The sequence below is a fragment of the Scomber scombrus genome, chromosome 13 (assembly GCF_963691925.1).
Source record: "Scomber scombrus chromosome 13, fScoSco1.1, whole genome shotgun sequence".
NCBI lineage: Eukaryota > Metazoa > Chordata > Actinopteri > Scombriformes > Scombridae > Scomber > Scomber scombrus.
This window is the reverse complement of record NC_084982.1, coordinates 10,774,328-10,846,416: the sequence shown is the minus strand read 5'-3', so window position 1 is coordinate 10,846,416 and position 72,089 is coordinate 10,774,328. Positions and strand designations below refer to the sequence as shown.

General features: G+C 38.4%; 2 protein-coding genes across 3 annotated transcripts in view; one reads left to right on the top strand and one right to left on the bottom strand.

Annotated features, from left to right (window-relative positions):
- Positions 1–14,744: 14,744 nt before the first annotated feature.
- On the bottom strand, positions 14,745–49,314 carry nck2a (NCK adaptor protein 2a). The gene is made up of 4 exons (XM_062431591.1): positions 49,094–49,314; positions 24,491–24,732; positions 16,165–16,943; positions 14,745–15,123 (listed from the first exon to the last, which is right to left on the bottom strand). The coding sequence occupies exons 2-4, from the start codon at positions 24,714–24,716 to the stop codon at positions 14,929–14,931; spliced, it is 1,200 nt and encodes a 399-aa protein (XP_062287575.1). The 5' UTR covers positions 24,717–24,732; positions 49,094–49,314; the 3' UTR covers positions 14,745–14,928.
- A 22,160-nt stretch (positions 49,315–71,474) lies between these two features.
- The window catches only part of fhl2a (four and a half LIM domains 2a), a 2,652-nt gene continuing 2,037 nt past the window's right edge, over positions 71,475–72,089 (top strand). Inside the window, exons 1-2 of one of the 2 annotated variants that reach the window (XM_062431581.1) lie at positions 71,475–71,634; positions 71,763–71,937. In XM_062431581.1, the coding sequence (XP_062287565.1) occupies positions 71,479–71,634; positions 71,763–71,937 (331 nt within the window). In that variant the 5' untranslated portion in view covers positions 71,475–71,478. Of the gene's footprint in view, positions 71,635–71,762; positions 71,939–72,089 lie in introns of both variants that reach the window. The other variant, XM_062431582.1, reaches the window with a different exon arrangement.

The window sequence follows — 72,089 nt, the reverse complement described above, 5'->3', positions numbered from 1 at the left end:
CTGTTTAAGTCCTGGTGCTAAGCTAAGTTGTTATACCACTGATTTGACTTACTGCTTCAAAGGTAACTGTCATGTCATCTGTTTATCAGGTCTCTCATACAAACTGACAATAGATAACTCTGCATCATACATTTGAATCGTTTACTAGCTAACAAAGCCTTGTGTTCCAGTTTCTTTTTTCCCTCATGTCTTGTTTGTAAAAGGTTGTAGTGTTCAGTTATGTCACTAGACAAATAATTGTGGACAATAATAATTCAGAATTCCCCCAATAAAATCACAAAACCTAAGCACACACCAAAATACAAAACACTATATTATTGCTGGCTATGGTAAAATGGTCTTCTTTATCATTAATTGTAGGCAAATTATCTCATGAAGGAAGTTCATTTGGACACCTGGACATTACAGACTGTAAACCTTTATGCACTCACCATGGTTGAGAGTAATCGGAATATGATGTTTTCGATAATGGGAAGGAAGTATTTTGTAACAAGTGATGAGGCAAAGGTAGGAATTGATTAAAATGTTATATTAGGCCAATGTATTGTTGTCCAATTTAGTTGATTCAAAGTTTTGAGCAAGACCTTGTCCACTAATAAAGGGGAATTTCACCACAAAGCAATATTACTCATTTATCAGAGTGAGGCATAACTGACTAATTCTCTTTTTGTGACTAAAACCTAGGTGTTGAAGCCAAAGCAGGCAGAAATATACTTTCTCTGTTCTTTTTATGAAAAAAGATCCAACCCATTCAGACATTCTATGTTGCTGTGTGCAGGTTTTAATTTGACTCAAAGAGATTTAGCAAATTCATTAAAGCATGGGTCCTGTACTGTCATTTCACAGAACGTGGGTCTTGTTCCTGATCTTTGGGTATTTGCAACAATGCAACATGTCAATGCTTTTATTTACCTTCTATTTAGGTCCTGTTCCAGGCCTGTTAATATTAAAGGCCCAATCAGTGATCCAAACATAATACAAAAGGGTAAACCCACCAACAAATTAAGAATATAGAGATATTTTAATTTGCTAATTGATTGGCTAGATTGATCTTGATACAAGGACTAACTCCTGACAGCAGGTAATTTGAGTTTTTAAATTGGATTTGCTGTTGTTTGTGGCTGTAAAAGGTTTGTTTACTGTGGTAATGTTTGTAAACACTTGAGAAAAAATTGATCAAGCCACAGATAAAACACTTCAGAATTGTATTTGGATATACATACAGGGTCCAAAATGCTTGGGGCTTTAAGGTTTACAATGTTTATGTCAGTATAAAATGTCCCTGCATATCCTGTTATAGGAAAATTGATATGAAAATGATGTATTCTGTATCCACAAGTGACTTTATTCACCTCACATCTGATGAAGGCATATATTGAAATGTTGGTGTGAGGTGAATACACTCACCTAATTAGGTGTGCGTCCTTGACTTCTTGTTTCTATGTCACAGGAAAAAAATCAGTGGCAGAATTACTTCTCAAAGGGACCAAATTTCAGTTGACACATTCAGCCTCAGGCAATATCTCCTTTTACTCAGTGAGCCCCTTCTGGGATCCAGCTCTGTCATAATTAAGCAGACATCCTCTTTTCTTACTCCTGGGCAAAACTCTCTACATTTAGAATACAGCCATCTGCATTCATGCAGAGCACAGTTAGTGGTCACAAATAAAACCGACTGTATCCTGCAGATTACCGTACTGCTTTCTTGTGTAGAGTCCTCTTGATCTCAGAATTAGTTTAAATTTACTCTCACTAATCACATACCCATGCCTATTGAGCAGTAGTACTATATCTGCATACTTAATGCCCAGTTCAAAGTAAAATTCAATGAGACAATTCCTACTGGGGCAACGTGCTGGGAGCAGCTGAGTGGAAATAGACATATGACTCAGAAAGGATAGAAGAAGAAAAATATTGAGAGGTAACGCAAAAATATTCCAAGAAATGTTTTATCATTATTCTATAATATACTTCAGTTGCCCGATATTCTTACTTGACCTTGGCCCTGATGTGCTCGCACTTCAGAGATGTGGTTGATACTGATCATTTCAGGAGATGAGCTTTTATGTGGTTCGATATTAAGTGGAAAAAGTCATGATTCTGATTGTGGTACCCCCTTTGGGATATGATGTTTATGTAAATAAGCATAGTGTTCAGTTTTTAATATCACAATTTTTCTATGCATGTGTTCCTACCAGGAGTCATTTCTTAGCAGCCGAGTTCTACACAATGTACACTCCTCACACCTGTTTTCACATCAGAGTTGTCTACAGAAATTGCACACAAGGTATGCATACAGTACAGTACTTGAACACACAAATATATCAGTAGTAACTTGTTCGTAACAAATGTACACAAACAAACACACATACTGCATGTTTTATGCACGAGGCGGAGAAAACTTGTTGCATGTTGAAAAAATACAAATGCTGTATGATAACAAACCCAGAATAATTTAAAAAAATGTCCTACAGGCTACAATGGAGATGGTAGAAAAAGCTGTTAAGATCAACCCTGAGAATATGCACATTGGTTTCTGCACTGAATTCTGCAAATTATGCACCAGACTGAATTGATTAAAAAGGACACAGTAATATATGTGAAGCCATGCAGGTTTTAAATATGTGACCCATTTCAAGAATTCACATATGTTCTTTCTGAGCCTCAGGAGAGTTTAGTCAGTATTTGTCAACAAATACTATTTTCTCCTCCAGTGAGGTCTACATCTGGCATTTCTAGAAGGTCTGAACAAGGATTAACACCTCATTTGGGTGTAAGTGCTCACACATAAAGTCAGCATTAATGAAGGATTAGATAAGTGCACACCAGTTTCTTAGAAGTCCTGGTATTGGCAGCAGGATTCAAATAAGGATGAATACTGTACAATCAGTATACTGTAGTGCCATATAGATTCTTTAATCACTAATGTTTCTACGGTGAACTGTCTTCATCAGAGTATCTTCCATACAAACATATGCATAATTAAAATTATCAATCGAACACATTTGAAACATGACTTTTTCTTCCTGAAAATATCCTGTGTAGTCAGTTGTGTAGCTCACTACTTACAAGCTCACTACTGACTCTTGGAAGTATTGAAGCTACCAGTGAACAGGTGTTTACCTCATGACTGCTATACCTCCTGAACCACTGATGTTGTAATGAATGATGTAAAAATAATAAAAATTATTATTACTATTAATGAACGTTAATAACAACAATGAACATATTCATTCATATGTTGAATTTGTCACTGTTTAATGGGGTACAACTGCTCCATATCCCAAAATGTCACATGGTTATTTTGCAGCTACTAAACTCTGAGCCAAATAATGAGCGCTGAACGTCTAAAAAAAAAAAAGAAATGCTACTATCAGTAGGCATACTAACACCTGACCATGGGCCTGGGGATGAACCATGTTTCAATTGCACAGTAACACTTGAGTTTGTTGGAAGCTACTACAATTAGCAATTACTAAATCAGATATTCCTAAACAGAAACAGGATTGCACAGAATTTATTCACACAGTCAGATATTTTGACGTGGCTTATCTATCCATGTCTATTTACCAGTAACAGTATTAATGAAACGTAGATTAAGCCAAATGTACACACAATAACTGCATCTGTTAATTCAACAGTCAGCAACAAATCTGCTTTTAGTCTCAATATCAGGATACGAACACACTGGTTGGACATTCATGCACACAGGAAAAGGGAAGAAAACATGCCAAACATTAATAAAAGCCGCCTAATCAGTCTCAAACTTTATAATACAAACAATGGTTCTAAAGAGGGCTTTTTGCATTTTTCCCGAGTTTTTCTGCCACCATAGGTTCTCTTACATGCTTGGACAGGGAAGGAGAAGGGGAGAGGTTATCAGTTGGTTGCATCTGCAACCTCACCACTAGGTGCCACTAAATCTTACACACTGCACATTTAAATCAAACAAAAGTGATATAAAATAGGGAGAAATACTTATTTTTCTGAGATTGGGGTTTTATTTTGGATGGTTTCAAGGGATTAAATGCACTTTTTTTGGTGAGTAAAATGTGTGAATAGGTACCAATTAATGTATATGCCTACTGCTAATTGTCTATATAAATAATCCCTTTGTCTTTTGTCTGTTATTCCTGAATATTAGTTACAAAGTACTCCTCTGAACCTAGACTCTAGTCCCAGCTATCTGTAAATACCTATAGTACAACACTTACATATTCAGTCACAACACCCAACATCCACTTAAAGTAATCTCTCAGTGATTTGTGTTTTCTTTTCACTGGAGAGGGTCTCCGGATGACTTCAATGGCTTCTTTGTCATCAGATTATTTTCCTTTGGCAACAGGTATTTTCAGGGCTGATAGAGTCATTCTAGTGCTTGAGGAGCAACATCATTTCTATAGAGTGCAGTTTTTCTATAATGAAGAAAGAAGAAAGAAGCTCTGTGACAGGAAATGAGGGGGAGCAGTCAGTGAGAAAGAAATGAGGGAACTTCAGGAGTGTCAGTAATGTATTTCTGTTGGGGTGACTACTCTGCAGCCTTGACACAGGTTTGTACAAACAAAACAGCAGCAGGGTAGTGTTCGTCCAGCTGTGTATTTTTCTTCTGAATACATTTTACAATCAAAGCTACCACGAGCAGATATTTTGGAAAGGTACTCAATGTCTTTTTAGTGAAGCTTTTACCAGAAGCACAATGTGGTGCACCGCCACCACCCTGGTTCCAGCCTCTGTTCATCTGCTTCTCCCCTAACTATTTGATGACTCCTCATCAGGATCTCAAGGTCCGCAAAACAACCACATACTGTTTGAATGTCTGGTCTGTGATTGCTTTTTGCCATTTCTTCCACTGTGAAACAGCCCCTCAAAGTCTCAAGAGAGCCAAATCAATACTTTTTTAAGCATTATCTCAGCTGCCTTGTTGTCTCTGTTTGACAGCAGAGATGGCATTCTCCCCAGTACGTCTGGTGCACATGCCCTAGCAGCGAATATATCCCATATAGTTCAAATCATGCCAAGCTGTTGACTGCATGTTTCCGAGACATTTTCACAGTCCGATCCTGCTCCATAAGTCAACTCATCTTTCAAAGTCACACTCTTTTGATAATAGGCAACACTATAATTCTCATTCTTATTGTCCCATAACTTTGGGTAACATGTATATTACCGTCAAGCTGGATGCATCTACCCGGTCAAAATGAAGCAATATAGTTTTAAAGGTATGCCATCTTAATGTTCATAGCTTCACTCCTAAACTAGATGAAATAAAAGCACATATACCAGCAATTTCTGAACCGTGATTAAGCTCTACTAACCCAGATAGTTTTCTTTATATTATTATATTATATTATTATATTATATTATTATTATTATATATTAAGAATTATCACCTCTATTGTAAAGATTGCACAGCTATGCCTGGTGGTGAAGTTGGCATCTATGTGTCCCAAAAATACAACTACAGATTTGTGAAACTGAAAAACTGTCTGAGTCTCTCTTAAAATCTGTAAACTTTACACATCAATATGCAATCACAGCTATTTTCAACTAGGAAACCTCCTCATGCAAATTCAGCCCCATATTAGTCCCAGATTAGTGATTAAACTAAGGAATTTATTATACTGGGCAACCTGAATTGTGACGGGAATGATGAGTCCTTCAAACCTTTAAAAGTCTGTGCCACAGAGCTGATATTTACCAATTAATCACAGACCCAACTAGAATGGGAAATACAAGATGCTTAGTTTTGATTCTTATATTCATGAATCAACCTACAAAATATAAATTGTCAGGTGTCATCCATACAGTATTATATAACCATTCTCTTGAATTTGCTCTCTGACAAAAAACAATAAAGCCCCCTTAAAGACACATCTTACAAGTAACTTGTAGAATTCCAAAATCTAAATTGCATTTCATATGCAAATAAAGCAAATTGACTGGAGCTATGAATTATCACTAGATAACCCTGAGCATATATTGGATAATGGCAATCATAAAATTGAGTCAACACCCACAGCTATATCAATTTCCCCAGTCATGCTGCCATGGATTAAAAAATATTAAATTGCTAAAACTGAAAGCATTTTCATTTAAAAGGAGATCCATAGTAAATAGGGAAAACTTTGGTGCATCAAATTGCATCAGAAATAAATGTGTGGCAGCATTGCAAAAATTGCTAAAGATTCATATTATTGTAACCAAATCTGCTAATCTTCAGTTTGTGATGTTATGAATCTAGCTGCCTTGTGAGGTACGTTTTAGCAAGTGAGTCTGAGAAAACAACATTTTAAATGATAGCTTTCTTTAGCTAAGGATTTGGCAAATACCTTTAATACTAGTCCTATTTTCCCTGTTACCATATCTAAATAATCAGTTCTCTTTAACTGAGCTTGTGCAAAACAAGGAAATAACTATTTTAAGATGATTTAATTATTCTCATTCTACAGATATTTATGGACTTAATATGCAGTTTATCAAGACAAATACAGTTAGTCTTTTTCTCCATCTTATCAATCTCTGCATCAGTTTGGAAAACTGCACTTCCAGTTCCAGTTTCAAATCTGATCATCTAACCAAAGTGTCATATTACAGACCAGTGTCCAGTTTGCCAGCAATGTCAAAGATACTTGAAAAAACCCTTCACAAATAAAGTAACGGAATATCTTGAAGAAGGGTAATTTTGGTATGGTTTCTGTTTTAACCCATTAGCTACATCAGCTTTATCATTTTTTACTGGGAAGATCCACACATGCCTTAACCAAGGTGATGTCATTGTAGCAATATCTATTGACCTGTGCAAAGCATTCAACACTGTAAACCATCAAATATTACTCAACTCTTTTCAGTTTTCCCCTGTTTTCAAATTGTTCTCTTCCTATTATCAAACAGAGCTCAGGTAGTTAAAATTGATCAGATATCTTCTTCCCCCTCTACCTGTGATATTAGGGTACCTCAAGGTAGTATTCTTGGTCCATTACATTACATATATTAATGACTTGCCTGTCTTTTATATGCAGATGATACTGTAATTTATTTTCCAACCCAAACACTGATATGATAAACACTAAACTATTTCTCCTTGTATAGCTGGTTCTGGGAACAAATTAATACAAATGAATGAATAGTGATTATTGTTTTGAAGGGAGTTTAATTTGTCCACTATAAGACCCAAAGTGTGTCTACGGGTAAAGAAACGCCTCTAAGACTTTTTCTGTAAGACATCATTCATACATACAGAGCAGCTCGCTATAATCAAATGCTAATGCTGATGAAACCAAATGCTGTGATTTGTTTCCACATTTTGATCTTTGAATGTTTCAAGAACTCAGTCTGAACTTAGTCTATGATTAGCCTGGTTTGTGGATGTTTGAATGTGTGTGTTCTTTGAATAGAAAATGTCAACTGACATTAAAAAACCTCTCCGAATGATATTGACAGCACAGTGGGCAGAATTAAAGTAATTGTGTTGACAATAGTTTTATATGTGTGTGTAACATTTCAATATCAAACCTGACAGAAGGGTTTAAAGTGGTAATCCAATAATTTACTATTAAACTTCCATCAAGTGTCAGATTAAAACAGGAATAGTCAAAATTACTGTCAACTGGACAGGTCTCAAATGGAACAAACTAGTTTTCAGGTTTGAAATCTGGACACTACTACAGTTGAATGTTTTTTAAATGTAGGTACTTAGGACCTACATGTTGCAAAATCCTATCGCCAAAATGGTATTTATTGGTGGAAATGAAAAAGAACTATGTTGTCACTGAGCATTTCACTTGTATGTTCAGTATCAGCGTTTCTGAAATTTGTCAAAAATGTGTGGCGAGAAATCATTCAGCCAGCAAAATGTATTGCTGCTGCAATTTAGTTGTATATGAACATCATTTCTAAGAGACAGGGCTGTATGTTGCCACTGTTCTCCTTGCCCCCTATGAAACTGCTGAGACCTCTTTTCCAAGGTGATAATAGGTAGGGTTAGTGAGTTGTTTTCTTGACCCTGTGACATGTCTCAGAGTCTAAAACTGAAATTAAAAAAGAATAACAGTCTTTTCTCTGAGCGGCATTCAGTATTCTACACTCACTACCCTATAGGCTTTCACATATCCACAGAACAGTTGGTGTGTTTTTCTTTTGTAGGTAGAGTAATTTTCTCGCCATATGTCCCCTTTATGCATTTCATTTTACAGTGTTTGTTTAGCTGCTGGATTTTTCTTCTGTTCAGCCCTGACAGCAGGTACTAATAAAAAGCTTTTGTAGACTGAACTCTAAAATGGCATGGACAGTAGGAGCTATATTAGTTCAGCATCATGTCCATGGCTTACTGGGGGTGACTCCATAGCAGGTGCTTTAGAGACCCCAAATCAATCCACCTGAAAACATTTTTTTTTGTCTCAGATCAATATTGCAACGGACCAGAACCCTTTTTGTTTAAAAGTGATGTGGAGTCATGGAGTTGGCCATGTTCTTGTGCATCGCCTCAGAGACTGTCAGTCTCTCTCTGCAAATTGGTATTCTAAACAAGAGATGTTTTCTGTTTTTATGTCCTGATAGGGGTGTGTTACCTAGAGCAAGGTAAACTCGACAGGGACCAGAGCTGATTGATAGCTTGGCTGTATATATACTACTAGAGCATGTATACTAAGCTAAAGCAGTCAGCCAGTATCCAGATCTCTCCACTTTTGGTTGGGTTACTTTTGGTTTTAAGTTGTGTAACAACCCAAGCATGGTCTCCCCTTCTTGTCCATTCGTAAACCTGGCTGTGACACTGACTGTTCAAAATGAAACATACATTCAACTCTCCAAATTTCTGATTTAAATCAAAACTGTCAGTTTTAAAATCCATAAATGAATGTCCAGTCACTTAATTTAGCTGCTCTTGTTCAGTGGTTGTTTCTACACTGAGCTCATGGGCAAACACACAGATGCACAGTCAGAAAATCATTAAAAGTCTGACAGAAGCACATAATCTCACTATCCTTTTAGTAAATTGAGGTAATTGGCCCGTAACCTTTAATAACAAAATGAGGCTCTGCTTTCTGGTCAATACATCAAATGTAGATATAAAAATATGAACAGCGGTGAGATGCTAAGGCAAGAAACCCAACACTGCCATCCTGTGGAAATTTAAAGACACTGCATCCCAGACTCCAGACAGTTTTGAAAGGTCATACTTTTGTGTCCTCTACTGTTGAATCATTTTTAGATTCACCATTAATAATATTACTGTTTTGTATTTTTGTTACTGTCATTCCTCTGTAGAAGTAAAACACCCCAGTAATTGAACTTCCACATCCAAAAGTTAATGTAATGGGGAAACTAGAACTTACACCACTCTATGAAACCACAGTGCTGTAGAAATCGGTTGTAGTGTTTTAGTAATCCCCCTCATACAGAAAGACAAAGAAAAACATATATAACATCCTTACTGTTGGCAGCTCAGTGCCATTCCAGCTGAGGCAGATGGCAGTTTAATCATGACTGACACAGACTCAAACACTACTGTCAGGGGACATCAAACCCCAGCCAGGCTCTAAATCACACCAGCTGACAGATTCAATATGTACAGGCTAACAAATGCAGGAACTTTTGGTAATTACGGGATTTTGCATGCTGTTGTATAACAAATAGTTCATCATCATCAATTTAATGTAAGTGAAAGCAACAAAACCACAAAGTGAAAAACACACCTGTCTTGCATTGTATTTTCTACTTGATAAAACCATACCCACTAAGACATTAATGTGTAATCAGTATTCTGATTTTGTAGATTGTTCAGGTCATTCTGACAACATTAAACAAGGCTGGTGTGAGTTTGTCAAGTTTCGCAAAAGAACTTCAATCTGGTAAGCCTTTTGATATACCGTAAAAATACAGTACAGTGTGTGATTGCTGAACCTCTAAGAGTACAATATAATCAATCATTAGAAGAATCAATTTTACCTTGTGAATGAAATGAAGTCTAAATCAATGCAATTTTCAAAAAAGGAAACAAATCATTGGCAGGAAACTAAAGGCCAATTAGACTTATTTATCAATTAGTGGTATGGATTTATATCTGGAAGACTGACTACACTTCAGCTTGTCATGTTTCTTGATAAGTGGTCAGCCGCTTTGGATGGAAGAGTCACTTAAATATATATGGGCTTCCAAAAAGCATTTGACAAAGTTCTTCATTAAAGACTACTGTCAAAATTAAGATCCCATTGCATAGACAACAGACTGGATACAGGATTTTTTTCAAATAGGAAACAGTAAATGCCAATTCATGCTGGAAACCAGTGACCTATGGAGTTTCAGGGATCTGTGCTGGGCCCTGTACTTGTTTTTTTATCATCTTTATAAACGATTAGATGATTTACCAAGCGTGATACAATCTACATATCTTTTTGTGGATGACACAATTATATAGACACTGACATAGTCCATTTGCAAAAGGATCTCAATTGCATAAGGTAATTGGTGTGATTGGTGGTTATTCAGATTAAAGCCAGAAAAATGCAAACATTTACACACTGGGAAATCAAATGATAACAGGTAATTATACAGTTGGAGAACTACAATTATCAACTCTGTTAGACATGAGACATAGAGGACATCAGTGAGGTCTGTAAGCTCTTTCACAGAATATATGATTTCTCAGCTGAGCCTCTCATCCACTTTTGGAATAGGGTTAGGGTTAGGGTTAATAATTAGGGAATAGGTGTGATTTAGGAGGAAACTCCTTAAAATACTTCTTTTAAGGAGTCTTTCTCTGAAAAGAGAAAAATCAAGCCTCTAGTGGATGTACTGCAGACTCTTTCAGTTCCCCCCTTTAAAAAATAGATGGATACATTCTGGTCATCAAAGGATATTTTGTATAATTATAAAGCTGCTTTTTGATTATTTGTGAAATTACTTTATTTTAAATGTATATTTTGGTATTGTTTTGTTGTATGGTTTGTTTGTCGTAGTTGTAGAGTCTGGTATGGAAGATCTATATCCTGTGTCAGAAAAGTATCAATAAATTCAATAGATAAATGCAAAACTGTCCAGTACCAGAACAAACTGCTTGCAAATTAGGTCTGCTCATGGTATCAAATAATGTTAAACTTACATTGAACCTGATTTAAACTTGTTATCTACAAGCCTAATGATCATTCCTTGTAGGGGGTTTCCACTGACAACAGGATTTGCATCATGACACAGTACAGCCTCTACACTTGTATTAAAAAGGATACATTCTTTGGACAAGAAAAATGACTATGCTTTTGATACTGTTTGACTACTGCATTTACTAAAGAAATGTCACCATCTTTGTATGGATGATCATGCCCAGAGCTGATTCATGCAAATGTGTCTGATAAAACAGATGATCCGTACTGATGATCCCACATTCAATTATTTTAATAACCAGTGGGTTAAACACAAGGTTCTCTGCTTGGTTCCTTATTATTTACATTCTACATAAAAATATTATTACTCCAGTACTGACTTACTGTATCAAGCAACATCTAGATTACAATCTGCTAATTTTCTTCAGACGTCATTGTAGAACCTCAAACTTGTACTGCATGCTGAAAAGAGGAAATTGTCAGGAACACATATCTAACCTCTTACATATCTTACATCTTCCTTCCATCCATACACACAATGGTACTGAAACTGAAGCAGTTCAATCTTTTAAATTTGGTTACATAGTAGTCTGAATTTTAAAGCTCATGTGGCACATAATCTGATAATAAAAATGGGTTTCTTAATATATAATATAATGCATGTTTCTCTTGAGAACACCACTGTGCCATCGACCATCATGTCTGTGTTTGATTATAGAGATATCATGCTGCTCATTCCACCTTAAAACAACTTGACAGTTTACTTTTGGGACCTTTACTTGGAGATAAATATCATACTCAACACTGTTTTTTATCAGCACAGCTTTATTAAAACCACAGTTCATAACTCTTAACACCCAACAAGTAAAAGAAAATTTAACTTTGAACTTCTTTTGTACTTTGCACTATATACATGGAATGGACTAAGGAGGATATTGAAACCTCTCCCTTTGGATAAATTTTAAACCCTTTTTAAAGATGTTAGTGTTTATTTTGGATACTGCTTGATATGTGCTTTTGTGTGTGACTGGCTGTGTTCTACAGACGACAAAATGAAAGGAAAAACCAATGTAAAGTGTCTTAGTAAGGTTTTGGCCCATCACCTTGATGGCTATATATGTTTTGTTTTTATTTGCAGTGACCCTCTCCCACTAAGGGGACAAGTGGACCCAAACCATGCCAGAAAAATGTCCCCCCACAGCATAACATAGCCAACAGATTCCCTCACTGTAGGGGTCAAGCATTCAGACCTGTAACGGTTTTCCCTTTACTTTGTCACCTGTCTGCATTTCTCTTGCTGTATTCATGTCTCTCTTGCAAAGGATATCTTGATCTCAGTGTGATTGAATAAATAAAAGATGAGAGGTACAAAAAAGATGATCTCATCAATATCATTCAGAGTATTACCCTGTTTTAGTCAAACTTTAATGATGTAAACAACATTAAAATAAAACATTACCTGAGTGATAGCTGGTTCCAGTGCTGTGTTTTTAATTTTTGTACTTGGACAACCATTCGTTTACATTTGGACAACATATTGTGAAGCTGTAGCTCAGGTGGTGGAGCGTGTCAACCATTAAATGTTGGATTGGTCGTTCAATCTCTGGCTCCCTCTGTCCACATATCAAGGTGCTCTTGAATGAAACAGTGATCCACTATATTCATGATTTGCTTGTACATAAGGACAAAACATCTTCCAAATGCCTCATTATCTATTCCTCCCAGGCTGTTTATACCACCTTCAACATGCAATCATTGTGTTTGGGTCTTCTAGCACTATTTGTACTGCGCTGGAGGTGTAAAAGCATTTCTTTTTTTAAAGCAACAACCAGTGGAAGACTAAAAATGACAACCAATCATGCATTCGACTCATGCTGTTTTAATATTCTTCAAAACTTTTTATTGAACAAAAGTATTTCAATTCTCATCACGTTGTCGGCGATACAGTACCATAGTTTGATCTTAACGATTCATTTATGCACCTCATCTTATTCTGAATATATACATACAGTGGAGACAAGAATTAAATAACAATGCTCAATAACATTCAGATATATCATATAAAAGCTGAGGACCCCATGATCAACACTTCCATTGGTAAACGAATGAACATAGAAAAAGAAATAAACGTAAAAGTAAGTGTTTGGTAGGACTAGAATTTTTTTCTATTATAAACCAGATGACAGTATATTTGGTGTCTTGACGGTGACAAGATGAATATCAATAATACCAGCTGTTGCCTCTCAATTGTTGGGCTATTTTTGTTTTTAACATTATTATTATATTTGTTGTTGATATTTTATTCAGGATTTATGAATGTAGAAACATAGAGCTTACGGTTGCCCCTCCTTTGTTGATTTGTTATTGGGGTCTCAGTTGTCATTGAGTTTTTATAGGTTTTCGTGTATGATGAGACTTTTCCTGCAAACTTCTTTGTATTCACAAAATTCACAAAGATATATTTTTCCTTGAAAAATACTCGATCAGAAGAGGTACTGTTTTATAATGGCATTCATTTGCAGGAGCTGGAGGAGATCAAGTGTAGTTACTCAAAAGTGTTACCAAAATGTTTTGTTTCTTTAATTATTCTTCTTCAGTCAGTATCTTCATGTAGCTACAGACACATACTGGAGAACAGACAAGAAACCTGTTCAATGTGACACAATATAAAGCATGAGCATAGAGCTATGAATGAATGCCAAGTTTAGTGAGTGCAGTGCAGACCTGGAGCCAGTAGTATGGGTACAGGGTGGCACATTTGGTTACATTGATAAACATTCAAACTTTACAGGAAATCAGAGGTCTCCCCTATTGCATTAACACTCCCCACTGCCATTCAGAAAACATTACAATTAGTACTGTAACCAGCTTTTTAACAATATCACTAATGATGAATGGGTTTGTGGAGATGAAAACATGGCGGAGTTTAATAAAAGTGAAACACAAAAGTTTAAATGGGGAGAGAAATCAAGTAGAGCAATGGTGAAAATCAGGAGAAAAAAAGGCAAGAGAGTGATTGTGGTCACTTTGTGAAGTCATTGAATGAAAGAGCAATGATTGATACCACCCAAAAGGAATTTAAATTAGTAAAAAAAAAAAAAAAATCAACTCAAGAAAAAAAAATGTAGACATCTTTTAAAAAATAAATGAACAAAACAAAATAAAACAATGGCTAACAATTTGACAGGGCAACACTAGAGTAAGGTCCCTCAAAGGTTCGAGTCTTCTTTGAACTGTTAAACATTTTGTCCTCCTGTGTGGATTAAGAGCAATGGTGTAACCTACAATGTGCATGGTAGTAAATGGACATTATGTATGACATCAGAAGGAGAGCTTAACCCCCAACAAGGCCTCAGGCATTCTGTTAGCGGCAGATGTGGTCACTGCAAATGTTAGCACATCCAAGACAGAGGGGCTTAGTATGCATTGTGCTGTACACGAAGGATGTGGCGCGATATTTGCTGACAGTGCATGCTGTCTCGGGGTTAACTGCTTGGTTGTAGAGCTAGAAAGAATTTCACCTAATCACCACTGGAGGGCGACAGATAAAACTTGACTGTAGTACAGATGCCATAGCGAGAGGGTCCACAGCTAAGGCTTGGATTAAGACAGTTAGGGAGTGGCATTTTTATTATGTGTGTGTATAGTGTGTGTGTATAGTGTGTATGAGAGAGAGAGAGAGAGAGAGAGAGAGAGAGAGAGAGAGAGAGAGAGAGCAAGAGAGAGCGAGAGTGTGTGTGTTAGTGTGTGTGTGTGTGTGTGTGTGTGTGTGTGTGTGTGTGTGTGTGTGCATGTGTGAGAGAGATCCAGTGTAAGTGTGAGGATGTGTGAATCACAGCAGCGCTTTGACCAGGTACAACTTCTCTCCATGTTCGCTGGTGAAAATGGGGGCTTTCTTGTAGTGCTCCAGTAGTTCATCCATGGAGCTAAACCTGCGCTGGCCGATACAGTACACACCCTCTGTCAGCTGCACTTTAAAGTGCTTATTCTTACCCACAGCCTTCAGAGACACCGAGAAATCACTGGGCTGAAAGACAAAGAGGGAGAGAGTTGTTGCAACCGTTAGAAATAGAGAAACATGCAGCAGGTGGCAGTATATTCTCACATATCAAGATCTGGGTTAATTTTTCAAACTGCTACATGTGAAGAAAGAAAAGTAAAAATCTGTTTCACTTCTTCTCTCAAGCTAAGGAATTAAACCAATTTAAAAAATAATGCAGATAGCTCCAGAGGTCTTTCAAGTTGCTTAAGATATTCTAAATGGCTGCAGCAAAGAAACATGCAACATGTTTGACTGTAAATAACATTGGTTATGATAACAAAAATGCTACTTGAAGCAATATAAATAATAAGGCATACGTTGTAAGTTTCTAGTTCAAAATTATGTTGCACTTTTTGGTGGATTTATGTTGTTTGCAGTCATTTTCCATTCAACTTCACTGTCTCCTCTTGTGACTGTAGTTCTAAATGGACTTCTTTATGCATTTTCTCTGATGAAATCCACTTACTAGTAGCAAAATGTCCTTCCTGCTCCAGTTTAGTTTTCTTTTTGTTTCTATTATGGCCAAATTGTGATTATTTCATCATGGTTTATTAATGTACATTATTTATACACATTAATTGGTACTATACTCATGTCTGTACAGTAAATGTGAAATTAATTAGAGAGTGGTCTTATTCAGCAAGAAAGCTAGTAAGTGTATTTCCAAAAATGTCAAACTATTCCTTTAAATATTTCACACAAATAAATGTAACATCACTGTGAAGATTTTGAAGAGTGATTAATCTAACAGATGCAGGTTGCATCCCTGTGTCTGATATTTATTTTCTGAGCATACGTGTGAATTATGATGTGACTTGAGAGCTGCTGCTCATACTAGTATGCAGGATGTTTCTTGATGTTTTTTAAAGCATTCAAATTTACAATATAATTCTTATGTTTTATGAATATGGGTTCAGAACAAGCCATGCCAGAACTCATACACATTTGGACCTCTATTTCCAGACTTTCTCCCAGCCTCTCTCATGCTCTTAATAGTCTGTCATGACTTCCACTGCACAGACTCACCGATGACTCGCTGTCTCGTATGAGGAAGTCACCCTCCTCTCCCCTCTCATTGAGTATGCTTTCGGCCTGGTGCCTGGTGATGTTGCCGTAGTACCAGTCTCTCCCAGCGAACTTCCCTGAGCGTGCCGGTACCACTAAGCGGTTCTGCGGGGAGCTCGACATGGTAGAGTGCAGGCCGGGCCGCTCGTCCAGCACCATCACATAATTTTTAGGTACCAGGCCCACCATGCCAAGCGAGTTCTTACACCTCCACCACTCTGGGTCATTCTCTGGCTTCTCCACCACCTCCATGACCTCTCCCTTCTCAAAGTTCAGCTCCTCCTCGGTCACAGAGCTGAAGGGGTAGAGTGTTTGAACCAGATGGAGCACTTCACCACGGCCACCGGCACGCCCGTTGGCCAACAAAGTCCCTTGAGAGCCTCCTTGGTAACCCAGTGAAGAATCTCCCTCCCCTCTGTCATCTGCTCCTCCCATCTCCTCCTGGACGTAATTGGAGGGAAACCAGCCCACACGGCCTGCCTGGCTGCCCCGCCACCAACCATCGCTGCACTTCTCCATCACGATGACCCTGGAGCCCTTCACCAAGGTGAGCTCGTCTTCCCTCTCTGGTGTGTAGGCAAACTTGACCACAGCAGGGATGTTGAGGTCGTAGATTCTCTCCGCGGCTCCTCCTCCTCCCATCCCTCCGCCCCCGCTGCCATTGGAAGGATATTCTGTGTCTGAGCTCGGAGTTGGGGAAGCATCGCGGGCGCTTGTCTTCCTCTTAGTTTTTCCCAAACCTGCAACAAGAACAGAAACAGAAGAGAATGATGAAGACATGGCAAACCTGTTAGCAGCCACATAACTTTTAACACATCCAGCAGATATGGAGTAACATGAGCATTCATTTGGAATCATATTAGTGTCCATTTGACGAATGCAAGTCTAATATTTACTCTTTTTTAAAAATCTCTGGTCTTTTATTCACCAGCTAGTCACTAACTTTGTCTTTCTGATGTGTGGTGCTGGTCATTTTGTGTACAGCAGGTTTACTGAAGCTGTTTTGCTAACGCCGTGAACACATCGAAGAGCGGTGACCGTTTACCTTTCATTTCTGTGTGTGCCGCAGTAATAAACTACCAATGTGAACCAAAAGCATGGCTGACATATTTGATGTTGTCTAAAGTGAGATATGTTGCCAAAAACTTTTTTCAATGGAAAAGGAATTCTTCTAAATAATATTCTTGATTAGAGCTTTTTTGCACCACTGAGAGACACGTCGCTCTTTCTGTTGCTCTGGTTGAGTTGAGGAGTAAAAGGTGCTGCTCTGCCCGTCTGTGCATCACAGACCCGGGAGTGATCATGATGTCACCTATCTGCCAGCCATAAACAGCCTGTTTCATCACTTGCGTGTCTGAGGTGGGTATTGAATTTGAAGCAGAAAAATTATCCAAATATTGACCCACATGCAACTATAAGATCTCAGTTTAAAACTCACTAGTCACACTGAGCAGACGGGAGATCTCTGTCCATACAGCTTCTGTTTTCTGCATCTCTAAACTGTACAACACGTTGCTGTATAGTAGTCTATGTGATGTGCAGAAACAGTCACAATTGTTAAATGTGTTTCAGGCGGGAATACATTTATCGAAATATACTTCGACACCTCAGACGACTGTGTATTGATTGGCTGCAGGTTTTCTCTCCACTCCACACTTCGCCGAACTATTTTCAACTTTTTCTTTTGCACGCATTTTGCTGAAGAGCAGCGGGAAGCTGAAGAGATGAGTGATAATTCTCTGTAGATTAGGGTTAGCAGGAAACTAATTGAGGCTGCAAGCTCCACTCATAGGCCCTCAGAAGCAAAGGATAGAGGATATCCTATGAGAGAGCTCAGTGGTGAAGGACAGATTGATACTCTTGATAATAGAATTAATACCAAGGTTAAGATTTTCTCATACCCAAAGAAATGAAAGCACTCCTTTCTATTTGGTATTCCGTCGACACGCAAAGATACACATCTATTCTAATGAAAAGGCTGAAAATAGATGATGCAGACAGTGTAGGGAAACTGGAGCAGGCACCGTGGGCTTGATAATGACAGGCACATCCAGGATCAAAGTTAGCTCCTGTCATACCTGTCTCTGACTTTTCCATTCATGTACTTTCAAAGATGCTTCTTTAAACATGCGTTTCCACTCTTCAATGAGACCCTAAGTTTCTAAAGTCTCTCAGTTGAACAGAACCAAGAAGTCCTCCTCTTCAACTTCATGTTCAAATAATAATGACACAGCATATTGTTGACAACGTTTAAACCGCTCACTTGTCAGTTGAAGCTTTTGTCAGTATATACTCATGTGTGCCACTAATAGCTGAAGTGAGTTTCTTGATAGCTAATCACCCAGTTTATGCCACAGAGCCTGCTGAAATGCCACAGAAATGTCATGGCTGAAGAGTACATTTACATTGTTTGGAAAACTGTTGGGTTCACACAGAGTAGCATGAAACTTGTTGGCAGAGAGAGGAGGAGGAGGAGGAAGAGAGCTGAGAAGAGAGACGAGAGGTCCCTTGGCAGCTGTTTCTCACACACATTGTAGAGCGAGCACATCAGAGGCCACAGCTGACAAAAACGCAAAGAAGGAGGATGAGACAGGAATAACAAGCAGATCATGTTTATGGATAGCAGTGTGTATCCTACATGTCTGATAGCTCTGTGTGTGTGTGTGTGTGTGTGTGTGTGTGTGTGTGTGTGTGTGTGTGTGTGTGTGTGTGTGTGTGTGTGTGTGTGTGTGTGTGTGTGTGTGTGTGTGTGATTATTCTGTGTCTCCTGGCTATAAGCTGAAAAAGTTTGACTCTTTGGCATACTTCAGGTCAGGGTTGAACAAATGTTCAAAATGTTATCGAAATCTCAATATGACCTACTGCAATTTTCAAACCGCAGGAGGCACAATATTTGTTTTTAAAACGAAAAATACCATTTTAAACTAATTACTGTTGTGCTACAGAGATGACCTGTCCAACACATCATACTCTACAGATTTAAGAAGACGTCTTCCTCTGGAACAGATCCCACAAAAATCACACATCATTTTAATGTTTTTCAGTGAAAATCAGAGCTTAAAAAAATGTTCATTCTGTCTAATATTGCGAATCATATCGTAACTACAATATCAGTCAAAAAATTGCAATTAGATATTTTTTTCAAAATCCTTCAGCCCTACATCAGGTGGTCCTTTAGGAAAAATAAAATAGACTGTCGTTGCCATGGCGTAGCAAGCAGTCACATGCAAGAAAGCAGCAAACACACGCTCCCCTGAGCTAAGTGAAAGCACTTTAACACACACACACACACACACACAAACACAAACACACACACACACACACACACACACACACACACACACACACACACACACACACACACACACACACACACACACACACACACACACACACGTAGATAGACATGCAACTTTCTACTTCACTCATTTCCACTTCAAGAGACTGGCCTGCTGGTTAGAGCAGCGGCAGGCTATATTCTCTCCTCCCACACATTCACTCCAAACTTTCACCTACCTCCTCATCTTGTGGAATGGAGACTAGAGTTTCAAGCCCAGAGGATTTCAACTCAGAAGGAAGTGAGCTGATGAGAGCCTCCGTGTCTGCAAGTTGCAGCATATTGCTTCATGCCATGTCTTACGGTGGAGGGTTACTGCGTTAGATGAGACCACACAATACCACACCACCCACAGGCACATGGAAGTGTGTGCAGGGATGAAAAAGCACAACTTGGCCCTCAAATGAAGCGTAAGTACTGTGTCAACGAGTGATGTGACTTAAAAGAGGGCTTTAAGTAACCCTTTCAGTGATGCTGCATTCTCAGTTTTCCACCAGTGTTTACGGTCCTAATGCACATCTTTGTGTAAAACCAATAAAACCTACCAAAAAGCTTGAGGGGACAAATGGAAATATTTGTCAGTGGGACCAGTATTTGCATTGGAATAAAAAAAGGGGTCAAATGAATTGCCCTCCAATGGATTATTAAAGTTGTCTTGAATCTTGAATCTCTTCAGCTGCATCGTTGACGGATAGGTTAATGTTTCAAACCTGTCTTAAAACAACAGTCAGGTGTCAACATAAACACTGAAACAGGTTTTGCTCGCTGTAATCGCTCCCCCTGTTCATACTGAATGAGTCACAAGTTTGCACAGCCTTTTTTTGCAAAAATGCATTTAAAAGATGATGTGAAGCTTATACGAGTGTTCATCAGTCATGTCAAGTGGATATCTCCCACATTTACAGTCTTTTTAACATCAAATTCCCTCCTTTTGTTTCCTTGTTGAGCTGCGGTGGAAGCATAGTAACAAAAAAGGGACTTTGGCACTAAAAAGACTATTTATATTATTATTATTATTATTATTATTATTATTATTTTATTGATTACTTTGGTCGGCTGAAGCTTCAAAATAGCCTTTAATTGCTAAACGTTTACTACATTTTTGCACAGAAGTAAGCTTGTAGATTTTGGCATCACTCACAGTGCATTATGAAGGGATCTTCTAATGGTCAACATGAACAGGAGAAATGATTACAGCACCTTTATCAGATCAAACTTTGATTTGTACAGTAATTTTTTATGACCCATTACCTGCAAAATCAATTACATTCTTGCAGCAGCATCAGCATGTTGGCGTTTAACTCCCTAACAGGGCTGGGTTTATAAAACTGATTCTCTGATTCAAATTTGAATGATCCAACATCAATTCATAGAATCCTGAGATCCATGAGACCTTTAACCCTGTTTAGTCTCGTGTGGCCAGCCTTTGGTTCACCTCACGCAGAAAGATATGGCCACATGAGAGACTAGTGAACCTCAGTTAGCAGTTAACATTCAACTAAAGAGTACTTTGAAAGTAAGGACGCAGCAAACTCAGAAGATTCATACATCTGCATTAGAAGATATGGAAGATATTTTTTGCAGTGTGGACAGTGCACGTCTTGAAGTATGATAACTCATAAGGTTAGCCGTCAGTCTGGAGCAGCAGCACAAGTCACCACAATGTCACCAGCTGATCAGTAAGAGTCTTGACTAACACCAGACATCACACCAACCTAGATTTTGTAGTTGAATTATTCATCATAGGCTAGTGTTCTGTTAGCTAAAAGAAATCTACAGTTAACCAGGTTAACTAAAAGTAATAACACACTTGTGTCTACATGTTGTGTACCATCTCTACACCACACCCTCTGCACTAAAGAAAGCACTTGTACTATTTTTATCTGGAACCTAAATACTCACAGACCGTAGAGACTGTAGAGTTGCATGATATTGTGTTGACTGCTGTAGTGTGTTGGTCATGTTAAATAAGAAACACATTAATGTAACATGTTAGAGGGTTCTTTGGGCGATTTACAGCATTACTTCTCCAAGAGTCTCTTTCATATCCAAGCAAAACTGATATTATAACTAAAATATCCCCAAACTAATCAATATTGAATTGAATTGGTAATCAAATTGAAATCAGTAGCGTCCAAACTATTCCAGGGCCATCCTCTTGCAGCGTGTTTGTACAGGAAACAATTTTATTTTGCCTAAGACTTACTGTGTGGACAATGGACAAATGGACTGCAGCTATGTAATGATTTTCATGTGAGGAGAAGACAAACCACTTCACACACCTCACATTCGCCTACGCACACTTGTACACTGATGCTGGCAGAGAGGCCACACAAAAACTCAGGTGGACAAAAATTTCACACAGTACCAATAAGTGCCGGCCTGATTCAAACACTGAGTGGGACCTTTGCTGAATTTTTTAAGCCATTACTGATTTTTCTCCATGTGAGAGAAAACTGGGGCACAAAGTAGCACGCTGCCATTCAATTCTGCCTGGATGGATGTCGATGATACAACTGCATTAAATCACAGTAACTGAGGAGAAAAGTGGAGATAACAGTAATCATGGACTATCTGCAAAGGTCCATAATAACAATGTGGACTCACCGAGGAGCTGAGAGGGAAGAAAAAAAGCAAGGCGATAAAAATGGGATGAAGTAATCCGGCTCTCAGCCAATCATATCTCTATTTAAGTGTGTGAATAAGTTCCATTAGCCCCTGGCCTCACCTATTGCTCATCGCCTCATCAAGAAAATGTTCTTGCACTATTGGATGTGCTCAGGCTTTTAACAGTAGAGATACTGGCTGGAAGCAAACTACTTAGGACTGAAATGGAACTAGGCCATAATGTTGTAGTCGATATGTAACAGTCGGGGACAGACAAGTAATCTATCATTCCAGCACAGCCATTTAGGCCGCTGATTTCGCAACTAATCAATCTACTGATCATAGAAAAGCAGAGGACTACAGTGACAGAGCCTGAAGAGAGAGGGGCTGATGGGAGCAGTATTGGTGACAGGGAGTGAGGAGGGGGATGAATGTTCTTTCTTTGCACAATGAGCCCTGGTCAGGGTGACGGTGGCAGGCTGTGCCACGCTGGCCCACATAAAGCTGCAGAGTTTCCCTGAGGGCTGGTATCCACAGAGCTGAGAGGAATAAGCACATGAGACCAGACTCCCTTCATCTCTCTGTCTATTCTCTCCTCATCGCCTCCCCTCCACCACCACAGTTACTATTTTTTATAACAACACGCTTCTTGATTATTCTGTCCTGTTAGAAATTCCTCCAGATGTTTCTATTTTCTCCTCATCTGCTTCCCTCGACCGACGTGATAAAAAGTGGTGAGTCAAGCTAGAACTGTCAAAACTGATTAATTTCCTGCCTTGAGAAAGTAGATCATTTTTACCCTAATTCCTTTCTTCTTGACCTGAACTGTATACCAACACATCCCAGTTTAGCAGCCATCCATAAATGATGCCACTTCATTCAGTCAAGGCTGCTTCCTGCTGAGGCATCTGCATTCTGTGACTGCAGACTGGCAGCGGCTCAGATGGTGATTAGGGGAATTTTATCTTCAACTCTCAAATTCCCAATTATAAAAATAAATTAGATCAGATGAAGTTGGGAAGCCTAATATCTTTTAGGAACTGGTTATGAGCTCATCGGTCTTGCTATCAGTCATAATAAATAAAACCAATTTTACGATGCCTGAGAGACTTAACCATGTGTGTTTTGAAGCAGCAGTTTAAGGCGCAGAGGGGACGGTTTCTCCCCGACAACTGTAACAAAGAGTGCTTCGTTAAATATTAAATCAATCTAAAAATACCAACACACAAGATAATTGCTCACTGACATATGGGAGAGCTTACAGTATGCTACTGGCAAGCTCTGATTTTACGCACAACTGATTTGGTTTCATGCACAAGATGATGTGTATAAACTAAGCTATGTCCAAACAGGTGGCCTGGTTACACTGAGACTAAGTGTTACAACATGCACAACAAAGGCTTGGGTCGCCCCTGGAGTGAATAATATGTTTGGAAATTGATCACAATGGTATAAAGTTATATAACATACAACAACAAATGAATACATAATAAGAGGTGATCTTGACGGTTAAATACTCAATGCTGTGGACGTACTTCAGTCTTACTCAGAATGTGCAGAGATGTTCAGCACTAGTGTACAAAATGAACTCTGAATCTTAATAAATTGTTCTATTAAATGTATGAACAAGTCTGCCAATTGTTAAACAAGAATATAATGTAGTTTCTACCTTTATCATAACTAACATGTTGGTCTCATTTTTCTAGACAACTGTGATGAGAAAAAAAAGACACTGGGCTGTTGTGCACTGTGTACTTAAAGATGAAGGATGAACCTTTATAAATGACACTTATGAAAGTCATGTCTTTAATGCATTATAACTTTCATTTTCGCAGACCCCTAATTATGTTTTATAGCTTGCTGCAAAGGAACTAAAACTACCCTTTTATGTTACAAGTTGCCACTTAGTAAAAAGTCTGAGTAACTCTGGAGCTGTATCCTCTTATGCTATATACACCTCAAGTCCATCTCATAAGTTGGCTACACACAGTCTCATATATTTCACTCATGGCTGGGGACTGGGAGACAGTGTGCTGACAGTTGAGAGCAACGGCCAACTCAAAAAGATCCCTGGAGTGCACAGTGTCAGCCCCCAGCAAGGACAGATACCCAGCGAGGGATTGATTCTACTTCTGAGGAGATTCGGGCAGGAACACACATGCATGCACACAAACTGACCACTGTTTATGAGCATGTCTTATCTGCACTACCAGGGAGCAGAAAATATTGAAAAGGAAGTGCAGAAATGTTCCACTTTTACTGAAATTAATCTACTGACAGTGACAACTTATACACACAAGCAACCTTTAACTTTTAAGTTGAGTGAAACTAAATTCTCCTTACCCAGCGTGTCTTTGATGTTCTTCACCAGCGAACCTTTCTTCAGGCTGTTCTTGCGCTCAACATAGTTTGATGGCACGTAACCCGTTTGGTTGGAACCATTGCGGACACGCCACCAGGTCTTTGAGTCGTCCAGGAGGTAGAGACGCTCGTTTTTACGGATGTCAAGTTCCTGGTCCTGCTGGGCCGTGTAGTCCCACTTGGCTACAACAATCACCTCCTCTGTCATCTTTCATGGAGTCCCCCTGTGGAGAAAAAGAGTGCTGGGTTGAGCTAAGCGGTCATACACCTTTAATATTTTCACACAGACGAATACAGCAACTTCAGTATCATTATTAGCGCAGTAGCAATTTGTCACAAGATTAAGAAATAAGACAAGTGTTTAATTTGTGGACATGGCCACTAGGGGGCAGATAGGTTGATCATGAGTACTTGAATGAATTAATGACTGATAAGATATTGCATTTAAAAAAGTGAATAAGTTACTTAGTTGATCTGTTAGGTGATTTACATTTTATTCTGGTTTATAATTAACTAAGGATCAGTTGTGCCAAATTCAGAACAATGGTGGGCATGAACTGAAACAAGTTTGCATGACAGTCCTCTTATACATTTCAATGTATTATTATAATCATTTAAAGGGTAGTTTTGAGGTGTGTGTGTGTGTGTGTGTGTGTGTGTGTGTGTGTGTGTGTGTGTGTGTGTGTGTGTGTGTGTGTGTGTGTGTGTGTGTGTGTGTGAGTGAGAGTCAGTGACAAGTCATTACAAATTAATCCATATTCATCCATGCACACAAGTTTTAAACCGCCTATCCTAGCTCACATTGGGCATTAAACAGGATTCATCCTGGACAGGTTGCCAGTTTATCACCAAGCTAAATTATATAACTGAGCTTAATATGAGCTTAAAGTTCATGGTAATATTTAGTGTCTAAACTGATGCTAAAATAATCCAAAAAAATTGCTGGCCACACGATAATTTTTCTGTGTAACAATTACAAAATATGGAGGAGTCACATACACAAAATGTCGCTGAAAAGGATGCTATGTAAAACACACAGTAGTTGTTCCAAAAGGCAACTTTCAGCCCAAAAAAAGCATGTCTAAAAAGGCTTCTTTAGTAGAGCTCAAACACACACAATCAATTTATGTGCTCTCTCTCTCTCTCTCTCTCTCTCTCTCTCTCTCTCTCTCTCTCTCTCTCTCTCTCTCTCTCTCTCTCTCTCTCTCTCTCTCTCTCTCTCTCTCTCTCTCTCTCTCTCTCTCTCTCTCTCTCTCTCTCTCTCTCTCTCTCTCTCTCTCTCTCTCTCTCTCTCTCTCTCTCTCTCTCTCTCTCTCTCTCTCTCTCTCTCTCTAACACACACAAAGCTTCGCCTATTAGTTTTGGAGACAGACTGAGCGATTACATGCTCTATTTCACCAGGCTTTAGGTGAGGTGATCTGACATGGGTTTACTGGACCACCTCAATAGCTGAGGAATTACATGCATCTTTTCATGACTCAGGGTGACTGGAAATGGTTTATTTTAGAATATGCATGATGCGATCAGGCAAGATTTTTTATTTACTTTTTCTGTGATAAAAGGAATCTCATGGTATGAAAACCATCCCAGCAATCCGGTTTATATTTAGCACACCGTCAAGTTAACAATCTACAGCCAGAAACAAGATCACCAGAATAAATAAAGGAAGTAAAAACGGTGCACAGGAAAAAGGATGATCTAAGATGAGGGTGAATGCACAGATACAGAATGAAAGGTCATGTGGTAAAGCTAGTACGATGGCAATTGTTTAGTGAAACTGTATTTTATGTCCAATCTGATGTGTGCATTGTTGTCTGATTTAGGGCTTTATTTCTCAACTATTGGTCAATGAACCCTTGGTGGTCTGAGGTGTAATTGCAGAATGTCTGTAAAATGATAAATATATGTACTTTAAAAAGATCCTTTGATCTTTACAGACATACCATATTTAGTGAGCAGGGCCTTTATTTACCTCAATACTGACTTCTGGTTTTATGCTGTTGTAATACAATAAAGCAATGTAGGTTTTCTCTTAAGTTAACCTAATGCAATTTCTTTTTCTGTCTAATTGTTTTGGGGTTTTTTTGGGATGGGGGTGGGGGGTCTTCAGGATTGCTCAAAACACGTATGGGTTCCAGTACCCAAAAAAGGTTGCGAACTACATGAACCTGAACTGACAGTTTAATTTCCTCTACAACCCGACTGCTTTAATAATAGATACGTTTTTACAGAGTGGTTTCATAATTGTGTCAGGGTAAGTCATTTATGAATGACATACCGTATGGTAAGTTTCAGAATGAAACACCTGACAGACACTTAAATGGAAAAAATTATAAAAGCCACATATAAAAGATCCCGGTAGATACTGGTAGAAAGATTCATATCTTCTGTGTAGGCTACATTTTATGAAATGCAAATGGGAGCACTCTAAAGCGCTTGCTTTTTTTTCCAGCTGAAGATATTAAATTCCACTTCAATTAGGCCACAACCACAGAGACAGCGGAGCCCTCGTGGAATACATTTTTACAGTTACAGTCACAACCAAAGACAGGGTTATGTGACACTCCATAAAAATGTCTCAGATGTTTTCTATCGCTACAACAAACAGCAAAAAAATTGGTGTGCAGCAGTTTGTACAGTAGAACGTTGTGAATGTGCTTCTGCTTGCCGTCATTAAAGCTGTCAAACTAGATTTCTTCACAGGCTGGGACAGGGACAGCTGAGCAGGCAGAGGAGGGGGAGGGAGTTGTGCAACATGCCACTGGGCAACTTTATGTCAAGTTACTAAACCTTCCAAGATGTAGAAGGTAAAGGGTAAAAGGGTAGGTTCGACCATACAGGAAGGAACAAAAAGGTAGCAGCTGTGATTCTTCGGGAAGCGCAGGAAATAGAAGTGGAGGAGTAGATTTATGACATGATGAGGAATGGTGACATCAACTCTTCCAGGAGACAGGAGGTATGTGAGCATGCTGTGGCCTCTATCCGCTTCAGGCTACAGCTGCTGGATTAGACCAGCTACTACTTTCCTTTTTTATTGCAGTGATTCCTCCTGCTGTGAATGGATGGATGAGCGAGCCTGATGAAGTCTGTTTCGGAAAATGCTCCACAGTATTTTACTGTCACTAGATCAGCGGTGTGGACCAGAACTATAACCATGGATGTCCATGACTGACTGACTCGCTGAGTGATGAAGTTACACCACTGGTTGGCTGGCCTAGTATTGGAGTTTCCCTAATGGATGTTGCACTTTCAAAATGAATGAGCACAAGGAAGTGTAGGACAGCAGCATGAAGCAGAGTGACTGTTTCCTGCTCAGAGGTCTGACGCTCTCAGCTCAGGTGTTAATTGCAGCGAAGTTGGCTAAACTCCTGTTCAAACAGACACATACCGGTGACTCTACCATCTCCTCCTCTACTGTCCAGTGTGATCTACTCATCAACTGACAGCGGTGTCAGCAGGAAAGACGCTCTGTGCTGTGCTTGCATTTTATAAACTGAACTCACACTATGACGCAGGCTTTTTATTTCTCTGGTGTAAATGATGAACAGCATTAAAAGTCTTGCAGGTAAAAATGCGACTCATGTAGCTGTTATATCAGTTTAGTGCAGGATGGCTACTCTGAAGGCGTGCTTGATTTTACTGTCACTAACTGCTGTAATTGGCAGGAGATGGGTCTCCTGAATTTGCACCAAAATGCATCAAGATATGAGTATTTTGAAATGAAAATAGCTTAACCCTGTTATGTGATATGCTACTTCAGTACACTTTACCAGCATATATTACCGTGACCACTACAGGAAATTGGAGATGAACATTTAATATCCAGGACTTCCAGAAATTATAGACACTACCACTGACTATCCCTGTAACAAACTATATAATAAATATTGCACACTGACCATAGATGATCCAGCCATATCTTGACCTGGTCTTGTTCTTTTGAATTTATGCTGAAATCACATCATATACTATCAAAGAATCCTGTGGTTGTCTGATTTACAGTCACGCCACAGATAAACTGCACCACACTTCACTTGAAAACCAACCAAAAACCTCCTTTTCAGACGGTCTTGATCTTGTTCATGTTGTTCAGTCGACACAGAGTTCAATTGACTCCATTCATACCAGCCTAAACCACCTTCACCAAGTGTCCAAACGCAGTAGACTGATCTGTGAATTTGGGAAGACAGTTATCTGTCTGTTGCCGGTACTGGTTAAAAATGAATGACGTCACCAGCAGCAGATTAGATCAGCTGTAGCTAATCAACATTTAAAATAAGTTTCTCCAGTTAATGTGCTTTGTGCAGCTGGTATCTGTGTTTGTGTGTGTAAAGACACATCACTCTGTAACACCACACCGTACAAACACAAGTCAGTCGTGTTTTTGTAGTTTCATATTATGTTGGTTTAAGAATCACCCAGTTAAACTTATCTGTTCTCTGTTGCTGTAAAGCTGTAGAAGAAGTCAAGATACCTTATCTCATTAAAATATATTAAAACACACTTACATGGCAATTTATTATTTAGGTTGCTGAAAAGTATTGCATTTTTTAATCTACCAGTGCCCTCAAGAGATGAGTCAAAAAGTAAATTTCAGAAATAGTTTGATTGATGTCACAAACTCAGTTTCCTTAATGTGGTTAAACAGGCTTGAGATTCGACACAAATGTTTTTCCTATGAGGAAGAATACGACTACACACAAAATAAAACAAACAGATTTCGGAGAGAGCGGGTTTAAAAAGAGACAAGCCTGTGGGGCTCATGCTACCCATGAACCCCATTCCTCCACTGAGAATTAAAAGAGGAAAGATGAGCGACAGACTGCTGAGCTGGGCTTCACCAGCACTTCACAACTCCCTTCACTGAGGGGGGAAAGCTCAGAGGCTCTTTCAACACCACACAAAGAGAAAAGGAACGTAAAAGAGGATTATAAAAAAGAGGGGATGTTTAAAGGGAGAAAAAAAAAAAAACGTCTGGCAGAGCATTCTGTGTTTGGCATTCAGGTCAAACACCCCCCCCCCCCCCCTTCGTCCCACACTGTTTGCTGTAGTTGTTTCTCACAAGAGGGAGGACTGCTTTACTCCCTACTGGCAATAAGAGTCTGAAACATTTGCGGTAAACTGGACAGCGGACTCAGGATCTGTGGACAAGAATCTGTCATTTTAAGAGGCCTACTGCTCCTCTTCACTGAGTGATTTGTCTCCAACAACAAAAATAGGTTCGCCTTTCACATGCAGTCAATTTTCATGATGTGTTCCACATGTACGGCAGCTGCTACACTCCTGCAGTGCATATGTTACTAAAAAGCCAAAAGACACTGAGTGACAGCTATATTGTGAAAAAAAGGTAATATTTTATAAACTCACAAGCTTTCAAATATGTCAATCCAACATGCACACATTTCCACACACTCAAAAAGTCCCAAACTGAGGGTAAAAATGGAAATGGATGCCATTAAGAGTGACTAAAATAAGCCCCAAACTCAAAGCACTCAGGGACAGCTCGAATAAAACAACAGCAAGAAGGGTTCTGGCTGTTGTTTCAAAATAGAGCTGAGAAGATGGCACACTCAGTCAACACAAATAGAGCCAGGCCCAGCTATCACCCTACCATATGACTGCACATGAGGACAGAGGGCTCTTCTTTATCAAACTCAGCTATTTCAAACTATGATGTAAACCAGAGAGCAAACAAACCGAGGACAGAAATAAAACCCTGGCTGAGATATAAAGATCCTCATGTTGTGTTCCGAAAACAAGACAATTTACAATAAATCTGCATGCTTCTTGAACGTGCAGCTTGCCAACTTAAGGTCGCTTTCACACCTAATCCGTTTTGTTTTGTGAAAGAGCTGTCGATCAAACTGAAGTGCGGACTAAACAACCAGACCGGAAGCTTGTTGTAATGTGAAAGCAAAGAAGACCAAGCACAGGACAACTTGTGGGTACATCTGTGATTGTAGCAAAAGTTTAAACTAGCATTAAATCCACCTGCTGATAGTAAACTGTTAAAAAGGCCATCTCCCTATCTATATAAGTCCACAGTGACATCAGCACAAGAGTGTGGAGATTTTCCCTGATTAATCATAAAGTGTTAGAGCTTGTGTCATACTCAGTGTATTTTATCACGTTATGAATATATAGTAAGAGGAAGTAATAGTAACTTTATGTAATATTGTCACACTTCTGTATAATTTATGAGATCAAGTTGCAGCCTGGACTAATAATGGTGATAAAACAAATCAGGCAATAAAGCACAGCATGACTTGCACTCAGTCATCACACTTTGACTCTGAGGCATTGCTGATGATGCAGGATGAAAGTCTCCAAAAACGAGTTATCCGTCAGTCCGTATGATTTCCTTTTGGTTCGTAACAAGTGAGCATGAACGTCTGGACCAGAACTAAAAGGCAGCGATGTATCTTTTTTATTTCCTCATTCTGAACCACATTAACTGAATTACAGGTGTTATTTTAACCAAAGAATGCAAGACAGTCCAATTCTGCAACACAAAACACAGAATTGCACTCACCAACAATCATCTACTGTGTATTTTAAAAGACAATGGGCAGATTTGAACCCTGACATTGATTTCAACTAGAATCAATGACACAGACGGTAGAAAATGCACAAAATTACACCATAAGTTAGAAAAAAGAATCGAGTTATTTTGGCTGAGCTGGATGTGCAGTACTTATCACAAATATCTAAATGTATCCTGCATGTCAACTCATAGTAAAACCTTGTGGTGTGTGTATAAGTGTAGTTACTGCTTCTCATGGAGATCAATTTGACTGAATGCCAACCAAACAAAAAGGGAACTTGGGGAAAGGGGGGGGGGGGGGGGGGGGGGTGTCAACCTTTGTTATTCTGTGATCAGATACATCTGTTTTTATGACTCTAGTTTATTAATACAAATTTCCCACACAGCTGATGGTGTTTAGATAACATTTAACAGCTCATGACTTCTTCTTTTATTAGGTGAAAAATTGTTTTGAGGAAATACACATCCAGATTTATTAAAGCAACTTCCCAGATGAGAAGTACTATTTTTGTATTAGTACCACAACTCAGGTATCATAGTGCTGATAGTATTTAAATATTTCAAACAATCCCCTTAGCCCTTGTTCAATGCAGACAACTCAAGCTTTAAATGGCTAGTTAGATGAATTACTTGTGTGCACAAAACATATATATGTTTTGTGCATATATATTTTATAGGCCTAAACTATAAAATATTTTAGGACCTAAACATGCATTTACAGTATATCCAGCATCTAATTTAGAGCTGAAAAAAATTCTATTAATTGATTAGTGGATAGACAAAAAAATTATTTTGATAATGGCTTGATTTTTTCAAAAAAAAAAATTTATCACGTAGCTTCTCAGTTCTCAGGATGTGTTGCCTGTATTTGTCTTATACGATGAAACTGATAAAACGAGCTATTTCACCATTTCCTGACACCTTGATGACCAAAGAATCAATTAAGAAAATAATAAGCAGATTAATCACTATGATATTTTTTTTTCATTTGTTGCAGCCCTAATCTAATTTATCGCTCTAATGTGTTTAGAGTTATATTTATAGAAAAATAATGCCGTAATGTTACTGGTTTACTCATGTCAGCCACTGAAGCTGCAATATTGCACTTTCACACACTTCAAACAAAAAAAAGTCTTAAGTCTGAACTTAAATGGATGATGAATGTGGAATTCTCCTCTTTCTTTAACAGGAGCTTCCTTCCCCCATCCTCTCTTTACAAGCAATTTTTCACATGTCACTTTCATTTTCTGTCATTACTTCAGCCCTCCTCTCCTGAGCAGAGCCGACATTGTTAAGTGAGTCTCCATGACAACAATCGCTGGGTGGTCCCATTTTCACTGACAGGCGTGTTTCCAAAGTATCTGACTTTTATGCCCTCACATTTTGGTTTTCAATATTTCGTCACAAATGATCAACTGAAATTCTACACTGAATTCTAGGATCTGCGCCCACAGGGTGGTGGTTTAAACCCCCACCAATTAAGTCAAAGAGAAAAAGGGATATAGAGCACCTAATCTCCAGGAGCCTCTGCTGAGCGCTTGTGTATGATGGTGAAATCCATTTTAAAAGGTGTTACCAGCATGTTTACGTACTGCAGGCTACAATTACATGCATTTAACATCCTTTTTTGACAGCAGAGTGCTGGCACTGCAGTAGAGTCTGATTGTGAAGCATCACTGTTGTTTTAATCCCTGCATCACACATTATCAGTGGACACAGATGGTATAACAAAGTACTGATGTTTTGTTCCTACTAAAAATTAAAATTCAAGTCCCTAATTTGTTAGATCACATTTTGAGTAGCTGCTTTGATCAGTATTCACTAAATGTAGTCACATAGTGTCTCATTTTAATTTGATATCATTATTCCATCATAATTATGAATCCCTATTGCACTGAATTCTAACTATATTCCTGTTTTTCTCTTCTTCTCTTTCAGATCCGAATATCTGACTTCAAACTTAGTTTGTTTACTCCTTGATGCCCACTTCACCTCCTTCAGTAACAGTAGAGTACTTGTTCACTTCGCACACCTCCCTGCCCTCTGAACACATGATATCTGTTCTGGGCAGCTCGCTCTCAGAAGAGAGGCTGTGTAGCTCTCCATACAACCTCTTTATGCCACAAGCCATTATAATCTATTATCATAGTTTTCTGGGTATTTCTTTTAATCCTTTTTGCAGCCTTTGTTCCTCAGTAGTGGGAACTGTTTTTTTTTTTTTTAATATCATATGCAAGTGTCTGGTATCCATGTCCTCTGGCACAACAAGAAAAGGCAAGAAAGCACTGTAGTTATATATTGGTGCAAATGTAGTGAGCATAGCTTTGATGTACAGCGCTGCTCATTTTACTGGAGGACACGGGCAGAAAAAAACAGGTAAACGTGTGTGTCTATGACCGAAAGACAAAAAAAAGGAGAAAAAATGTGGATGTGTGTAGAAAAATGGGGGTCACTTTCAGGTCAAACAAGATGCAGCAGAGGCTGTAAGCTGCCTGCCACACATTTAAGTGTGGATAGAGGGAACAGAGCTATTAGAAAATTATGAAGTAAATTTTGGTACATTTGTTATATAGCTGTGTTAATATGTAATTTCAGTGTTGTCCAGTTATGTATGAACTTGAAGGTTAATTCTTACTACTATGGGTTGTTCTGAAACCATTTGTTTTTTTAGAGGACACTGAAAGCACTCATATGTCATTTTGGGAGTCATTAGAAATAGATGTGCTGTTGGCATGAGGACGCGTAGATATTTAACCTTTTTTCTGTTCAGGCATCATGTGTGACCGGATATACTCAAGTCCTGAAACATATGTAAACACCATTTTCAAAATTAGCCAATTTAATGTGAATTCAGTCCCTCTTCAAAGCTTTGCAAATGTATGTTTTGTCAAAAATGTTGAGGAACAACCATTTAGTAACTGTTAGTTTTCTTCTAAGAATGATTAATTTGACATGACCATCCAAAAAAATGTGCTGAGTATATGCAGTGCTCTATGCCATATAAAAAAAGAATTTTAAAACTTGAGGCAAGAAATGCTTCAATACTGATGTCTACTGGCCAGGACTCTTGACTTTGTTGAACATGAGTAGGTTGTGGAATCAAACTGTCAAAATAGCCTAATCAGAACAAAACATGCAAATAAGCTTTTCTTACACTTCAAATAGTTAATGAAGTCAAAAAGAAATCCAGAGACAATATAAAAGGAGCACTCAGCGGTAAGAGGGTACACTGACGAGAACTGTGAAAGAGTATAAAGGCACTTTGTGTTCTTCATGAGTGAAAGACAGTGACAGGCAGGCAAGTGAGTAATGAGAATATACTTATTAAGGGAAATAATGTCATGATATTCTGTTTAGCTTTCATGGTATTTTCGTCATTTGAAAGATTAAACTGAAAAATAAACCAACAATCACATGTGCCTGTTCATAGCTTCTTTCTGACTACAGCTGTGACAGTCATGACATTTTGTCAAGTAAATAAGGCAACTATGGTTTGTTTTTACAGAGAAGACAGAGTTATGATGATGACAGATAATTAAACACAATAAACACAGACAATGTGTTCATTATGTGTGTTTGCAATGAGACAGTTTACTGTTCTAAGATAAACAAAAAGCATCCTGGATGTTTAACTTCAATACTTTTTGGGTGAAGATGAAAATGTTTATAGCTCCAGCTCCAACTGCTTGTTGGACGGTCGAATGGCTTTGGTGACCTCCTCCCCTAAAACTGATGATCCAACATTCACACCTTCACACCCGCTTCACACCATGAACGGCCAGCTGTGTGGAAGTGAGAAAAGGAGCCCCGCCCTCCCCATAATTTCTGACACTTTTTTATGTGAGATCAACTAAGTGCAACACTATAAACGTCTTCAAGGAGAGACCGTCTGAAAATGTGCGATGTTATCCTCATATTTAAACAATATCACGTCTCCCCTCTCTCAACGACAGGTGATTGCCCTTCAAGTGGGACTGTTAGGTATAACTATTAACAAATTCCAACATGGTTGGACAACACGTCGTACGAACAGTTCTGTTCAAGCATAAGCTGACCCTTCCAGTCCTTTGTGTTAGTATACAGATGCAAACTAGACAACCACAAGCCCAAATTCAACCAACTTTAATTTCTTAATATACGCCTACGTGTTGTGCTCAGAATATCTGATGACTGTTTTCCTGTTACCTACAGCTTCCTCTCCTGAAACCATTGACTGTGGTTCAGTGCAGAGACGCACTGTCAAACACACTACTAACTTTGTACATTCCTAAGGGGTGCGTCTGTCAAAGTGTTACCAAGAAATACAAGACTTCCAAAGAGGAAGACACAAATTCTACTAATTTCACTCTGCATGGAAGTATAAACTCTGATCTAGGCCATATTATAACAATCTACAACACATAAACACAGAAACTTGCTTTTAAAGTTTTGGAAACAGTCTTTATTTACTATGATCTTATTCTTAGCTAGACTTTTACCTGCTTAAATAAAAGGGAAATAAAGTGAAATGTTATTCTACGAGCCACCTAATACTGTTCTGCTTCTGCTCATGAAGTGCTCTGCTGTTTACATCTCCCACCAACGCAGAGGCAGCAGCGCTTGTGTGTTTTTACTTAAAATTGTCTTGTGTACATCAAGACAATCCCTCCCAAATTCCTCACAGCCTTGACAGCTCTTTTATTTAGTTTTTGCATTACAGTAGCAAGGTCACTTCACTCAAAAACACAAAATGTATGCATTTCATTACTCTTTCTGCTAAGTAGCACCTAGCCATGCAGGTAGTTTTATTGGTATAAGCACTAGAATAAAAGTGTGACTGTGGTGCTCACAGCAGCAGTAAAAATCTGCAATTCAAAGTCTCTTTCCAGAACTGATGTCCCAATTACTTTGGATGATGCACCAACCTCATGTGAATCTTTTTTTGGGGTCTAAAAAATGCATGAGGACTGAAACAGGGAAAACAGATTATTAAGGAAGACAAAACTTTCCCTGAGGCAGTTGCTGGGGGGGTTCACTCTCAGACAGCAAACTCTACAGTCCCATGCAGGTTATTATATACATTACCATGCATCTGTGAGGATCCCTGCAAGCAATAAATGGCAGACAGAAATTTGCTCTTAATGAGGTAACATGGGAGTATAACTAAAATAGCCGCATCCATCATTGTGTGCACGATTGTGTTGTGTGCACAGTTTGCAGCTTTGACTTAATTCACTGCATGCGTCATATGTGATGAATACGCACCTATGTTGTATGAGGAAATCGACGCACAATTACCCAATGGGCTGCCATATTCATTAAAAATTGTCCTACAGTGGGGTGCGGGGGTGGGGGGAGGTAAGTTGTGAAGGAAGATGTTAAATGAGGTTAGCTCATGCGGAAATTCCTGTTAAGAACACAGTAGAGAAACAACTCTCTTACTCCCTTTCTTCTTCACCGTGTAACACAAACCACTGTTGACTCATTCCCAGTTTGAGCTTCACCTTCTCTTTGTACCTTCTGCTCCACTGGTCTTTCTCCTCCTCCCTCGGATACGGACCTGAATTATTCTCTTTGATCAGGGACTACCTTGAGACTCCCAGTAGAGAACGGACTTGATGTAGCAAGCACTGCAGAAAGACTGGTGCAAAACAATGCAGACCTGTTGAACACCTTAAACCGTCCTCACCCAAGTACACAGGTGATATACTGACTCTGACCTTTTACTTATAGTAAACTGCTGAGTGGACACAGTTATAATAAATAGTACACATTTTAACAGTCTGTGTTACAAGCAAGAAATGTGTTAAAGGTGCAATGTGTAGGATTTAGTGGCATGTAGCAGCCCATTTCTGCCGAGGGCGTTCCCCACATTGTACCTTTAAAGCAGATTATACAAACTGAATTGTGTGAATCATTTCCTACTGAAAGTGATCATCAATATCTGGCTAAACAGATCAATGATTATCAGTTATCCCCTGCTGCAAGGATGTCACACAGTCTTCCTTTCAGCAAATGGTAAAGGTGAAAAATTATCTTTTTTTTTCTTCCGGGAACAGGAAACATTTTCTGGAACATTTTACGATTTTATTTGTTTTCCATGACTGACTAAAAAAACAATCTAAATTTATCCAGATTTTCCACGACACATGGGAAAGTCTTTCTACAAGGAACACAAGCAGAGAGCTGTTATTGGTATCTTGCGCATGTTTGTTTGCCTATGTTATATAACGTTGCGTTGACGTCAGAGCCTCTCGAAGACAAGAGTAGTATGTTGAAAATGGAAATGGCATCTGTAAGAATTACATCTCTCTTTTCCATGAACATAAACCAGATATGTCAGGTCTAGAGAGCCATGTATTACTGTTAAAACTGCATGAAATCGCTGTATGCTCGCACTCAATCACAGCATCAGACCCGGCTTTGCCAAACATCTGGAGAACACATTGACACACTGGGATGTGCTGTGGGATTAAATATAGGAAAAATCTAGAGAGAATGAGGGGAACGTTGTGATTTCTTACTCTTTAAACTGCTTGCCTGACTTTAAAAAAAAAAAATACATTTAGGTATTTCTGATTGACTCTGATAAGTTGATGAATTAAGGCAAAACAAGAATATTATTAATCTTTTCAGTCACCAAAAAAAGTTCATCAGTAAAGTTCAACATTTTGGGAAGTATTTTAATTCACGCTCTTGAGTTGCTGGAAGTTAGACGAGATTGACACGACTCTCACATCTGTACGCTGAATGTGAAGCTATAGCCAGCAACCAGTTAGCTTAGCTTAGACCGGAAACAACAGGAAACCGCTAGCTTGCCTCTGTCTGAAGAAAAAAAAAATCTTCCAACCAGAATATCGCCCCTACAAACACTGAAGGGTGAAAAGTTGTGGTTTCATGGGGTGTGGGTTATGTAAAATGTTCTTCTTTTTTGGTTATTTTTGATTATTCCCTGTTTTTTTTATTGTAAATATCCCTAAACACAGAGAACTATATTGATAATTTAATAAATAAGAGACTACAGACACAAATAAAGACATAGTAGGCATTGTATTTTTTATGCATTTCAGTAAAGAAGGTCCTACTTGTAAGATGTTTTACATGGATAGTTTCTGTAGTAATAGTAGCTGTTATTGATGGTGTTAAGACCAGTTTAGACCAAAGATTCACGACGAGTTGAAACTTGCAACAACTTGCAATGTGCTGGTCTGCAGTGTTCTTAAACCTGCCAGTTTACACCAATACCACTAAATGAGACCGTGTATCCTTTCAATAAAATCAACTCTGTGAACTTCTGTTCTAACCATTGACTTTAATGCCTCTTTATAGTGTCTTAAAATATGAATAGTGACAGTGAGTAACTTGCAACAGTTGCAAAACAAACAAAAAAAACGAGTAGGTTGAGAATTTGGATTTCACTTTTAGTGCAAATCTGCACATAACAAATTGTAAGGCTAGTGTCATATAGACACAGCTGTTCCTCAAACAAACTGATGCGGTGATAATCTTTCCTCTATTCAAAATTGATACGGCTGTTAAAACTGATCGTCTTTAAGTTCTCTCTCTGTATTGTACCTTTAGATTATGTGTGTGTGTGTGAGGCCTGCTCCTGTCCTGCTGGCTAGGGATGTTTCTCTAACCCCACATCTGCTTCAAACCTTCCACCACATTCCCACACTGAAAGAAATGTTGGCTGATCTAGTATCATAAATCATAGTATGCCGGAGGAACCACATATCTCGCTATTAATTCATGAAGGTGGCATGTGAGCTGACAGAAATGTACTAAAACATGTAATCAACACAAGGCGAACACTAGTGTTAGCTATTAATTCTGCTACCAACTGAGCCCTTGCTCCTCCTGGTTTAAGGCAGAAAGCTATGATCAGGTTTATTTACAGGGACATACTGCATTATTGAAAATATCAAATTATTAGAGTGGAGTTCCTCTTTAAAATACTTCTTCTCATCTTCTCTCTTGTTCCTGTTCTAGTTTACCAGAGCGTGATCTCTTACCCTTCACACTAATACCACTATAGTGATTTAGTGTGGCCTGAGCATAGGATGGCATTTCTCCCTGTATGACACGGAGATGATATCACTTATTCCACTTAACTGCTGCCAAATAAAATACTGAAGTACCACATTCAGCCAACAGCTCTCTGTGCACTGCTGAGGAAGACTGAGGTCACACTGAAATAACTGTGGTTTTGCCGAGCCAAAACAGCAGATATGGTAAAAAGATGGCCTGCAGCGCGTGCATATGACTGTGTTTGCCTGAGAGAGAGAGACTCCACAGGCCAAATATTGTGTGTGTGCAGTCTTGAATTCTCAAGAGAGTCCTGTGGCACTCTAAGCTATAGGCCTACATCTCATAAATAAAGCAGGATTTCCTTCGGCTGTAGCCATGTGTATGTGTGTGAGAGAATAACAGAGAGAGAGAGAGACAGGGCACAAGTGGATTAGGAGAGCTATCATATTGCTCCATTCAGCAACTGAATCAACTCCCAAGCACGCAGCAGCACAGGTCACGACTAATAAATGAATGTTAAATAATAATAATGCCGATTCTACTTGATCCGCCTAATCTTGAGTGCCGCGACAATTTGTTAACAATTCATTATTTTCATAATCTACTGATTTGTACATTTCTGTTATTTATCGGTTAATCAGCTATGTGTTCGATCTGTAAAATCTTAAAATGTTAAAAATAGTGACAAATTCCTCACAAGTTCTGAGAGCCCAAGGAGCTCAAATGCATTGTTTTGTCTGACGAAACACAGTTTACTCACAAACACACAAAGCACGAAACTGTCTAAACTGTAACAATGAATCGATTTTCAAAATATTCAACTGACTAATCAATTATTTCAGGTCTAAACAGAAGAAATATCAAAATAGAGCCGTGGTTTCTGAAGCATAAATCTGTTCATCACACTGAAATATCAACCATGATTAGCCAGACTGTTGTCCAGATGGTTGGTGAGACTGATTTTCAAACAGGCTGACAGTCTCTCTATGCAGTTACTCCACTTCCTTCATATGACATCTTTAGGCAGACTAGGCTCAGATATCAGCCTGGGAAAAGACATTAACAGTCTACTGCAGCTACTAGCATAATTATTTTACAGGTCAATGACATGAGCAGTACGGTAAGCGTGACAATATGTCACAAGCCGTTTACCGCTTGGTGAGTCGCAACCAAACAGTAAGCCAGCAGGAAACCAGAGTGGCAAAAGATAAAAAATAATCCAAGTACAGTTTGATGGGAAATCCCTTCTTCTACACTGAGTATGATGAACGAGGGACAAGTAAGGTGAGAGACACTTGTTAGCAAGAAAAATGTTTCATGCACCTATAGTGGATATCCACACTAAAAACACGAAAACATCATAAAATGGAAGGGACTGCATTGGTCACAGCATGTTCTTTCAAGTATCATCATAACATTACACAGCCATTTATAAAACTTTAGAATTTACAGGTATAAAGTGATCAGGCCGTTAATGATTTTTTTTCTTCATAAAGCTAGATGATTACATGTTGGCAATGCTTCCAGTAACGATAAGCTCCAGTAGCATTCAGTGCCGATAACATTATTTAAACAACATTCATTCATTTGTTTAACGTTCAGCTTTTTTGTTTGCCTACAGTTAAGTTAACTTCCCTCTTCCCTCCCACGGCTCCAGTTAGCGAGAGATTCTAAAGCTCAGTTCAAAGCAACAAGTTCACCTCAAGTGAAGGTTACACTCATTATCAGATTAAACAAATCCACAGTTATTAACTGTAAAGAGTCTCACAGCCAGTGTACGTTTAAACACTAAATTAACTTTAGCGCTGCTGGTTGTGATGGTCAAATGGTCTCTCTGCTTTCATCATTTAACAACTCTCTGCTCTTGAATGTATGTCATACATTTTCAAACGTTTTCTTACATCTGCATCTAAACTAGCTGAGTGCATTTGTTGCCACAGAGCTGTTAACACATGAGCCTGCATCTGGTGGCTGACAGACAGCCAGTCCTATGTCCAGATCTCATCAAACTAAATAATACAACAATCATACATCATCCCTTTACTCTCTCTCTTCCTCAGGTGCACAACAGTTAAAAGCAGGCCATAATCACTAAGCGAATTTTATAAAATACTTTAAATCCCCTTAAATTAAGGAGGAGCAAGCAGTATCAACACCAGTCTCCATGTTATCCTAACCTTACTCCTCCTTATTGCAGCGATCGCAAGGTAACCTGTTGGAAATAGGGGACACATTACAAAGCTTACACACATCTGACTGGCCAACAACACAGCACCTTGCCAGATGTCGTATTGTGTTACAGTAAAAGTTGAGTGAGGCTGAGCTCTCAGGTCTCAGATTCACTGGGCTGTTCTGTGTTGTGTCTCGTCTTGTTCATTGTGTTATTCTGACAACATTGTTTTGCTGCTGCACTGTAGAAGCACCAGAGATGGTGGCAGGTTTTCACTAGAATTGAATTCCATCCCTTTAATCCCTCCCATCATGCATGCCTCAGCAAACACACATACTGCTAAAGCTCTCACTTTCTGTTTCACTGTATGTAGTGTCAGCACTTCTCTTAATTGCTGTGTTTTCTCAATTATCTTGTAGAAAGCTACTTAAAAACACATTATTCTCTTTGCGGGATTAAGTCACATGTGTCACTGTGTACTTCCTCTCAAGGGTTGGTGATAATGATGAAAATACAATATTCTAAATTTAAGATAAGCAACTGCTGATCCAGTAACTCAGAGGTTATCATGCCATGTGGCACAGACAGCTGAGAGTGTGCATTATTCTCAGTGCTTCAAACTGCAAAGTAAGCTTTTTTTCACTCATCCGTGTCTGGTTGAGGGCATGCTAATCTGTACCTGCAAAAGTACTGAACACCAACCTTGGCCCAGTTACGTTGATACAATTTCTCACTAATATCCTTTGAGAACAAAGGCTAACGAGCTTTAGTGACCTGGCGTTGCTTCCATGAATGGAAATAAATTCAATTGATTTTAAACGTAATTTAATGGACAGAGAGAGAGAGGAGAGTGCAAATGGACAGACAAAAACAAAGGGAATGGGTGTAACACATGTACACCTGCGACATAGGCGCATCTTCTGTCAGAAATGGGTATTAAACTAATCTCGTAACATTGGACCTCTTCAAAGTTTTTCTCCCATTGAACGCTTAAAATGTGTAACTAACTGTTAACTCTTTGACAGGGATTTTGTGGGATGACTTGACATGTTTTTTGAGAGGTGACAACCAAACATGTTTTAACCCCTTATGCTGGGCATACACTACTACAAACACAACAGTGAGAGGCTTCATACAGGGACACAGCACGATATCTTGCTTTAAAAACAATTACAAGGGGTGGACGCTTATTGAATCCAACTAGGTTTAACTTCCAACACCTGTAAGTGACTAAATCTAGAAATAGGTAATATTCAAAGACTCAAATCAGCTTTGTTGGCCAAGAAAGCAGAAGCCCTTTTGATCAGTACTGTGATTAACGTTCACATTCTGCAGCTACAGCCTAAAAATGAAATGAGACGGAAGACAGGAAGTAACTTCTCCCAGTCAACCAATAGTCCCACATTTAACCCCATGTAAAAACATTAATTGTAATTATTTTTGTATGGATTAAATATACAATATATAAAAGGGGATTAGGGTCATTAGTAGGCAGATTTGACTACCTTTGGATTGAGCTAGGTTAGCTGAAACCTCCGTTTCCTGTCTTTGTGCCAACCAGCTAACTGGCTGCTGGCTTCATATTGAACATGAATATGAGAATGGTAATCTCATTTTACTGTCTGAAAGAAAGTGAATATGTATATTTCCCAGACTATTCCTATAACAGAGCATAAGTAACTGGATGCAAATTGGGATTTTTAAATACAAAAACTGAGGGTATATAGAGGGTATTTCATAAAATCAAGAGATGTCTCATTTTGCAATGTTTTTTTTCTTCTTTCTTTCAACTAAAATTACATGAAAAAAGCTATCATTGAAGTGAAATGGTTGTGGTAGAAATCAAGTATACCAATGCTCTGCCAAACAGGCAATAAAGTGAGGAGTATGTAGAACTATCCCCCCCTCGCTCATCAGGGAAAACCCTTAACAAATGTGAATCCCCGTGTTTACTAGAGCCTCGGTGCCTTTTGACGAGTTCACAGAAATGGCGAGAGATTGTAAATGAGGATGAACCTCAGAGAGATGCGTGTATCGTGGGCTGCGTCGCTCTGAGGGAAACTCGGAACGTGGATCATTCTGTGAAATACAGATAAGCAAAGCCCTTGTGCTCTGGGTGAGATAACTGAATGTTTGTCTGCATACTGCCTGTTCGTCCATTAGTGCAGCCAAAGAGGAAAATGTCCACTTAATTAAATCAATTAGACCATGAAGGGCCTGTTGAAGCCTCCACTGAAAACAACATGACAGAACAAACTCACACACAGTAGTTCAACTCTTTTCATGAGTCACAGAAACTCAGATGATGGACGAGCTACAACCTTCTCTTTATCTCACAACTTTTAGATGATGCAAGCCATCCCAACAAGACAACTAACAATTATGTTCATTATTAATTCATTCTTTGATTGATTAATGAGGGGTGTGAAATATCAGAACATGGTGAGATTCCCATTAACAATTTCCCATTTGTCATTTTGAAATTACAAGCCAAAGCAAAACTGAGAAGCTGGAACCAGTGAACTTTTGTTATTTTTGCTTGAAAATGCAACTAACAATTATATTTTTCAATCACTCAATTTACTGATTTATTTCTGGATTACACAATTAATTATTGTGTGTAAAATCGAACAAAGATCATGAAGAATTCCCATCATAATTTCCAAAATCCCAGGACCAACAGTGATATCATAGAAAACTAAGAAAACCACTCTAAAGTCTCATTTGTTAGCTTGCACAAGTGACAATTTTAATGTATATTTGGTTAAAATGTACTTAAATGAAGATTAAAAAATAAAATCGTTGCATTTAAAATTTTCACTCAATCAATAAATTAATGGTTTTATTTTCATTGATTTCATGCAGTCGTTTCAGCTCTAATATTTATGCTTTGTCTGTGTGTGTGGAGCCAAATCAGGTCCTGAACTCTTGTCCAAGGTAGAAACTCTCCCACTGAGTAGCGTTGGGTTTCATCCCTCGCTCTGTCTCACTCCACAGCCCAAAATGCCGTTTTTCTGGTATGTAATATGAACCCACTGAAGTAAAGCTTGAAGAAGCCTCTGATGCTGCATCACTCTCCTTACTATTTAACAAACAGTTCTAAGGATGTTTAGCAATTCATGGTCACTTTTCCCGGCCGAGGGCGGAGGAGTCAAATTTACATTCTCCAAAGTAATGTCACTTAAGACCTCGGGGGTGCTCACCACCTCATCTTTTTTTAATCAATCCATGAATTAACAAACACTACAAATTAAGAGATTAGACTTCACGGTTCCCTGCAAGAATCGGCCACCATTTTCTTCTGCGTTTAAAACACTCTACCCCTCGCTCCTCGCTTTCAAATATTTCCTTCATCACCATGTTTCAGATTTTCCATCACTCTGTGATCACCTCCTGTGCCATTTCATGCCTTCACATCACCACCAAGTGAGTGTAAGGCTGAGATACTGTACTGCTGTGCTGTAGCCAGCTCTACTCTCTAACTCTCACTGCTTTCCTTCCCTTCATGGTCCCCCCCCCCCTCTGTGTCCCAGAGTAGGATTAGGCCTAGTGCCCAGTGGTGACACAAGGACACTGGAGCTAACAGACTGTTAGTTCAGTTGTTGGGCATGAATTAGGAACTCAAGCCGTGTGGCAGAGGCGGGAGGGGATGATAGAGATGAAGGACGAGGATGAGAGAACGGACAAAGTTAAGGAACAAAAGAGAACACTCAGGACAAAGAGCTGAAACCTTAAACTACTGATAAGAGGCCAAGAATAAAGTCGAAGAAAAAGTAAGGTGTCAAATACAGGAAAAAGACAAGACGCTCATGTCTAGATATTAAAGATGCCTTTCAAACAGATAAAAAAAAACAATTAATAGTTATTGTACAACTGCAATGTGGTGTCAAGTAAAATTCTACTGATACCATTAAGTTATCTAAACTCTAACAACAAATACATAGCAGAACTGAAACGACTGATAAAAAGGCTTCATAGTACAAACAATTATCAAACAAAAACCTCAAAGATTCTCTGGTTCCAGCTTGTCTAATGGGAGAATGTGCTGCTTTTCTGTTTTATATGATTGTACAAATTCCATATTTATGGTTGTTGGACTGTTGGTCAAACCAAACAAGTAATTACAGGACGTCACGTTGGAGTTGTTTTGTTGGCTTTAATTATTATCGAATTAATCACACTGAAAAGGAGTGGACACACATATTGTTCATTGGTCAGTGTTTTCCCTCTGCTTAGCTTTAATACAAATCCTCTTTCTCCTTCCTGGATCACGAGGTTTCAGAAAAGGGGTCCATTGTCTTAACTGTAAATACTGTCCATTTAAGGGCTGCCCAGATTACAGATGATTACAATAACAATAGGATGGCCTTTATCTTACTACCAACATGATGCTCTTCATGAGTATCGCTCTATGTCTCCTGATCACCCATCTGTGCCTGCACTCCTTAATTCCTTCTCCTCTCCAATAGAGATTAGGATTTCCTGAGGGAGGCAAACATTACGCTTTCAGCAACTCCAAAATACCAATTCTGACGCTGATCTCTATTCCCTGCTTGATTTCTCCCTCTGCGCTCTGGCTTCCTAAATGAGGGCTCCAAGTGTAACTCGCAATCCAAACCATGAACTTTAGAGGAACTTTAAACTAGTTTGCATCAACAAAAGAAAAGCAATTTGTCATGGAGAAGTGAAAAAATCGTAAAAATGTAAAATATGCAACTCAGGGGACTAATATATGACACAGTAACGTCTTTCAGCACTCTAAACATCAAGGGAAGGACTATAAATGTTAAGTCTCAAATATCACACTGCAATGAAGAGTGTTAAAAGATGTAAATCTAGTTCATCGTCTGACAGAAACTCAGTGTACCTGTTAACCACAAATTATAAATGATTATCATTTAATATTATGTATTATTTAATTATATTATTTGTATTGCTAAATTATCATTAGCTATTAAAATGTATTAATTATTGCATTATGTGCCGTTCATAAATGCTAAACTCATTATCTATGGTGTCTATTTACATTTTACTAAATAGACATCATCCAAAATGGTGAAAAGAAAAAAAAAGCAAAAACATCTGTTTTTTAAATTTGTGAACATGTCACGTAAACATGTTTTTGTTTCCATCAGATCTACTCCCCCCACCACCACCCCAAAAAATTCATGACTAAAACTTTGTGTAGGCGCTGCAGGACATTTAATCACCAACTCTGTGTGAAGACATTTTAGGCCCATTAAGCATCATTTGAGAGAAACACAAGCAGAGTAATTAGTAGTAATTTGGCTTATTATCTCCTCTGTAAAAATGTAGCTCAAATGACATTAAATATAGTTTTTCATATAAGAAAAATAAGAATTAAGCATGTCATGTAACCCATTTCAATGAAAACCAAATTTGGAAGTAGAGCAAATGCTTACACAGGCAACAAATGTATCATTCTTGAATAAACATGACTTTCATACGTCTTCTACTAACAAGTTACACCAATCCCATGCCTTGTTTATCTGCTTGTTCATCTGAAACAAACAGACAGAATGAAAGATTTGTGTACTAAATCCGGGTAGACCTCCTTCAAAGCCAAAGGAGCTGATGCATCATCATGTGTAAAGTGGCCAATGCATAGCAGCCAGGGACATCTGCAATCTCCATCACAATCTGGCCACTTAATAAACGGTGTGTTCAAGTAAGATAACTGGAAAAATGTTTTTTTAGATGGTCATGAGTCAGGAGTGGTACGTCATATGAATTACACCAATGGACAGTCTGTTTTTTATCAGCCTGAATGTGTTACTAATTACACATAGGCTGGCACAATTACACACACGGTGATGTTATAAAACTGCTTCAATCATTTTATAACAGACACTGGGTGTTCCTGTGGTTAACTTTCAAAACGTTTGACAGTAGTAACTGATAACAGCTACCTGAACACACCATTAGTTTCAGTCTCTGTGAAGCAATTCAGTCTTTTACATTGATTCATTTCGAAATGGGTCGTCTCTGTCCTCTGGGGGCTACGCCTTTGTAAGCTATGTACTGACTGCACATCAACTGTACAATTTTAGATATTAATTAAACCAATAATTATTTTTATTATGAATTAACACATCAATTATTTGCCCACCAATCGTTTAGTGTATAACATGCCCCCCAAAAGTGGAAAAATGTCTTTGAATTTGTTAAGCCCAAGGCAATGTTTTAGAATTTCTTCATCTGTCACTGTAATTGCCCACTTGACCAAAATAGTTGTCTACTATTTTTCTGTCAATCAACTAATTGTTTCAAATCTAATTAACTGTAAGAATTCCCTTACTTCTACATGTAGTGAGCCACAATCAATCAAACAATGAATGAATGATGCTTGAATGCTTTCAGCTTTTTAACAGCAACCTGAAGGATGCTTTTAGAGTCACATTTCTTTTAAGGAGAGAAATGCTGTATTAGTTTGCTAACATCCCAAGTACTGCTGTTTGAATTTGTTTCAAGAACCAGTAAATGTTTAATTTAATGCTTTTAAACATATTTGACTTCCAGGACTCTTATTATTTACAAGCAGTAAGTGGTAAATGGTTGACAGCTCAACTAATACGGGAAATGACAGAATGTTTGCAGAGTTGAATCACCTCACAAGTAGCTTACATAAGGCTGAACATTGTTGGGAAACCAAACAAATACAACAGAAAGGACCTCAACAATAAATCTACTATCAGGGACTGTCAAACAAAAGCTTATGATGCTAACTTCAGTAGTAACCCTATTTATGTAAGACTGGATATTAAAATGTCTAACTTGTAAAGTGTGCGTGGCATTTCAAGTCACATTTTTTTGCCTTGAGTGTTCTTAACTTATGACGTTATGAGGTAAGATAAGAAGTTTCTGCAGGACAGGCCTAGCAGTCTCTTAATGCCCTTACTGTGCACATACCTGTCATTGCTGAGCGAACCTTGTCCTGGAACTCTGCGTTACCATGGCACCCTTAACAAAAGGTGTGTCTGGAGAATAGGTGTGCCAAGATTTGATATGTACCTGCGCCTAAATCTACCGCCTGTAATCTTGAAATATCCTGAATCATTACATTAGCAACAGTTGGGGGAAAAACATTTCTCCCTATTTCCTCAATTTAAAAAAATGAATTCATGGTCAATCAATAAACAACTACTCTAGCCAAGCAAGACACACCATGCATCCTATCATCCATTGGGCTTGTATGAAGGGATACACGCTGTAGTTACCATGAATAGCCACTAGACACATTAACAAGCACTGCATATGGCACCAGTCACCAATCTGTGGTGTTTTGACAAATAGGTTTCATTGTGTTAGCTTGTAACAAATACACTGAGCACCCATCATGAAAAGATGACTACATATGATTTAAAGCACGTAGATAAATAAAAGAGAAACCAGTCTAACACAAAAGATGTCTTGGAAAACAAACATGACTAAAGACCTGTGCTTGTAGATTGAAGCCAGAGCTCATAGGCCTTCATGAAGTCATCCTGTGCAAATAATGCAAATGTTTACGTGGATACACTGAATCACTTTTTTCTTTTTCTTTTTAAACTAAGAATTAAGCCATTCATTGTTTGTTATTTATTAGAAACAAGTCCAATACGCAAGGCAACCCGAGGCTCCAGCACAACGTTTAGTTAAACCACATCAGAGTGGACAAAGAACCAGCGTCAAATCTAGAAAGTGAGAAGAGTTAAGCTACCCTTTGCTCCCAACTTTCACGACTGTTTGGGATTAAAACTTTCAGAAACAAGTGAAACAAAAAAAGACACGTTTAAAGAGCGGCTGAGTGGGCAAAGTGAACCGTCCAACTTGCACAGTTCATTTGCGGTTACGAGCTTACCTTAGTGTTCACTCCAGTGAGAATGGGCAAACGGCGACACACTCAACGAGAAAAATTGAAGAAACCCGACTAGCAAACAATAAGTAACTAAGCCTGCGTGAAAGCGACAAAAATAACGTTTAAATCCACATAGCCGTGTGTTTCACAATTGTTTTTTCCGTTTAAAACGTGGACTGACAATATACTGCTCGACCTAGTCTCGCTTGTTTTTCTGTCGCAGGCTGGCTGCCTCCGCCTCAATTACTCGCGCCAAGCTAGGCACGAGGAAAAATCGACTTCCGTTCTCAACTTTCAAAGGAAAGGTGTCTGCATCTAAATCAGAATTAGAATCAGAGCCTAAATCAGAATCAGAATCAGAATTAGAACTAGAATTAGAATCTGAATCTGAATAAGTATCAGAGTCAAAGTCAGAATCTGAGTCTGAATTAGAAAAACTTTGGCAATTATTGTAGGGAAATGTCTTTAATACAATAGCTCAGTTGCTCAACACACAATTAGGAAACAGGACGTAGGCTAATGAAGTAAGAGATGTTTTGTTTCTTAAAGTTAAAAAAAAAGTCAGTGGAGCACTTAGCTATGTTTTGTACGATATACAGTGAATGTTCACTACTTTAGTTCCCATACTTTTAGACCAGTTTGATACTGTAACTACGGTACATCAAAATTGTAATTATAAACATGGATGTATTATTCTTACAATACAAACATCCATGGTATAAAGGTTGCATTCCACTACTGCCAAATAGACTCCTGCACAAACAAACACACACGCATATGCACACACACACACACACACACACACACACACACACACACACACACACACACACACACACAGTAACATGTTTTATTAATATCTACTGTTAAATATTCAAAACAAGAATATGACACCAATCTTGTAAGTATGATACTTATGTAAAATATATGTACGCTAAACATAAATATTGATTCACCAGCAAAAGTTCAAAAAAAAATTTCCCCGTAATGTAATATTAATTCATATTAATATATTACTTGCACTAATAAGAATATAATAGCTGTAAAGGAGTGTGTCTTTATTTAATTCTATTCAGTAAATCATAATTCAGTCGTTAATTTGATCAGTTATTATATTATATTCATTCTTAATTTTTGTTCATGCTTTTTTTCCCCCCGGAGTCCCTGGCACTGAGTTCTCGGGATTTTTTGTAAACATGATCGATTCTTTTTTTTTTTTTTCACTTATTTTGAAGCATAATATGATTTCCGGTTTGATTCTTCTGTTTTTGGCTAGCTTGATCGCCGGTTTTGGTTGGTGACGTCACCAACGCCGGGACCAATACAGAGCAACGCCAGGGGAAAAGGGACAAACTCTGGAGGACTATGTCGCCCCTTGCTGATGACAATGGGAAGTATGATATGTAGGCTATAAATATGTGTCAAAGACGAGACAATTAGTGTCCGAAGATCATTCATGTAAAATAAAAATGTATATATATATATATATATATTTAAAAACACTCAACTCTTACCCTTCTTTTCACCCAGAAGTTTGTGTTTGTCAAAGTACTAAGTTAAGGGAGTTATTGAGCTCTAAAGTGTCAAAATGTCATTCAGTGTAACTGTCCCGATTAAAATTCTGATGACACAAATGTTTTTAAATGTAGAAAATCATCATTAAATGTAAATTAACACCCATGGAGTGATTAGGCCTATTTAAGTGTTTGCAACAATAGCCTATGTAGAATAATGGGCAACATATTTTTTCTTCAACATATATATACAGTATATATATATATATATATATATATATATATATATATATATATATATATATATATATATATATATATATATATATATATATATATATATATATAATATAAAAAATTAAATAACTTCTGTCCCAAAATGTGTGCATCATCAATGTCATTCAGTATAACAATGGCAAAACATTTTAAACCTATCACATCATGCTGATCATGTGACATTGTGTGACATCATGAAAAGGACCCTCAGAAGAACCTCTGCCTATGTAGCGAGGTGACTAAATCTCTCTGTAATATTTGATAAAATCACCTTTTCAACCACTAGTAACCCTTGTAACAAAAATGTATGCCCTTTAGTACAACACACGAAACATACTTTTAATGTTATTCTTTGTTTAAAAAGCTATATTAAATATGAATATTAATTATAATGTTTATTGGTCAATGTCATAACTTTATATTGGTGGCCAAGGAACTGTCTGATAAATATGTTTATTATGGGTGTGCAACTGTGCATCTCTCCAATATAAGATGATACGTATCTAGATAAATGGGGTACAATCCATTTCAGGAACGATACATTTAAAATGGAATGATTCGATTCAGTACGATTCGATAGGATATGATACAATCTGATACAGTTCCTTGTTTAAAGTATATATTTGTTTTTACATTATACATTAACATAAGTCAATCCTATAAATGTGGCACTGCTTACTTTCAAATAAATATATTTTGTCAAAGACCAGGAAACAAGTATTTTTGTTATTTGTGTTACTTTTGACATGTATATTAGTGCAGAACCATGTCATTGTGTTTATTAATACATTGCTTGTTGAGGACTTTGCAAAGCCCCCCTGACAATGGAAACAAACTTAATATTCAATCTTCATTATTGGCACAAATTAGAGTCAAACAAACTAATAAAGTAGGCAAAAGAAATAAAACATTTAGAGAGTGTTCTATGTAGGCCCAGATCAGAGAATGAGCATGCTGCTGAGGTAGAAAATTACAATAACACAATTTAAAAAGACATTCCTTGTCTCATTTTGTAATGTCATAACTGCTGAGCCAACACAAGAGAATTAAGTCTGTATCCAGTCTGACATTTCCAGTAAAACTTCAGAACCTGCAAATATCATTTTAATTTTGTAAACAGACTAATGTGGCTTTGCTCCTCTCTCACCACGGACTGACGTGCTGTAAACTGGAGAAGGATGACACCCAGAGGTAATTTCTTTAGATAGGTTTGTCTCTTTATTATACAAAGGAACAGTGAAGCTGGAACTTTGTTCTCTATTATAATGTAAAAAACAACTAAGTTAGTGGATGGTTCAGGCTTCAGATCTGTGTTCATACTGGTGCACTTTTACACACCGGGCTTCAACATTAGTCTGGTCTGTAAACACTGAAACTGAAACAGCAACTAGTGTCTGAAATAAGTTTTTTTTTTTAAATAGATTTTTTTGAATTGAACACCACCTCTGTAACAGTACTCATCAATTCCCCATGTTTAAACTATGAATTTGAACCAGGTGATTATTTGTTTGAATTAGCCTCTGTAATAAGAAGTAAAATGAAGGAATTTACAGTGCTGAAAAAAATCTAGCCTTTAGTAAAACCATTGTTTCATAACATATCAGTGTATGGACCGGACCTGTTGGTTGTCAGTGTGACAACTAACCCCCATATAAATGAGACCACCATCCCTGACTGACTCCTTGACAAACATTTTAAGCTAGCTACCACATGGCTTTAGCTTGCTAGCTAACAATGGACTCAAATCAAAGCTATTACCTTTGGCTTTTTAGTAAGTGTTTGATTTTTAAATGACTAATAACCTACAAGCTTTTAATACAATAACAACACCAATTAAAGCCGCAAGCGGCGATGGCGGGCCCTCGCTCACCCATGCCACCGCGGGGCCTGAGGCATGGCGGGGCTGTGGCGTGAAGCAGAAAGTGAGAAAAAACCTGGAAGGAGGCCAAAAATGCAATGTTTCGTTCATCCAGTAGGGGGCAGTCACAGGTAGTTACACATATGGTCTGGTGTGGTCTGGTGTGTTCAGGGTGGCCACTCATCAGTCATGTGAAGTTTGGAGTGAATTGGACAAAGCATGAAGGAGTTATGAGAGGTTGATGGTTCATCCATCAGGGGGCAGTAGAGTGTAACAAAACACAAGCGGTTGCGTTCAGGGTGGGACAGTGATTACACATGTAAAGTTTTGTGGAAATCGCACAATGATGATGTAAAATATGGCACTTCCTGTTTCCACTAGGGGGCGACACGAGTGAGATCGCCTATGAGCGAATGGAGACGTTGAGGTCGGCACCCTGGACCTGTGTACCAATTTTCACAATGATACGAGTTCAATAAAGCCATCAAAAAGCCAAACGTATTTTCATGGCGAGGAATTGATGGTCGCCGCGTCGCCACACGGACGCCATTACTTGTAGCTTCACAGTCTTCATAATGTAGCTTCACCAACTGGTTCTGAATGAAGTTGATGGGGCAAAGTATGTAATTTTAATGAATCTTAGTTAACTTCCTGTTACCACCGGGGGGAGCTATGAGTTACGTGGGACGTTAATATATCGGGACGTTCAGGGCGGAGCCATCATCATGTCCAGCAAGTTTGAAGCTGATTGGATGAAGTATGTGGGCGTGAGAGCCACTCGTATGTACATGGCGAGCACGCCAAATTTAGTTGAGCCCTGGCAGACACGCCCTTTGACCTACGGATGCGCAGAGCACAACTTAAGCTCAGCTAGGTCTGGAGATGTTGCGTACCTAATTTGAACTTGATCGGGCGAACGCTGTGGGAGGAGTTAATTTTAGGCGGGAAAAATCAAAACCAAAATGGCCGATTTCCTGTTGGGTTGAGGTCATGAGGTCAAGAGGCTTTTTTGCATATGTGGGTATAATACATATGTGTACCGAATTTTGTGAGCATAGGACAAAGTTAGCAAAATTCCCTATGGGCATTTTTGGACTTTGTAGGGGGCGCTATTCCGCCATTCTGCGTCGACCATGTGCGACCATCCAAAAATATCGAATTTCGGATGAGGCCGGACGTCCGTGCAAAAGTATAAGCATTTTCGCATTTGGGAAAGGGGCGAAATTGGGGCACGAAATGTCGGAAGAATAATAATAATAATAATAATAATAATAATAATAATAATAATAATAATAATAATAATAATAATAATAATAATAAACATTACAATTTCAATAGGGCTTTCACCAGGCGACTTGTAGTCGCCGCTCGGGCCCTAAAAATGAAAAAATTACTCTCACCCTTAAAAAATACAAAATATCTCCTCACCTAAATCTTTTGTGTGTTATACAAAATGACCGTTGCAAAATGGGAAGGATGTTGGGCTAACTATCTTATATCAACATCATGTTCCCCTTTGGTGCATCTGTAATAAGCACTGTGACAACCAACCCGTGTGACAACCAACCCCGGTCTCCCCTACTTCTGAGCAAAACACTGAATCACCACTTGCCTGTGAACCCTATTAGCAGCAACATTAAACCGATTCATAACTTTCTAATCAGGCCATGGGCCAGTTCATGCTATATTTTAGACCGATCCAGAGGTCCACTAGCATTTTTCAAATCAAAATAGATTTTCAGATTCAAATCAGTTATTTGTTACACCCCTAAATATTATACTTGTCATATTACAATGAAAAGAGTGAACTTTTAAAACACACATACAGTACATATGCAATTTCCAAAAGAACAGGCTGAATGACCAAAGATATAACAGATAAGATTCTAATTTCACAACCAACACTTTACTCAACGTTATTTAATAACTTTACTACATGAGATAAGATTAACCTCTTTGATTTCACACAGAGAAATTGAAATGCCACTAAATGAAGTATGAAAATGAATGCACAGATAGAACAGATAAACTGTTGAAACAAGAACACTACATGAGCTTTTACTTTATGCTACACTAGGGACAAATGAGATTTTATATATTGCACACAATATATAAACAGTGTCTGTAAATGAGAAAGTAATGTTATATAAAGTAAATACAATACATTTGTATGAAACTGAGGTGATTTGTTTCTGCAGATAGCAGTGCTAACAGCAAATAATTGTATTTCACAGATGTTATGTTTTAGTAACATTTCCCATTTAAATGAATTATTGGATTTTTCGGTATTTTAAAGCTACTGTAAATGTTCAAAAGTAGGTTTGATTTTTTATGATCCATCTTTAGCATCATAAACTACTGAAATCTAACATAATTAGCATATTAAACTATACTGATATTTGTCAAAATTGGCCTCTAACAGAAAGGGTTTTAATAGGACTCAAATGATTTAAGCAGTTATATGATTTTGACATTTCATTTTAAAATCAAATTTGACACCTGTGTAAGCACATGGCTTTGGTCTCGATATTTGAAATGTAAATCTTAAAGTAATTATTAATTTCAATGAATTCTAATCAATTAACAATGTTTTTTCTAGGGTTACACCATGGGACATATAAACTGAGTAAACCTGACTAAGTCCAAAAAACCTCAGTTTATGAGCAATTGTTAAGAGCTTCTAACATTGTCAGGCAGCAGTTGTGATCATCAGGGGTCCTTCTCTGTAAAACCACTTCCTGTTATATGGCCTTCTTCACAATTTTTACAAAATGGCCTTTTAAATGGTGGTTACACTTGAAACACTGCATGTGGTTCACGTGATTTGCCATGATTCCCCAAATTATATTTAATATTTAGAATAATTGTATTCCATTAACCTTTACTTTATATGAAAGAGTGATAATGTAAGATCATGCCAAACTAGTTGATGTGGTGTTTCATTAAGAATTTGAGGGGTTTTAAGCAAGTGTAATTCTTTTGGTTCAAGTTTTGATGGTTACACCACCGGGACATTATTGCCATAATCCTCTAATAGATTCTCTCAAACTGGTTTAAAAGCAGAAATTTTAAACTTGGCCCACAAGAAAAGAATGTGTGCATTTATTTTTTAAATTTTAACCCTTTTAAATTTGACTGAACCACATGGACACAAAAAAGTAGCGTCACATCATTGACCCTTAAAAGAAAGTTAACATTTCTATTTGGTAGTAGTAATATATGAGGGGCCGTACAAGCCATATTTCATTCTGGCCCTCTCACATACATACATTCTCCTTTCACATACATATATTTTCACTCTCACATACATACATTCTCCTTTCACTTACATATATTTTCACTCTCACACACATACATTCTCCTTTCACATACATATATTTTCACTCTCACACACATACATTCTCCTTACACATACATATATTTTCACTCTCACACACACACACACACATACATTCTCCTTTCACATACATATATTTTAACTCTCACACACATACATTCTCCTTTCACATACATATATTTTCACTCTCACACACATACATTCTCCTTTCACATACATATATTTTCACTCTCACACACATACATTCTCCTGCTGTACAAGACAGGTGAGTAACATCGGTGCTGCTTCACATAAAGTGTACCGTTACCTGCTGACATTCAGCTCACTGTTTAGTTAGTCAGGATATGTTGTTGTTGTTGTTGTTGTTGTTGTTGTGTTGTTATCTGTAAAGTAGCAGAGTTGTTACTACAGCTGTTTGACGCTCTGCACGTTAGCTTCGCAGCTAACGTTAGCAGTGCGCTAACGTAACCTACAACATAGCTGCTGTGTAGTTGCTCGCTGTGTATCTGGTGTTTGTTCACTGCTTTCAAACTGTTTACAGGCTGTTACAGACTGTTTACAATATTTGGACAATCTTGATTTAGAGCAGCAGGTTATCCAGGCATTGCAGAGGAAAAGAAAACACACAAATCAACACTAGACAATAGAAATGTCTGTATAAAACAATAGCTCAAACAAAAATATAATTTTTTAAAAACTGCATGTTGTTAGTTAGATGATGTTTTTTTAATTCAGCTGAAAAAATCAAGGCCTGGTGATTTCCAAAACAAAAATAAAATATATATTTGCTCCACACAGTTGTTACAATCTAATTTTATATGAATGTTTTACATTGCACATTACTTTATCTTCTCAGTTATCCAGTAACAATGGCATAAGACGAATAATGGGTCTGTATTTATTCTTTTCTCCAGAAACCTCCAAGCCTCTCATCCTGTAGCCTGCTCATCAGACCTGGACCCTGCTCTGCTCAGCACTCCTCTGGATTCTTCTCTAGACCTCCTCTGCTCCTCACAGCATTTCCCCGGCCCCAGCTCGTCTTCAGCCTTTCCCCAGTTCAATATCCCATTTCTATTCCCCTCAATAAATGTGTTTTCCGTCAGTCGTGCTTCTTGCCTCTGTGTCACATACTTAGAGTAACTACCTTCATCTAACAACTGAGTATCGAATTATGTAAGACTTTATAAAATGTACAAATATGTTTGTGTACATTTTTCTTATTTCTACTGATATCGTGATTGTTCTGTTTTATACTGATAATAATACATAGATGAAGTAATTTTACTCTGCATTGATGAATTGAAAAATGTTATTACAAACACCCATGTGTTAGTTTCCATATTTATTTTAAATTTTCACCAAACAATGAGAAAAAAAATAAGAAACCTACAAATTAAATAAGAAAAACTTATAAAATTAGGGAAATACAGTAAAATAGTCTGGGTGACAGATCTCCACACACAGCAGCTTGGTATAACTACTCTTCTGTCTCTAAGTGCTTCATGTTGGAGGGTATCTGCATCTCTGGCAGAAACACCAGGCTGGCTGACCCTGGACAGCGTGGGGTGTGGCTTCAGGGGGTCTCCAGGTGATGAGGACAGTAGGTTAAACATCATGCTTGGGTCCCTCATCAGACAGTGAGACATGAGACTGCTCAAGGTCCAGGTCCTGAATTATCTCCTGAAATGAGAAAATTGTTAACATTTCATTAGTGTTCAGTCAGATTTTATTATGATCAGATGCAGTTTTCACATTGTATGTAGAGCCAGTGTCAATCCAGATGTAATGTTGTTACACTGATGTAATCTGGATTTATTTCACAGAATAGGGGTGTTTATCGAAGGAATGTATGTAATAATACAAGCAAGCAAAGCAACATACTTACTCAGCTATAAGTCTGTGAGCCTGCAGCGTCTGCTCACCTGGTTTCAGACTCATTGAACTGGTTGAACTCTGACCTCTGCCTCTTCCTCTCCCCCAGGAACAGAGCTGCACCATGATAGTAATAACACATAAATAACATCAGACATATTACCTGTAAACTTGGTATAAATATGTTATTTACTACAGGAGACACATATCACGTTATTTCCCTCTAAATAACTCCACTGTGTGACGTTACTTCTCCCGTCTATCTGCTCATTTCTCTTTTTACATCATAACAGGATGAAACTAACTGATATTAATAATATAAATAATGTCCGAGTAGGCTGCTTTATGAAGCTTTCTTCCTAGATCTTTTAATATTCTCAATAAACTGCTAACGTGACATCTATCACTGATGAAAGAATGGAGGTTAGTTACTGTGAAGCTAGTAATGTTAGCAACGATGCTAACATCATTTATACATAGACTAAATTACTCCTCTGCTTTGACTTCGGATTTAATAAGTATTTGGTCTCGACACCTTGTTAAATACACTTGTTAATAAAACACATGCTACTGTACTATCAGAGCAATAAATGCTGCTTCCCAAACTGAAGCTAACTTACCATCCCGCAGCAGACGCTTCAGACTCTGCCATGTTGGTCAGCTTGCGCAGTGGTTACGTCCGTTGCCATGACAATGCACGTCCATGAACTTCGGGGGTTCATGGACACAGTTAGGTGTAACATTTATGTGAAAAGTATATATGTGTATGTGAAAGGAGAATGTATGTGTGTGAGAGTGAAAATATATGTATGTGTAAGGAGAATGTATGTGTGTGAGAGTGAAAATATATGTATATGTAAGGAGAATTTATGTGTGTGTGTGAGAGTGAAAATATATGTATGTGAAAGGAGAATGTATGTGTCTGTGTGAGAGTGAAAATATATGTATGTGTAAGGAGAATGTATGTGTGTGAGAATGAAAATATATTATGTAAGGAGAATGTATATGTGTGAGAGTGAAAATATATGTATGTGTAAGGAGAATGTATGTGTGTGAGAGTGAAAATATATGTATGTGAAAGGAGAATGTATGTGTGTGAGAGTGAAAATATATGTATGTGTAAGGAGAATGTATGTGTGTGAGAGGGCCAGAATGAATTATGGCTTGTACGGCCCCTCATAGTATGTAATATGTTCTAGTAGGATCAATTCTGCAGATATCTGCACTGAGTCATAAACTAATGTCTGACTCAGGAAGACAAAGTTATTATCCAAATGTGCAAGTTTCTTTCCTGCAACAGGTTATTTAATACTTTCAAATGTACTGATTACATGTGCAACCATGTTACTCATTTAACATGGTAAATTTGACTTGTGTAAGTTTTTTTAAACTCACATGACATTCTGGACAGAGGGCTAATGCAGGCTTTGGGCCAAAAATAATTCTGATGTCAAATGTTAGAGAAGTGACATCGATTAAAAGTGTCTTGCAGAATAATTTGGCTCCTGAAGTGTTACATTTTTCAATCACAAGAGGGCAGAGCATCCCTGGCAGAAAAGCTGAACACTGTTTCCACATCATCATATGTACACAAAACACATTCCAACCTTTGCTGGCTCATTAGTGTGGTGTTAAAATAACAAACCCACTGGTGAACTTTTAACCCTCACACAATTCTTCTCTCTTTTTCAACATGGACAGTTACTTTCATACTCTAATTAGAAAGCAATCTTATTTGAAAGCAATTAGAGTAAGTGCAAACACATGCTTATTGGTTCCACTTTAAGTTTTTAAGCTTTTTAAAACACAGCTGATCCAAAAAGATAATGCAAGTCGGAGAGGTAACATTGTATAAAACAATGCTACTGCTGTATAGGGGATTAAAATGTTATGAAAGTGTATGGAATGGTTTGTCTTTCTCTCCTTGTTTGAACCCAAGAAGAACAGGACTTAATAATCAAGGCTAGGGTTACTCTTGTCGACACTATATCTGCCACCGCTATAGCCAGGATGTCTTCCATTTTAGATCCACGCCCCTCATATTCTCACTTGCTAAAAGCAAATCATCCCACTGAGTGACTGCTGAGAGCCGTGCAGCTGAGCAGAGCTATAGTTATAACACTGATGGACCTAGATGTTTATTTTGGCAGAAAGGCATCCGTCCTCAAGTCCACCTGACTGCAAGTGATGATGTACGTGATGAACCAGTGGCTCCCGGGCTATGTTTGCCATTCTGCGCCCCACAGGCATAGTGAAATGTGAATCATATGAATCATGTGTGGGGGTCTTTTTGGTTTGTTGTTGTTTTATAATCAATTTGAGTAATTTATTTCTGAGGACAAAAGGGGCATAATACTCAAAGATGAAATTAAATTATCTGATTCAATCTTGTAAATTATTTTTACACATGTTCACACCCAGTTCAATCTGATGCAATAACTGCTATAAAATCCTGCCCTCATGAAGATAATGATTAACTTTTGTTGAAACTTATCTCAGAGAGCTACTTATGAGCTAACTAACTGCTGATGGTAGCTTCATATTCACTGTACACTATGAGAGTGGTATTAATCCTTTAATTTTTGTAAGGAAAAATTTAAAGTTACGTAAACGTTTTTTTTGTTTTTTTTAATGTATTGGTGGATGTATTAAGGATTTTGGGTAATGTTGGGATACGTGAATATGATATTGATGTTGTGTCATACAGCCCCACTGATGTTTACACTATTTATTTATTATGGTGGTGTGCTCTACTGTATTGTACTGTCTTGAGATCTGATTGCTTTTTTACCTGTTGCTTATTGTTACCTGTTGTATATTGTTACCAGTTGTTTACTGTCCTACCTGATGTTTGTCCTATTTGTATGGTGGCACTCAATTTTTCCCCTGGGGTATTAATAAAGTATTTTGTATCGTATCGTATCGTATCGCATGGCATCATATCGTATTGTATCCAATCTTATCATATCCAATTGTATCGCGCCATATCAACTGTCCATTTTAGTTTGACTGACTTATTGTAAACTAATTGGGGATCAGAGGCATCTTAACTGTTAGATAGGCAGGCACTCAAACCAATTTACACCTTTAAAAGAATGAACATTGGTTTAGGACTTAATACACAATAGAACCCTTGCAACAAAAATTCATAGATACAATATGCCTTTATTGTTGAATGCAGTTAAACATTATTGAGTATTTTAAAGATGAAGTAAGTCTAAATAGAAGTGTTGATTCAGTCAATTTGAGGTACCCCGTATAAGGCATAATTGGATATTCTTAACAAAGTTATGTTAACGCACACCGTGCTAACACACAATTGAATCATTTTCTTGTTTGTCTTGTTAACTTTTTCTTACAGAATTCAGTAAATATATTTCTCATAAGGAAAAATAAATGCAGTTAAACTGCATCATTACATTGGTATGACCCATTACAGGAAAATTCAGTGAATTAAGGATGAGAAGTTGTGTTGCTTGTGATCTACACTTTAACTGATTCTGCTACTCAGCCACAACATTTAGAAAGTTTTCTGGAACACACAGGAACAGTTGTGTACCGCAGTAGATTGGGCAAAATTAGTTAAGATCATTTAAAAAAGATTTTTCAGGAACTATTTGGACTTTTGAAAGAGATCTTTTCAGGCACATTACAATCACATAGACTACCTTTACATGACGCAGCAATATATTTGAAGGCATCTGATCTCACCACATTCAAGAAAACATCCCTGTTTAAGAAGTTTCTATGGCATGACAGATAGCACCAGAATTGAATTTCAAGTGATACGATTTTAAAGGTTACCAAAATTTAGAACATATTATTGACTAAAAGTGAATTAAAGTGAAGTTGAGACCATCCTTAGCTTTTTTGATTCACTTGAGCATTTTCAAGAAATGCCTGGAAATCTGAGAACTGACAAGCAGACAAGCTAAATTGAAAACAAATCTGCAACCATTAAAAGCTCATACTGAGAGACCACAAGGATCACAGAAAAAGACAAGAGGCTACACTTATAAACAGTGCTTGTATGAGCTTTGTTTGTACTGTACTGAACAAAACGTTTCAAACCTTCAAACCAACCTTGCTTTTGACTCATGAACAAGTGAACTGCCTTTAACCTTTACCTGCTTTTCCTCTGCATCCTGCCTCACAACTTATGTTTTATTCAAGTGTCCCTGTAAGTCATGATAGTGTAACACTGAGCAAACATTCGCAATACCAGGACCCTGAAACTAAAGTAGATAAATGGACACCAGCTTTTTGGACTGTTACAGGTCAAAATGTCCCACAGTGGGAAAAAAGTCTATCACAGCATTATGATTGAATCCAAATGTTTAAACTGAAGTAAACAAAACAACCCCTGCTTCCACTTTTTAACACACCAAAAGTTATTCCTCTCTTTTACAAAACCTATATGCATAAGCTATCAGAATAAGCACATGAAACACAGGTACTGTTGGGAACACTTTGCCCCAAGCTGCTGCCAAACCATCACCTCCCTCCCAGATCTTTTGGATCTGTATTCAGGGACATGGGGCTTGGTACTAGCTGCCAGAGGGCCAGCATGACAGCTGTCCTTGCCTTGCAGCAGACAGAATTAGTAAGATAAATGGAGCTAGAAACAGAGGGGTCCAATTGTTGTCCAGATAAGTGAGGTCAGATGAGACTTTTACCTTCTTAGTGAATGGTAACATGAGATAGTCAACCAATTCATTAAGACTGGGACTTTTCACTGAAACTAATTTAGAAGAGCTGGAATGTAGACTGAAGCTTCTTCAGAAGGGGAAAAGATAAGGAGTAAACGAGCAAATCCCTAAAATTTCGAAGTAATCCCACCCAAGAAAAAACAGTTCATAAAATAGATGGGTAAAAAAGTAGCGTGAATACACTAAAACAGATCATTAAATCACCTGACATCATTGATGACTGCAAATAGAATGATCCTCTCAACTATTAAAATTGATATACAGATAATTTCTTCCCTACTGTTTAAGGTTCTCCATATTAATAGCCAGACCCATACTGTAGTAACATACAGTTCCAGAGGAAAGGAGGAATTATTGTAATTTTGTATGTGGGGCAGTTTGCATATGTGTTTGTGTCAGGTTGATTGTCTGTGTAGTTAAAGACATCTTCTAAATAAAGTGACTGCTAGGGTTGAAACATTCCACCAATCTTCGCAGGGGTTTAGCGGTCTAGGAACACAACACCAGGCTAAATGACTGAGGATTTGAATGAGACATATATAGACCAACATCACTGCCATGGCACCAAGCAAAGAAAGAGTGAAAATGAGAATAGGAGGTTTTTAATCATTAACATCAACTTGAAGTCAGGCGACAAATCAACCACACTGACCACAGAAAGGTGCTTAGGAGACATGATTTAGTTTGGAGAAAAGGCACACTCTAGTTTCACAAATTTGAGCTTTTGAGAACCATTAAATTAGACTTTTTGTCTATATTTCAGTTTGTTTGAATGAATTAATGGCCAACACCTTTTTCATTTCTTTAGTCTTGCTTTAAATGATTTGAAAATAATCAGATTCAAGTTTCAAATCATCCTGCAGATTGTTGCACACACAGTGGTCAGATGTCATGAAAAGTAATCCCACATCTTTCCATCTGGCTTCACAGTGAATAATGGGACCTCTACTGTCCACCTGTGTGGGACAAATATATAAATAGCCCTGAATCTTTAACAATCTAAAGATATACTTTTGACTTTGCCTGAAAGCATTGGTATGCTCCAGCCAAACTGCATGTGGGATGGTTGAACAGCATCTGAAACATGAAAGGCCAAAGTTTTGTATATTTAGAGCACATTTATTCAATTTATGGTCAGAGATGGAAAACCAGCCATGATGTCAAACATTAATCAGTATGGAAATCAATCAATCAATTAATCAAACTGTATTTGTCTAGCACTTTTCATACATGGTAAAGTAACACAAAGTGTGTTAAATAGTAAAAAAAAAACCAACAACAACAAAAAACACAAGACAAAAAAAACTGCATTGAACTGCACTCTGCCAAAACAGCAATAAATACCAGTGGTTATAAATGACAGATATTTTCATCTTAAGCCAAGTTTTACTTTTGCTCCTACAGTGAAGTCCTATGTGATCTGTGTTGTGATAGAATATATTTTTGGATGATTCTGCACACTGTTTTCTCCTCTAACACAGAGTCAAACCCCAGTTTCATTTACAAAGTTATTAAAAACATTAATGTAACCTCTTCTGTGAATCTCACTAGAGTTATTCAAGCAGTTACAAGAATAGATGACAGTCACATGCTCTTGTAATTTCATGTAAAATGCAACAAAATTAATATCAGTCAGTAGAATATTTAAAGAAAATTGTAGAATCAAGATGAAGCAGTAATTTGCGGCCAGTTATTTCAAAATTTTACTCTCAAAAGTTTTAACTCGCAACTTCACACAGCTCACGCTGTTGCTCTAACACAATAACCGCACACTAAATTTGTGCTTAGGATGGAAGGATTGTAGTTGTCTCACTGGAAAATGGCCAACAAACTTATCTCTTTTCCCAGTTCTTTTGTAACTTCACTCAAGTCTCAGGACAGTCATGAGGATCTCAGGACTGTATAACTTTGTGTTATTATTAATACGGTTTGACAGCGCCAAGACTGCCCTGTTGACAGCAGCATTTGATTACTCAACAAAATACAGCCACTGAGCTTACTATAGTTTTAAATTATGTCCTGTGGGAGGGAGCGTTTTGATTGATTTGATATATATAGGTATTCTTTACAAAATTAACTCTAGGCACTGATTATTAACGCCTACCTCAAACGGCATATTGTTCAAGTTTGACATTTCGGGAAAAACACTTAGTTTGCTTTCTTGCTGATAAGAAGTTTGATACGCTACTGATGTCTGTGCATTAAATATACTGTAGGTTTACAGCCCACAGCTGGTTATCTTAGCTTTGCATAAAGACAGGAAACAGGGAGAAAGAGCTAGCCTGGCTCCTTCCTACTGCCTACGAACACCTCCATTGCTCACTAATTAACACATATATTTTGTTCAGAGCACAATTGCCTGAAGTCTCTCCCAGCCAAGGAATTGCCTGGCACATAACCCCCAAAACATGTTGCTTTTACACGTCAGTCTTTGTACAGATTAAGTAAATGAGATATAATGTGTTCATGAGTACGCTTTAGAGGTGCTAGTAGATCAATTTTGTCACCTTTGAACGGAGCCAGGCCAACTGTTTCCTTCGTTATACTGAGCTAAGCTATCCAGCTCTGGCGAAGAACAAAACAGCATATTTCCTAAAATATTGACTTTCCTTTAATGCAGCTAATGCAGTTTAATGAGTATTCAACATCAAATCAACGTGGTAGACACACTCCTGCTATATTTGATGAGCTGTAACTTTCCCCTATTCCCACAGTGGGAGTCCAAAATGATTCCATCCCTCTTCATTACTTATAATTGCCCATTTGAGACCTTCATTATGACACAACACGTTCTTTAAAGTCAGTTGGCTGGATCCATTTCAACCTACTTGACTGGCATTGCAGTGTAGTTCTTCTAGAGGATCATATTGGATCTTGGATGACCCAGAGAAATTCCTGTCCAATTGGTTGCTGTGGCATTAATGATTAACAGTCCGCTAGTGATGATGGGGTCTTTTTGGCCTGACCTTTCCACATGGCTGTATTTGCAGCAGAAGTAAGCATGGAGCTTTAGCATCACGATAGTCTTGCCATGCCCAGACAGCTGCATCTTTATCCCTTGGCCTTAGCAGCTGAGTTGGAGTTGGGGACCACTGGGTGGGGGAGGGATAACTGTGTGCTGAACACAGGCAAGAGACTTCATAGCTTCATAGTAGCTGAAGATAGGCAAGCAGCAAAGGCTGAAGGCTGGAAGAGCGAGAACTGAGGGTTGTGGTAGGGCAGTTTGGGCAATGTTTCACTTGTCCTTTGATATATTAATTCGACCACATGTCTGAAATTAAGTAACCCATGACTGGGTTAAATCATTGGCTATTACAGCAATGTGTATACGTATGCCATAAAAGAGAAACATGGTGACTATGATTTATATCTCTATTCAAGTTTCAGGGAGGAATCCATAGCTGTTTTTTTTTTTTTTACTAAACACACATTGGAGGCATGAATGAAAAGATGCCACATGTCTGTTACAAACATGTGTAATCAAATCAAATGTATTCCCAGTCTTGTTCTCTGAATTAGTACAATGTCTTCCTCTGTCTTCTGTCTGACAAACAGTCATCTGACTTCAGTTTGCTTATGGGTCCAAACAACACAGCTTCCTGTTTATTCAAAATGCCCATTTCAAACTTGTTTGGTGAAAATTTTATTCTAATTGTATTTTTCACTTTGCCAGGGTTATCTATGGTTAAAACAATTTCGATTGACATTTAGAGCATCTTGCATATAAGAGCTGTAGTAAAGAACAAAGGTCAGCCCAGGTCATTGCTTTTAACTCTTCAGATTGGAGACACGTTTTTTAGATCAAAACTATTTCTCATCCGTGCCACCGCTAACTAAGCAAGAGAGTCTGCCGCCAAGCTCGAGGATCTATGAGGCAATGCTTTAATGTCATGTTCACCATCTTCGTTTGGCATATTCTAATTATTAATTAACACAAAGTACAGTTGAGGCTGATTGGAATTTCATTAGTTTTGCAGGTTTGGTCATCAACCAAAGTAGTGGACAAATTTAAATTTTGACTCCACAATGGGACTCTGTGAAAAGTCAGAGGATCACCAAATATATTATGGCTCATGGGTGACATGACTGTCTTTACAATATCTGATGGCGATGCATGTAATAGTTGTTGAGACTTTTAAAACCACAAATATTATCTCCATTGTGGAGTTAGATGAACAATCAGTGGATCATCTCTTTAAGCTAGTCTTTAAGCTACATTGTCTGAGAAGCATAAATGTCTGTAATAAAGGTTTGTGCCAATCCAGTAGCTATAGGGCGTGTTGAGATAGTAGTTCACACTTTGACCAGTTAATGGCACTAGATAAAAAGTCAAAGGATCACTAAATTCAACAGGCTTCATCCTTTGGGGTCCATGAATGTCTATAAAAAATGTAATCTAATACTTGAAATATTTCAGTTAGGAACAAAGTAGTGGATCTACTGAAAGACCAACCAGCACATACAGACCAACATCGCCATTCCTATAGCCATGCCGCTAGTCTAGATAACCTTTTTATGTACATTATACAACACATAAACATAAATACATGTACATATTTACACAGACACAAACTGATTTAACACATTGTAAAGCACCAATCTCTTTATGGTGTGCTACAAATAGAGCACTTAAATCTTAGTGGGGCACTGCTAACGCATTTTCTCACTGGAGGGTGTCCAGGTTCCATCAGGTCAGGAAAGCCTGCTTCAGAGAAAGGAGAGAGAGAGAGAGAGAGAGAGAGAGAGAGAGAGAGAGAGAGAGAGAGAGAGAGAGAGAGAGAGAGAGAGAGAGAGAGAGAGAGAGAGAGAGAGAGAGAGAGAGAGAGAGAGAGACAGACAGACAGACAGACAGACAGAGAGAGAGAGAGAGACAGAGAGAGAGAGAGAGAGAGAGAGACAGACAGACAGACAGACAGACAGACAGACAGACAGACAGACAGACAGACCGACAGGGAGAGAGAGAGAGAGAGAGAGAGAGAGAGAGAGAGAGCATGCGAGAGAGAGAGAGAGAGAGAGACACTTGGAATGTGGATGGAAAGAGGTGGGAAGAGCAGCAGGCAGAGTGGTGGGGTGCAGCAGTGTGAACAAGCAAGTGTTGAAGGGAGGTGCAGAAAATAGTGCTCCAATTTTTGGAGAAACCAACGGGTGTCTGTCATTACCAGGACTGGATATCATAGTTGACATGTTAGAGGTTTTGGATTGAGTGCGTATTCCCCTGTGAGGAAAAATATAGGGAGGTAGAGACAGATGAGACATATGAGTAGAGACAAATCTCACAGTACAACAATCTTTAACATTTGACCCTTGGCATCCTTTCCATCAAAATATCACAAGCCACAGGAATATTGAGGGAATATGTAACAGTGTGTATGTGTGTATGTATATGTATATTATGATAATGATAAGCAAGGATACTCCTGATATAAAGAAAACAGCAGTGGAGAAGAATGACTTTCCAGGAAGCAGGATAGGGAGTTATGATATGATAAGGCTGTTGTGGAGAGAAACAAAAATATATGAAAGATGGAGTAAAAGTTCTAATGAGCCAGTGAGAAAATGAATCACTGAGTGAGTATGTGAGCGAATGAATGACAACAGGGTGACCTTAAAAGGCCTCGCGGTTTCGCTGGTGACTGGATGAGTGAGTAACAGGGGGCCTCAGGGTTATCTCAGTGAAGAGCCGCTGTATTTATAGATCATCTCAAAAAAGAATCCCTGCCCCCTTGCCACCCCCTCTCTTCCCTCCTTACGTCGCCCCTCCCCAATTTTCAATTAGCCCCTGATGGGTGGAGTAATGCAATCAGGAGTATCTACAGCCCACCCAGAGGCTCCTCTCTCAGTTTGCCCCAGACTCTGCACAGGCACACACTCCTGAGAGGTAAGACCCAACTCTGTTCAGCTGCTCAACTATCCATCCATTCACTCGTCCGTCTTTCCACCCATTCATCCTCTCACTGGGCTTCATTTGCCATGTCTTCCATTCTCCAGGACACAGCTGCTCACTGTGCCCTGGCATCCACCTATCTGCCTCCCAACCCACCTGCTCATATTCTCCCTTTTTCCACTTCCACAGTGTCCTTACTTTTTAACCACTTCTTCCCCCTACCCACTTTCTGTACTGCTGCCACTCCCTTAGACAGCATGACAACTTATTTTACTATATTATTTATTTGTCCAAACAATGCACAACTCCTGTTGACACATCCAGCCTTCTTTCCTCCCTCCTCATCAACCTCACACTTTGCACACAGCAACATTTTGTCAATGAAGGTGTCAGCTTTGATCTGGTTAAAGGTAATACAGTAGTAGTGGTGGTGTTTTTTTTGGCAAACTGGTCTGATCATTTGCTTTTTTTATGGCTCTAAAGCTTTGACTCTCTCCAAAGGCACAGTAACATACCTGTTAAGAAAATTTTGACTTTACAGCATAGAATTTTACGGTTGGTATTGCACAGTTTAATTTGTACTGCAATTCAGGAGTGAACCGTAATTCATGATGTAGAAACATGTTCAATTTAGAGCTTAATCCAATTCACCATTTCATTCCATTATCCACTTACACAGATATTAATAGAGGCTGTTGTTCAGACATGTATTTGATCAGGAATTCTTCCAGAGTGGTTTATATGGTGAGAGAGAAAGTGCTAATTTGTTGTTTGCATTTCATCCAAATTTCATCGAATGATCAGATAACATTAATTCATATTCTAAAACATCTGGAAGAGTGAATAAAGAGTTTTAGAATGTATTCCAAGGTTTCAGGAGAAGTTCCTTACACAAATAACTATGAAGAGAACTTCATGAAGAGAGTTTCAGGCCCTTGTGAAACTAGAATTAGCATTCTCAGAAAGATTCAGAAGATATGCAGTCTTTAAGCACTGGAACCTTCTAGGGATAGAGTAGACTGCACAGTGGTCAAGCGCTTGCCATCTAACTGGCTGTGGTTCAGTTTGGCATCAAGCGATTTCCACTGAAACACTCCCAGATGGGCAGCATCAAAGGGGACCCAGAAGCAGAGAAACAGCTGCAGGACATGTCTGAATACCTTAAGGTTTTATTTGTGGCAGTTCAGATTATCCTTTTTTATTTTTAGGAGTCAGATAAATCCTTATATAAGCTAGGTGAGTCATGGTGGGAGCAACAGTACAATGAGGGAATGCGGGAGGGGTTGAGAAGGCTCGGAGCAGAGGGGACAGACAGATTAAACGTCTCAACTTCGGCCAGATAAAATATACTAAGCTCTAATGGCAGCAGCATCACAGATCTTTCACAGATCTCGTGTCGAACCACCGAAGTTGGAATACACAACGATCAAAAATCAAGGGAGAGATGGACAATAAAACAATGAGATAAAGGGAATAATAATAAGGGAGAAGAAAACTAGCAATGCAAACACTAAGAAGCACAGAGAGGGATGAAACAGTAGGGAATGGATGACTGAAAGTGACACTTTTCCAAAGCCCTGCTGAGGAATCAATGAACATATATTACATGAACAGTAGTTTAAAGTCTGGGGTGGTATTGAAAGCTGTATGTACCTTATTTTCATCTACTTGCAAAGACACACACACACACACACACACACACACACACACACACACACACACACACACACACACACACACACACACACACACACACACACACACACACACACACACCAGATGGTCACATGGACACAACATAATTGAATTGCCTGGAGACTCACACTAACCCTAATCATAACTACAACTTGACTAACCTTACCCTTAACACATTACCTTAACCTTAACCCATAACCTTAACCATTGACCCAAAAATCAGCATTTGTCCCCAATCATGGTCGTAAGTTAGGTTTGTGTCCCTTAAAGTGACTTAAGTTATACTCTCTCTCTCTCTCTCTTGCTCTCGCTCTCGCTCTCTCTCTCTCTCGCTCTCTCTCACACACACACACACACACACACACACACACACACACACACACACACACACACACACACACACACACACACACACACACACACACACATACACACGCACACACACACACACACACACGCACACACACACACACTCACATACAGTCAAATACAGTATATAGCCTCCACTATCTTTGGTCAACAGAGAGTAAGAGTATTTAGGCACAGGTGGGATAACCAGAGGGCTTAACAGGCAGACCACAAACAGCTGCAGATTGTGAGAGGCCATTATTATGAGTGCCATTCAAAACCCAATTACGCACTGGCGCACACACACTCACTCACAAACAAACACACACACACACACACACACATACACAATGACAAGGGTGCTGACAGCTGGAGGTGAGATGATGGATGGGTCACTGTACAGTGGCATGGTGAGCGCTGGTATGTAACAGGGCAGGAGTTGACTGTCTCTAAGCAGGACTGATAGGAGTTATTTATATCCCCTTCATTTGTCACCTTCTACTTCTGTCGCCGAACACAAGATGAAGGAGTGCTGAGAGATGGGAGAGAGAGATGAAAAAGGGGAAAATGCAACACAGAAAAGTCATGTGCCTAGTAATGTGAAAACATTTATTCACATGAATTTAAAATGTTCTCTATGGAGTATCACATTGATCAAAGTCACTGACAAAATCTCTTAGACAAAGCTGTCTACAAAGCTTAATGTTGTTTGGGGGATTGGGGTGTAGAAATCTAATCATCCCGAGAAACTTGTTTCATATGAAAGATAAACAAGATCAGATACCTGTCAAGGACTTCCTGTTGCTTCCTGTTGAATATTTGTATCATGCCACAGGCCTTTGACAGAATATCTTCTCACTGTTATTGTCTTTCAGGCAATTGACACTGGGTCAAAATGACTGAGCGCTACGATTGCCACTACTGCAAGGAGTCCCTGTTTGGGAAGAAATATGTTCTGAGAGAGGAAAATCCCTACTGTGTGAAATGTTATGAAAGCCTGTACTCCAACACCTGTGAGGAATGCAAGAAGCCCATTGGCTGCAACACTAGGGTAAGGATGTCACAAAATATACTGTATATATACTGTATATAAAAAGAACTTCCACACTATCTCTGTATCTCTCCCTGGGTTTCTCTACCGTGAATAAATCTCTAACTGCCCATCTCATGTCCCCGTAGGATCTGTCCTACAAGGACCGTCACTGGCATGAGGATTGTTTCAAGTGCTTCCAGTGCAAGCGCTCACTTGTGGACAAGCCCTTCTCCACCAAGGATGAACAACTGCTCTGCACTGAGTGCTACTCCAATGAGTATTCCTCCAAATGCCATGACTGCAAGAAAACCATCATGCCAGGTAGGAAAAGTCACTAAGAGAGCAATAGATTTAAGTAATTTAATCATTGCTCAATTTAAAATTAAATCTGTGTGTACAATCTGAAAACTCTCTTCTAGATTGTTTATATCACATCTGTTAATACAACTTATTGGGCCAGTAAAATAGTTCCT

Excerpts from the sequence above, each read along its gene's own strand:
- nck2a (XM_062431591.1), bottom strand. The coding sequence starts at position 24,716 with ATGACAGAGGAGGTGATTGTTGTAGCCAAGTGGGACTACACGGCCCAG. Across the intron at positions 16,944-24,490 it reads GAACATCAAAGACACGCTGG|GTTTGGGAAAAACTAAGAGG; the intron begins GTAAGGAGAATT and ends TTCTTGTTGCAG. Across the intron at positions 15,124-16,164 it reads TACGAGACAGCGAGTCATCG|CCCAGTGATTTCTCGGTGTC; the intron begins GTGAGTCTGTGC and ends TTTGTCTTTCAG.